Below are 72,089 nucleotides of genomic sequence, written 5' to 3'. Positions count from 1 at the left end.
TGGAGGCTCCTGCTGAGGTTGCGCAATTAATTGAAACTTCCTATCTCTACAATGGCTGATTCTTGAGGTAATAGTTTAAAAACTGTAACTTTCTCAATTACCTGAACCCCAAAAGGCCCTACCCTGGAACAATAGCTACCTAATAAAACAAACCCCAAGTCTAAATTTGCCCCTACCCTGAGTTATACCTTCCCAAAAATTCCCCATAGAGAACAGCAGAAAAGTGGTCCTAACTGAAAGTGTCAGCAAAAACTGACAGTTGAAAATTTAGATTACTCCCCCAAAAAAATTTGGCATGCAGCACCAAGTGACAGTTCTACCCGCCCATGCCAAATTTTAGCTCAGTAACTCCTATAGCTTTTGAGGCGTAGCCCCTTAACATAATGCCCCCTGCCTGGAATTCTCTATAGAGATTCCAATTTTTGTATGATTAGCCTGTTGCTGGTTGAGCTCAATACGGGGGACCCCTACGTCGTTTGTCCTCCATATTTTCACAACCAGGACCGGTGGTGAAAAGCCTGGAGCTGGTTGTATTTGGGGGAGGGATGTCCCTTATTTTTATTTTACATAAATTCAAATATTGACACAGATGCGTAGATGGATCTCACTGATTCATCCATGCATCTGTGTCTTATTTTCTCAGATGCATGCCCAGCGCCAGTGAGCACCGCTGATGCCCCTGTGCACTGCTGCCACTGGTCCGCATGCTGCTTTCCTGCAGCCCACTTCTGCAGCTGTCTCTGTTCATCCCCAAAACACCTCCTGTGTGCCGGCCTTCCTCCACCTGCGCTAATGTACCATTTTGTTGCCCTTCTCCCATGTAGCTGGCCCGGATTGCTCCTCCAAACCCTGATAGGTAATACATTTAAAAAAAGTTATGAAATTCCATAGACAAAAAACCTTACAGTTTCACATGTCCCATTAAGGCTTCTTAGAAATGATCTGAAATTTCACAAAAAAAATTGAATTTCTGCTACTCAAACTCCAAAAACCAATGAAATTTCGATCATCTTCTTAAAACAAAAAAAAGACTTTACCCGATCCACGCACCCGACCTGCCTTTTTGAAAAAAACACTGAATTCTGTGAAATGCGTTAAAGGATATACAGATAGTGTCTACCACTTTGACACCTACTGCATTGCATCAAAACTTTCCAGATTTGTCCTGTATTTGTGGACCTTATTTGCTCCAACTTGGCCTTCATCACCGCCGGTCTGCATTACAATCCACGGCACCTCCCAGTCACGACTCCCTCTGATTTATCAGCCTGACACTACATACGAGTCTGGAGAGGTCATTACTGCAGCCAGAAGGCAGTTAACAACAGTGGGGATTTGGCTAGTGGGAGCAGCGGTTCCACTGTGCTGCTGGAATGGACCTGCTGATAGCTGCATATCCCAGACACGGTTGGTGTTTTATTACTCCTCTAACATTCACTACACTGTTTGCCATTCATTTGGAGCCTCATCCTATGGAAATTTACCTGCATTGCCACTCGACGGGTTTCATTTAACATTGACTTCATCTTGTATATAATTATTACCAATAGCCCTTGGAGTGGGACTATTTCCCATTGTACAGATACTGTTACCTACTTGTATCCTATTCACCTGCATTATTTGTGGATATTCAGCACACACCATTTACGATTTAGATATCTTACGTTTGAGATTGTTTTATTTTGTTCTGTGTGATTGGTACCCTTTTTACATCATTGTAATATTGCTTCATATATTTATATTAAAAGTACATCTTTATACGTATGATTATCAGTGGTATTTTGTGTTTATAGCGCCTTTTCCACCTACCTTTTTCCTGCATTTTCCGGCATGGTTGTTATGTCCCAAATAAGATGCTCAGACATGGCTCTAGCCTTTACAGAGTCGTATATGAGCATTCATTGGCTGAGAGAGGTGAACCTCCGCCTCTCTCAGCCAATGAATGGCTCTTCCATTGAAATCAATGGTGGGAACCGCAGAATGAACTTTAATAACCTGCGGCTCTCCATTGACTTCAATGGCCGTTCATTGGCTGAGAGAGGCGGGGGCTCACCTCTTTCAGCCAATGAACACTCAGATATGGCTATATAAGGGAAGAAGCCATGTCTGAGTGTTTCATTCGGGAGATATCAACCATCCTGGTTGGTATCTGTTGGGTGGATCGCGATTTTTGTTTTTTGTTTTAAGAAGACCTTGGATGCCTACTTTGGACAAGTGGACCACTCCTGGTAATATAGATGAGTATGTGTGTATGTATGTAATAAAACTGTACTTTCATGGTATGTGTGTTATGTGTTTTTTTTACATATTTCTTTACAGGTGAACTACAGGTACCAGCGGGCCCTTAATGCCCCGCATGCTGGTACTTGTGGTTCTCCAAATACCATCATGTGGGGGAGGCTTGCTTGGACCTGTAGTTCCACTGTAAAGACAATGTTATTAAATCTATTTTTTACACACTACCAACCTGCCACCCACTGCCCTAAGGTGGCGGGGATAGCCCCGGGCTATCAGCCTAGACCAGGGGGGCACTGGAGAGGGGGACCGCTTTATTGGGGGGTCCCCAACTCCCCAGGGATCCCTGGCCTGGGATGACTAGCGGTCAGGGCTGATGCTGCGGCTGGGGGGGGCGATGAAAGGGCTCCCCTGGCGGTGGCATCAGCCCCCCACCAGAAAGGGTCTGGTGCTGGTTTTAATTATAGGGGGACCCCTACGCAATTTTTTCCCCCTGTAATTAAAGCCAGGACTGGCTCTGCAGCCTGGTGCTGGTACCTAATTTACGGTGGAACCCTACACGTTTTGTTCCTTGTAATTTTAGGTACCAGGACAGGCTGGCAAGTCTGGGGTTGGTTAGCCTTTTGGGGGGGACCTCACGTCAATTTTTTTAAAAAAAAATTAACCCTAAATTTAAAAAAACAACAACAAAGTCTGCACATATTTCACTGATATGTGCAGCCTGCTTGTTCGGGAGAGAAATTCGGCTGATTAAATCGGGACTTCAAAATGGACAGGATCGACCAAATACATCATCAATAAAATTATCTGGTCAAAACTGGGAACTTGGTAAATTCCCACAGTTTGTTTTTGATCGATATGATCCGAGTTGAAAAACAGGAAAAATTGGGACCATATCGAATCTTAGTAAATTTATCCCAAGGGATTTCTAGAATACCATAATATTTGACAATATAAGATGAATAGACTTGTGCGGATGAATGCCTTATATCTCCTTTTGTTCTATTTTGAGGATTTGAAGTTCGATTTGAAGTTTGATTTTGTGTTTGATTTGGACATGGGCATGCAAGAAATCATTATTCAAAATCAAATCTAATCAAATTTTATTTAGAAAAGGCTTCCAAAAATAAAATTTTAGTAAATGTGGGATTTTGACAGGGATGTCTATATTTTATTTGATTCAATTTCAGGTGAGCTAAATCGAACATAAAATCGAACTTTGATAAATATACCCCCAAGTGTTATATTTATCACAAGATAGGTCATAAGCAATAAACTGTAAGCAGAGAATAGTGAATGCAGAGCCAGAAATGTTATAACAGAGATCAGTCAGCACTGAGTATCACAGATAACCACAGAATAGACTCTTTTGTCATGTGCACAAGACAATTCAGCTACAATGAGGAGTGGTTCACCAAGATAAGTAAGTGTGACCCTATCAAATTAAGGGGAATTGACAATCAAACATTGACAGCCACAAATGTTAGGACAATTATTGGTTGTTTGAGGATTGGATCGAGAACAAAAGTCATAGAAATGTGAATTGTATTTTAAGTACCAGAGATGGAAACAAATCTTATTGCCATCAGTGTCCTAGCACAAAGAGGCCACAGAGTTCAATTTGCAAAAGGAAAGTGCATTGTGAGAAACAGAAGTGGGAAAATTATCGCTATAGGCACAAGATGACAATAATTGTATATCCTTGATATACAGCACTGCTACGCAATGATGACAAGTGAGTCACAGTCATTGGGACTCTGGCATAGAAGATTTGGTCATCTGGGTTATGACAGGGTCCAAAAGCTGAGGAACAAGATGGTCACAGAAATGTCAGTGACTAACACAGATAAATCCATGTGTGAAAGCTGCAGACTTGGGTAACAAAGTCGTCAACCATTTCCAAAGTCACACAGAGCTACGGCACCACTTACAATAGTGCATTCCTTCATGTATGGACCAATGGCGGTGAAGTCTGTTAGTGGATATAGACACTTTGTGACATTTATACATAACTTCACAAGAATGATACACATATACAGTATTTTATAAAGGAGAAATCTGAAGTATCAAAGAAAATTGGAGACTACAAAAGAATTGTAGATAATCAAACAGGCAGCGGGCTCAAAGTTCTGCGATCTGATAACAGTGGAGTCTATCTTTTTTCATTTGAACATTAAAGAGTGGTAAACATCCACAACGAATGCCAGGACTCAGATGTAATGTAATATTAAAGAGACAATCAACATTTAACATGAGTCTAGTAATAAGGGCAACAGCATATCATATAACTAGCACTGTAAGAACCAAAAAGGAAGAATGAGTAAACAACACAACAAACTAAAAGGGTATCCCTCCATCTAACAGAGTCATATTGCACAAGGTTGTTAGTTGAAAGCTGTGTTTGAGTGCCAGTTTCATATCACAAGACAATGTATGTATATAGGGAAGTCAGACAGAAAGGAATTTCTCAGCAGCCTTTCTTTATCAGTGGACGTGGCGGTCCAATCCATAGTAAATAAGTAACAGAGTCTGGCTAAAAACAAGGTACGCGCTGTGTGTTAGGTTCAATCCATTGTGGGAGAACTGTTTTATTCACCACAGCAGTGATTTTAGTCAATAACAGTTTCTTTGCATTACTATGGACAGGGGTGTGAGTGTGTTTGCTCCAGAACACCCAGTCAGGGGTCATCGTAAAGTGTATATATAGAGTATCTTTAATATTAGAAATGTGCACCAGATCATTTTTGCTAGTTTTGGTTCTAATTCGTCAGCCGGTTTTGGTTTTGATAAACTACTGTGACTGTTTATTTCCAAAAATTTACAAAAAAGCTAAAATCACATAATTTGAGCCTTTTTTTGTTCCTAGAGTGTTATTAACCTTAATAACATTAATTTCCACTAATTTCCAGTAAATTTTGACCACATCACAGATCACAATGTGGTTTTTATCCAGTTTAGGTCAAAATGTTGTACCGGGCTAGCTGGCTCTCTAAGCTAAGTGACAGCAGTGGTGCACACATAGATAAAAAATTTTGAGTACAGGGCCCCATATTAAAGTGGGAATGGAAGTTGTTATTTAGATCGGGGGTGCTACCAACTGACAAGGGAAGTAACTAGACAATAATGTAAAAGAAAAAAAGATTATGTCAGTAATTAGGCACACATTTGTTTATTTTATCTTTTTTATAAAAAAAATGTAACATTTATTGGATATACCTTAAAATGTCCCTATGTATTGGACAATAGCCAGTGAAATAATAATAAAAGCATATAGATAGTGACTGAAGTAGGAATGTGTATTCAAATATAACAAGAATAGTCCCGGCTGTGTGTGTTTTTATTCAATTGTCATAAGATCAATTGTATTTGTTGTAATTAGTTTAGGATTATTATCCAATATCACAAGGAATATGAAATCAAATGATATTTTAATTGAGGATTATAATATCAGGTATTAACATTCAGGTATTAATATGAGATATGTATATATGCGATCTATTCAGTAGTCCTCTTTGTATTAATCATATCAACTGCAGATGATTCATATGTTGTCAAGAATGTGACATATATGGTAATGGTGCCAATTAATCTAATGTTAATTGGTATAAGCAGTAATCCTCCTAGTGGCGAATTGATATTGGTTATCATATACCCTTTTGCAAGAGACCTCATAAAATGGCTGTCCCCTCACCCTTCAAGGAATATTGATCATTAACCCCTGTTGTGAAGTTTTTATTTTACCTTTTATAAATAAAAAGGTTCTGACTTTTTGTTAGTGTCTCAGTTACTTTGATACTTCCTAGTCAGGGTTAATGGGATTTATCATTGAGATTTAATAGGTACACTCCTCATAGATCGTTATTTGAATCCTCACATGAGATCCATATCAAAAAGTGTGAACTCTAATCATTGCACTGCAGTTATTTCATGAGTTCTTTTATAGTGCTCTGTTCCATGTTGTTAATCGGCCTGAATTATTGAACTGACCTTCATAGCATTCGAGAGAAGTAGCAACAAATGTTGCCAATATTTATCATTCCTGGATTCTATATTAGAGACTCACACATATCTCATTCATACATATCTCAGTGTCCAAGTAATGAGGACAATGTTCTCACACACAGTCTCCTTATATTGCGATGTGAGCTGGAGTTGCAATATTATCAGTTTGTATTGGCTCACTTTAACAAACAGGATGGGTATTGTCCATCTCAGACATACATATTTCAGTGTCCATGTAACAAGGACAATGTTCATACACACAATCTCCTGTTATGACAATGTAGGTTAGAATTACAATATTGTGAGCATATATTTGCTCATTTTAGCACACAGCACGAGTATTGCTGAAGCGCGTTTCACTTAATGAGGCTTTCTCAAGGCAAACCGATTGCCTCTACTTGCCCATAATTTATTCATGATGGAGGACCAATCGGATTGCGTTTCTCAGTCATGTGGTATTGGTATCCAATCCGATGTCCTCTATCATTTACTATGAGGGCTCCATGTCACATGATATTCATAGCCAATAATAGGCTTGGTATCATGTTTATTGTTATTTACCATTAAATACTATGAGATTCATTCAGAAATCCAAGTAGGTATGTTTGTTTCTTCCAAATGGAGTGATGTTATGCATGCCCATTCGCTGTTAAATCACTAGTAAATAGTAGTTAAGTAATATGCAGGTATAATGAATATTTTAGGGCTGACCCTCTTTATTTTGGATCTATCGATGTATTATTTACTTTAATGAGTCGGCCATGATTGTATAAACTTTATAATTTAGTTTACACATTAAATTGTCCCTATAAGATAATGATGAGAATATAATATATATATATATATATATATATATATATATATATACGGATTAAAGAAACAATCATATGAATGAATGATTATACATATAATACCAATAATAAAAAAAGAGTGTAATATTGATTCTTTACATATATAAATATTGATAACAATTAGTGAGTGCATATTGGTGATACTACGAATATATACTTATATAATAAATCAGCCTGACATAATATGCTAGACTCTAGGAATATAAATATTATATGTATAAGGATGTGATGTAGATAATACTACATTATAGTTAAATAAAAACAGGGAGAAAAGAGAAAAAACCCTAATTATCCAGTGGAGAAAAAAATTAAAAAATAAAAAGTATTAGATCTAACATCTATAATATATTTCTGCCTACATACTGATCACTTTTATTAGATCCAACCTAATTTCAGAAATATGTTTAATAGAGTCCCCATGTGTCAATAAGTGAAATAATATTAATGTGTGTATATGAAAAGGGGGGGTTGAATAAAAGGGGGGGGGGTTGGAGGAAAAATAAGGAGAATACAGTCGTGTGAAGGTAAGTAGATGTACTCCTTGATAATCTAATAAAATATAGGGATGAGCACAAATTGTCCATCATAGAATTAATGTAAAGTGATTATGAATCAAAATATAAAGAATAATTGTGGAATCATATATGATAGTTGATAGTGACTTATTAATTTATACATAATTACTAATAACCATTTCAAAATTGTGCCAAATGATGATGCAAAATTGTATCTAAAATAAATCTTATGTGAAAAATAAATAAATCAATGTTTTCAAAAATAGTGATGTGCTAAAAATTCAATCACACCGTAAGTATATGATTTGTTAATAATAATTAATCTATTTGAAATGTTCAATAAGAAATTTCTAAACCATCCTTATTGATTTGCCCATTTATTCACTACTCAAAGATGGTACCTTCATAACTTTTTATATACAGGGTTAAATGTCAATAATCAGATGGTTATCATCTTATGAGGGTATGTTATGATCTTCAAACATCGTTAACTTCCATGGTAAACTGGATTATGAGGGTCAGAATATATTAGATTACTTCATACCTATGGGTGTTAGATAGAAACATATCTCTATCCAGTTGATTGTTGGGATATATGGTGCCGCAGTAAAGGCTGATTTAATCATAATCAGACAAACAGACAGTGAGAAATAAGGAGTCCATTTTCGGGAATTCAGAGGAATGGAGTATAACTGTTGTTTTCATTTAGACCTTTGGGATGGAGGGTATCCATGAGAAAATAAGTTTTGTCTCCACTTAATGGACTTCTTCATCCAAATTTCCGGCCCCCCATTTGAATATGTCTTATTTCAAAGGCTTTCATAGTGTTTGGGTTGCTGTTATGGTGTTTGTGAAAGTGCCTGGCAACCGAGGTAAGGGTCTTGAAGTTAGCCATATCTTTACTGGCATTACGTATTGTCCCGGCATGTTCTAGAATTCTTATTTTGAGAGGTCTTGAAGTTTTCCCTATGTAACTTTTTCCACAAGGGAATTCTAGTTGGCATACTGTACCTACTGTAGTACATGTGATGTAAGTTTGTATAATCCATTTTTTATTGTACTTGTCATAGAACCATTATCTTGGTTCCATGTATCTGCAGGCTTTGCATTGGCCACATCCGTAGGATCCCTTCTTGTTGTAAAGGGGCCTCTTGATTGTGGAGAGATGACTATGAACTAGTCTATCTTTAATGTTGTTCATCTTCTCAAGCTGGTTTGAATTCTGGAAGGTAGAATGAAGCAAGGTCTGTATCTGACTGGAGGATAGGCCAATGCTTCTGAAGAATATTGTTAATACTCTTCCAATGTATGTTGAAGGTCCCTATGAATCTGATCTTCTCTTCCTCCTTATGGTTCAATTTAGGTCTCAGTAATGTTTCTCTTGGACATGGGTCCGTTTCCCTAATTGCTTTCTTGATTGTACTCTTGGCCTGATTCAGACCCGCTCGCGAGCGCTGAGCACTCGCAAGTGGGTCGATGGTGGCCCAGTGCGCATGCACATGGACGGAGCCGGCTCTGTCGTGCACATGAGCGAGACCTGGATAGCGTTGGGCAAACTGGCGCTCCGGGTCTCGTACCAAAGGGGGCATGCTGTCAATGTTGAGTGACAGCACGCCCCCTTTGGTGGGCATGCTGGAGGTGTGGCTCCCCAGACAGAGGTGTTGCCATGGGAACGCCTACCATCTGGGGCCGGCCCCACTGACATCACAAGTGATGTCAGTGGGAGTGCTTTCAACTCTGTTTGAGCCAAAAGCACTCCAGGGCTTGCGGCAATGAGACCCTACCACAAGGGTCTCATTGCAAGCCCGATGGTCACGATGGTCTTGACCATCGCGACCATCTTCCTTGCCTCTCGCTATAGCTGTGGGTGGTCACCCACAGCTATACGAGTGGCCAAGAGGCCGCTCTAAAAATCAAGAAGGACGGCCCTGATTCAGAGCGAGCACTCTGTCAGAGCGTCCGGCTCTGAATCAGGGCCTCTTACTGTACCCTCTGTCTCGGAGTCTCTCTCTCAGTTGGTTCTGTCTGATTTGAAATGATTCTGTAGTCGAACAATTCCTTGTAGTACGTATCAGTTCTCCTTTTGGTATTGCTCGAATAGCGGCTGGTAGGTGAGAGCTGGTTGAATGTAAAATACTGTTTGTAGCTGTATTTTTCCAAAAAATGTCTGTCATGATTTCACCTTCTTCCCAAATCTTGATCATTAGGTCTAAGAAGTCAATTTCTCTCTGACTCATGACATATGTTAACTTTAAATTCATTCATGTTCAAAATTGAGGTGAAATCTTCCAATTCTTTCCTTTCACCTTCCCATAGCAGTAGGATATCATCAATATAGCGTAGATATATTAATATATTCTCAGTGTACTTTTCATGACATTCATTGAAGAATACCTCTTTCTCCCATCACTCCAGGTAGAGGTTAGCATATGTGGGGGAACAAGCTGTCCCCATAGCTGTCCCTCTCACCTGGAGGTAGTGGTGCTCATTGCAAAGAAAATAATTTTTTATTAATACAAATTGTAAGAGGGTGATCAAGAAATCATTGAAATCATTTGTTGCTCCCATATCAAAAAAGTAATTCACAGCTTGAACTCCATTCTGATGGCTTATGCTCATGTTAAGAGAAGGAAAAAGAAAAAAGTACTCCTCTTTTGTGGGGCACACCTCATGTATTTTAAGATTTAACTTTTATTAGGTTTCGTTAAAACATGTGATATAGTCACGATATTATAAGAACATGCAAATTCAAATGAAAAAATTCCATTGTGAGATGTAAAGGGGTATCTGGGCTGTCACAAATATCCCTATGTACCTCCTTATATATTGAATCTCACAATTAATACAGTAATAGAACACCTCAAAAAACCAAAATGGACAAAAACAAGCACAGAACTACCTATAAATCCCAGTGGGATATATACATGAGATAATTGATGATATGACAATAAGATATAATTCCTGTCCAGAGAATGTGAGCTCATATGAAATACTGACAATATTCACATGGGTCTGGACTGATAGATGGAGTTTGTCAAAATTATTGTACACGTCCTCTACTGTGTGAGGAACATTAGCTTAACCTCTCACTGGAATACTAACATTGACATAGGAAAAGCAACAATCATAAAAAACCATGTGTTAATAGGTGTTTGTATAGGCATATATCGATACAAATCAATATCTCTGAATAGAAAAATCTATTGTAATAAGTGGTTTACATATGCAAATACACATGTATCGGCGAACATATAGGTGCAAAAATAGAAAAAATAATAATGACGTACAATACACACAATTTAAAAAATTAGCACCTTTAACCAGACCTGTTGTCACCAATTAATTTGTTGGGTGAGGCGTCCCTCATTTAACTGGGAAATTAGTTTGTCAGGAAGATTTTGCTACCTTGATATACAGTATAGAGTGAAAAGCAGTATCCGTGCATTTAAATACACTAGGATTTGCTTTGCCCAGTCATATACAAATATCAGACTGGAGATGAGAGTCCCTGTGTAATGGCACAGTTAAGGAACATAGAACCGCTTCTGCTGCTTGCTCTGGTTCACAGCTTTGCCCTGTTGCTATGCATTGCAGGGTATCAGCATGGATCCTAAGCTAGTGAGAGAGCAGTGAAAATAAGAGCAAAGTACCTGATAGTAGTATATTGTGAGATCCCAGTGGACATAGGTATGGTGGTGCAAGGGTCCTCTGTGCGCACAGAGGTACCCGTGGAGCAGTGCCTGACGTGTGTTTCGCCGGGGGCTTTCTCACAGGAAGCTCAAAGTGCACTCACGATGGCTGGGTTTAATACTATTAGCCGGCACTTCATTGGTCCTATTTGGTTTGATTGATAAGTAAACTCCCAATCCGTTTGTTGGTGGGAGGTGTTTTACTTCATTAGACTGTAATTGTCTATTCACTGTGTGATCTTAGTCACGTGACTGACTAGATCTGTGGCAACATGGGAAATGTAGTTTTAATCTGACAACTTTGTCAGTTTTGTATCCCTATTTACATAAATGCCTATGATCTGTTGCCACAAAAGAAGGTTCTCTTTCACCTGTCCTTTGTTATTTGTGCATACATTGCCAAAAGTTTATTTATGAGAGTAATATTAAAGAGTATGAAGACTTTATAATCACTTTACTGTGTAGTCCTGGTCATGTGACTATTTGGCTACATGGGAAATGTAGTTTTTGCAGCGCTCATTCTATCTATATTACACATACCATGCAATCATCAATTATAGCACAAAGAATGTGGCCACATAAAAAAGAGATTTACTCTATCCTGTGCATTGTTATTTGTGCATATATTACCAAAAGGTTTATTAAAGATGTGATCTTGAAGAGTGTAAAGATTATATAATCTATTTGCTTTGTTGTCCCGATCATGTGACTGTTTAACTACATAAAAAATTTAGTTTTTACAGCGCTCATTCTATCAATGTGATACATACTTGGCAATCACTTATTATTACACAAACAATGTGACTCATATTGAGCCTTGTTTTGAAGCACTGCATGGCATCAGTGACATGTCTGCTAACCAATTCTTTCAATATCGGAAATTCAATTCCCGATTTTGCAGCTTCTTGTCATATTTAACAGGAATAGTTCTATCTGAAAAAGCGTGGCACGACAAGTCTTAGAAAAATACAAAAAATAATAGTTATTCGCTTCAAACAGAACATACTCCACTCCCTGCATGATGTCATCTATACATTTATCTGCATCACCCATAATAGGGGTATTACTCTCAGTCACATGACCACTTTGTTCAATAAAAGATCCAAAACTCATCTACCCTATTCTGTTCAGCATACGTGTCATGTGGCCATGAATAGCCACATGGAAAATTAGTTAATATCTGGTTGTGAAATATTTTCATAGTATACAATCACACGTATGTGCAGATTTCATTCACTACGCATATGTATGCATATAAGACATATACATACATCTATACATAACCATGTGCAAATATGCACATAATAGGATACAGCCCTAAGAGCTTATACAATTATTAGTTTACAGATATTAGTGATCTTATAACGTTAAGTTATTATTAATAAAATGATATCCCCATTGTGTAAGGGATTAATTATAACGTAATTGTGAAAAGGTGCCTTTTAATATTTTGGAGTATATTCAAATGATGATAAAATATGGTGTCGATTGTGGTGTCGTAAATGGTGAGTGATAATGTGATAAAAAAAGGGGCGAGGGGGGGAAAAAAATATATGTGTGAAATAAGCATATTATTGGTTAAATTTAATCTGAAGTTTATATACCTTGTTATATGTGACAAGTGTTATGAATTGGTATTGCTGTTTGTACAAATATGAATTAATTATACCAAAATTAGTGTTAAAATTCTTGTGAAAAATGCAATAAAAGAAAAAACAAACGTGCAAGTGAAAAAATCCTATCCTGGATAAATTAATATAAAAAGGTGTGTTTCGTGTTATTAAGGAATACCAAGTTCTCTCGCTACTGGATACATCTCAATGAAATCTGTTAAAGAAAAGACTATAATGATATAATTGTAACTATGAATATTTTATTAGACATGTGGATCTATATGTTCAGAAAGGGACTGTAGTTTATTATCTCATTGAGGCCATGTGAGCTCATACTGCCCAGTTTGAAAGTCCATTCACATTCTTTCTTGAGGAGCTCCTTCATTAGATCTCCTCCTCTGATGTTCAGTTGGACCTTTTCTAAGCCAAAGGCTCGCAGTTCCTTCCATGAGCCATTATGACTTTGATGAAAGTGTTTGGCTACAGTGGTTATTTTCTTCATTTTTAGTAAGTCTTCAGCTGCGTGCTTGATGTTTCCTATGTGTTCCAAGATGCGTTGTTTCATGGGTCGTGTAGTGATGCCCACGTATCTTTTAATGCATGTGCATTCTAGACAGTATACTACTCCTACCGTACTGCAATTGATAAATTGTTGAATTATATGGTTTTTACCAAAACGATCTATTATCCTCGTGCATTTTTTCATTTTTGCACATGCTTTGCAATGGCCACAAGGGTGCTCATGTATAGAATTTCCACATCGCAGGTGACCAGCCACACACCCGGATTAACACTCAGATCCTGGAGTTTCATTAGTAAGTCCATCGTGTCTCTCACATATGATGGTAAGGTGAGTACGTGTTTACATAGATGTTGATCCATAAAAACACTGGCCATTTACACTAAATTGTGACTCCTGATACTATGGGTCTGCCAGGAGGGTCTTAGTCATTTTTGTGTATCTTCGGAAGAAGATATAATTTTGATGTTTTAGGTTTGTCAACAGTCAGGAATTCAAAATCATTTCTATTAATGACTCCATTTTTATATGCTGTGGTAACTAGGTTGTTATATTCTTTAAGAAAATTTGAGGTGGGATTAAAGGTGAGAGGTTTGAAGCAGCTGTCATCACTTAGCTGTTTATTTAATTCAGAGATGTACATTTGTCTCGGCCACAATACTACATTGTCCTCTTTATTGAAGGGCTTAATGATGACATCTTGCCAGTCAGACATTTGTTCAAGTGCCTTTCTTTCACCTATTGTGATCTTATCCCTATAGGGTTTCTTTTGAGTAAACATTTTATCTAGGTCTTTTGAGACCAAGTCTTGATATACTTGAATTGCTGGATATATTTTATTATCTGGAAAAATAGTTGACTTTTTCTTTAATTTTGAGCCATCAAAGGGTATTTGATTTTGGGATTGTGATGATTCATTCTCCTATTCCAAATCTTCCAATAACTGTAATGTTATTTGGTCATCTGGTTGAAGGATATTGCTATCAAAGGCAGATGTCGTTAATTGTTCTCTTTTGGAAGCTTGATTCATGAAAAATTTCTTTAGCAAGATTTTTCTAGTGAAAAGATGTAAATCTTTTTCACAGTCAAACCTGTCTGGTTTTTGAACTGGGGAGAATGAGAGTCCCTTACGCAATATTGATATTTGTTCCTCACTCAGAATTTTTTCCGTCAAATTAATAATCCTTAGTGAATCTGTATGATTAATGGGATTTATTGTAGTGTCATCATTCATTTCCAATACCTCCTCCGGTCTCTTGGATCTTCTCTCTAATCCAATGAGTCTCTTTTTGTCTTTCCTCCCCTTACCCCTTCTAGTCTTTCTCCATCTCTGTCTACATTGGTTTTCATCATTCTTGCGGTTTGATCTAAAAAATCACGTTTGAAATTGTTAGTTGTAGACATATTACTGGGTTTTTCACCCTCTGAGGAGTCTGCTTCTGATGTCGTATAATTATAGGAATTTGGGGTCCTTTTACGTGGCATCTGTGTATTCCACCTATAGATCTTATTTTGTGCATAATCGTCTTTATCTCACTGTCATTTTCTGTGTTTCCTTTCGATTATTTCTTAATCAAATTTCTCAATCTCCATTTTGTACTTTTCATATCTTTGTTGACATGTCTCAAGAGACTCATAAAGTTTTAATTTCTCAGTTAATTCTGATATTTCCTTAGTCAGATGGTTTAACATGATTTCATCATGTTTAATCAGTATTTTTATCAGCTCCTTAGAGCAATGTGTCATCGTAGCCTCCCATTCATGTTTTAGGTCGTTGTTAGCCAACTCAAACATGGAAAAATGTTTAAATCTTAGACCCTTTGGAATCAGGTAATTTTTCAGATAGTTATCAAAGGTGGTCCTGTTCCACCAGGTTTTACTTTGTTTTATTAGAGTGGATTTTAATGTATAAAGGTCATCTGACCAATTCTTTATTGTTAAATCTTGTCTCTCCAGATTTACTTTAAATAAAGTTTCTGTGGCATTTCTGAGCTTGTCACGCCTGTCCTCCAGATCTCTGCTGAGACTGAAATATGTCATGATTGTTTTGGGAAGTAGTGCAAATCAGATACTAATTTATTATGACTTGTTTTTAATAGAGTTTATAATTCAGTATATTCTCTTTATTTAATTAATGGTGCTAGACGTATTGGGAAAACTGAATTCACAGTTGAGAGATCAACATAGATACAAAGAAAGTGTATACGTCTGCACATATACATACATTATTTTGAGTTTGAGGCCCCATATTAAAGTGGGAATGAAAGTTGGTATTTAGATTGGCGGTGCTACCGACTGACAACTCATATTAATACCTGATTGTTAATACCTGATATTATAATCCTCAATTAAAATATCATTTTGATTTAATATTCCTTGTGATATTGGATTATAATTCTAAACTAAGTACAACGAATACAATTGATCTTATGATGATGGAATAAAAACACACACAGCCGGGTCTATTCTTGTTATATTTTAATGCACATTCCTATTTCATTCACTATCTATATGCTTTTATTATTATTTCGCTGACTACTGTCTAATACATAGGGATATTTTAAGGTATATCCAATAAACAGTAAGTCTTTATGATAAAGATAATATAAACAAATGTCCCCCTAATTACTGACATAATCTTTTTTTCTTTTACATTATTGTCTAGTTACTTCCCTTGTCAGTCGGTAGCACCACCGATCTAAATACCAACTTCCATTCCCACTTTAATTCGGGGCCCTGTACTCAAAATTTTTTATGTATGTGTGCAGACGTATACACTTTCTTTGTATCCATGTTGATCTCTTAACTGTGAATTCAGTTTTCCCAATACGTCTAGCACCATTAATTAAATAAAGAGAATATACTGAATTATAAACTCTATTAAAAACAAGTCATAATAAATTAGTATCTGATTTGCACTACTTCCCAAAAAAATCATGACTTCTTTCAGTCTCGGCAGAGATCTGAAGGACAGGCGTGACAAGCTCAGAAATGCCACAGAAACTTTATTTAAATTAAATCCGGAGAGCCAAAATTTAACAATAAAGGATTGGTCAGATGACCTTTACACATTAAAATCCACTCTAATGAAACAAAGTAAAACCTGGTGGAACAGGACCACCTTTGATAACTATCTAAAAAATTACCTGATTCCAAAGGGTCTAAGATTTAAACTTTTTCCCATGTTTGAGTTGGCTAACAACGATCTAAAACATGAATGGGAGGTTACGATGACACATTGGTCTAAGGAGCTGAAAAAATACTGATTAAACATGATGAAATCATGTTAAACCATCTGACTAAGGAAATATCAGAATTAAGTAAGAAATTAAAATCTTATGAGTCTCTTGAGAAATTTCAACAAAGATATGAGAAGAACAAAATGGAGATCGAGAAATTTGAGGAAGAAATAATCGAAAGGAAATGCAGAAAATTACAGCGAGATAAAGACGATTATGCACAAAATAAGATCTATAGGTGGAATACACAGATGCCACGTAAAAGGACCCCAAATTCCTATAATTATACAACATCAGAAGCAGACTCCTCAGAGGGTGAAAACCCCAGTAATATGTATGCAACTAACAATTTTGAACGTGATTTTTTTAGGTCAAACCCCAAGAATTATGAAAACCAATGTAGACAGAGATGGAGAAAGACAAGGAGGGGTAGGGGGAGGAAAGTCAAAAAGAGACTCATTGGATTGAAGAGAAGATCCAAGAGAACGGAAGAGGTATCAGAAATGAATGATAACACTACAGTAAATCTCATTAATCATACAGATTCACTAAGGATTATTAATTTGACGGAAAGAATTCTGAGGGAGGAACAAATATCAATATTGCGTAAGGGACTCCCATTCTCCCCAGTTCAAAAACCGGACAGGTTTGACTGTGAAAAAGATTTACATCTTTTCACTAGAAAAATCTTGCTAAAGAAATTTTTCATGAATCAAGCTTCCAAAAGAGAACAATTAACGACATCTGTCTTTGATAGCAATATCCTTCAACCAGATGACCAAATAACATTACAGTTATTGGAAGATTTGGAATAGGAGAATGAACCATCACAATCTCAAAATCAAAAACCCTTTGATGGCTCAAAATTAAAGAAAAAGTCAACTTTTTATCCAGATAATAAAATATGTCCAGCAATTCAAGTATATCAAGACTTGGTCTCAAAAGACCTAGATAAAATGTTTACCCAAAAGAAACCCTATAGGGATTAGATCACAATAGGTGAAAGAAAGGCACTTGAACAAATGTCTGATTGGCAAGATGTCATCATTAAGCCCTCCAATAAAGGAGGCAATGTAGTATTGTGGCCGAGACAAATGTACATCTCTGAATTAAATAAACAGCTAAGTGATGACAGCTGCTACAAACCTCTCATCTTTAATCCCACCTCAAATTTTCTTAAAGAATATAACAACCTAATAACCACAACATATAAAAGTGGAGTCATTAATAGAAATGATTTTGAATTCCTGACATTTGACAAACCTAAAACATCAGCATTATATCTTCTTCCAAAGATACACAAAAATGACAAAAACCCTCCTGGCAGATCCATAGTATTGGGAGTAGGCAATTTAATGGAAAAGGCCAGTGTTTTTATGGCTCAACATCTACGTAAACATGCACTCACCTTAACATAATATGTGAGAGACCCGATGGACGTACTAATGAAACTCCAGGATCTAAGTGTTAATCCGGGTGTATGGCTGGTCACCTGCGATGTGGAAAGCCTATACACGAGCATAAGCTATCAGAATGGAGTTCAAGCTGTGAATTACTTTTTAGATATGGGAACAACAAATGTTTTCAATGATTTCTTGATCACCCTCTTACAATTTGTATTAACAATAAATTATTTTCTTTGCAATGAGCACCACTACCTCCAGGTTAGAGAGACAGCAATGGGGACAGCTTGTGCCCCCACATATGCTAACCTCTACCTGGGGTGGTGGGAGAAAGAGGTGGTCTTCAATGAATGTCATGAAAAGTACACTGAGAATATTTTAATATATCTACGCTATATTGATGATATGGAGGAAGAGAAGATCAGATTCATAGGGACCTTCAACATACATTGGAAGAGTATTAACAATATTCTTCAGAAACAGTGGCCTATCTTCCAGGCAGATACAGACCTTGCATCATTCCTATCTTCCAGAATTCAGACATTTTTTGGAAAAATACAGCTACAAACAGTATTTTACATTCAACCAGCTCTCACCTACTAGCCACTATTCGAGCAATACCAAAAGGAGAACTGATACGTACTAAAAGGAATTGTTCGACTACAGAATCATTTCAAATCAGACAGAACCAACTGATAGAGAGACTCCGAGACAGAGGGTACAGTCAGAGTACAATCAAGAAAGCAATTAGGGAAACGGACCAATGTCCAACAGAAACATTACTGAGACCTAAATTGAACCATAAGGAGGAAGAGAAGATCAGATTCATAGGGACCTTCAACATACATTGGAAGAGTATTAACAATATTCTTCGGAAACATTGGCCTATCCTCCAGTCAGATACAGACCTTGTTTCATTCTACCTTCCAGAATTCAAACCAGCTTGAGAAGATCAACAACATTAAAGATAGACTAGTTCATAGTCATCTCTCCACAATCAAGAGGCCCCTTTACAACAAGAAGGGATCCTACGGATGTGGCCAATGCAAAGCCTGCAGATACATGGAACCAAGGCAATGGTTCTATGACAAGTACAATAAAAAATGGATTATACAAACTTACATCACATGTACTACAGTAGGTACATTATACCAAGTAGAATTCCCTTGTGGAAAATGTTACATAGGGAAAACTATAAGACCCCTCAAAATAAGAATTCTAGAACATGCCGGGACAATACGTAATGCCAGTAAAGATATGGCTAACTTCAAGACCCTTACCTCGGTTGCCAGGCACTTTCACAAACACCATAGCAGCAACCCAAACACTATGAAAGCCTTTGGAATAAGACATATTCAAATGGGGGTCCGTGGTGGAAATTTGGATGAAGAACTCCTTAAAGTGGAGACAAAAATGATTTTTCTCATGGATACCCTTCATCACAAAGGTCTAAATGAAAACAACAGTTATACTCTATTCCTCTGAATTCCAAAAAATGGACTCCTTATTTCTCACTGTCTGTTTGTCTGAATATGATTAAATCAGCCTTTACTGCGGCACCATATATCCCAACAATGAACTGGATAGAGATATGTTTCTATCTAACACCCATAGGTATGAAGTAATCTAATATATTCTGACCCTCATAATCCAGTTTACCATGGAAGTTAACGATGTTTGAAGATCATGACATACCCTCATAAGATGATCACCATTTGATTACTGACATTTAACCCTGTATATAAAAAAGTTATGAAGGTACCATCTTTGAGTAGTGAATAAATGGCACTTCAATAAGGATGGTTTAGAAATTTCTTATTGAACATTTCAAATAGATATGATGGACAATTTGTGCTCATCCCTATATTTTATTAGATTATCAATGAGTACATCTACTTACCTTCACACGAGTGTATTCTCCTTATTTTTCCTCCAAACCCTCCCCCCTTTTATTCAAATTCCTCCCCCCCCCCTTCTTTTCATATACACACACTAATATTATTTCACTTATTGACACATGGGGACTCTATTAAACAGAATGGTATATTTCTGAAATTAGGTTGGATCTAATAAAAGTAATCAGTATGTAGGCAGGAATATATTATAGATGTTAGATCTAATGCTTTTTATTTTTAATTTTTTTCTCCACTGGATAATTAGGGTTCTTTCTCTTATCTCCCTGTTTTTATTTACAATAATGTAGTATTATCTACATCACATCCTTATACATATAATATTTATATTCCTAGAGTCTAGCATATTATGCCAGGCTGATTTATTATATAAATATATATTCATATTATCACCAATATGCACTCACTAATTGTTATTAATATTTATATATGTAAAGAATCAATATTACACTCTATTTTTTTTATTATTGGTATTATATATATAATCATTCATTCATATGATTGTTTCTTTAATCCGTACATATATATTATCTCATCATTATCTTATAGGGACAATTTAATGTGTAAACTAAATTATAAAGTTTATACAATCGTGGCCAACTCATTAAAGTAAATAATACATCGATAGATCCAAAATAAAGAGGGTCAGCCTTAAAATATTCATTATACCTGCATATTACTTAACTACTATTTACTAGTGATTTAACAACGAATGGGCATGCATAACATCACTCTGTTTGGAAGAACCAAACATACCTACTTGGATTTCTGAATGAATCTCATAGTATTTAATGGTAAACAACAATAAACATGATACCAAGCCTATTATTGGCTATGAATATCATGTGACATGGAGCCCTCATAGTAAATGATAGAGGACATTAGATTGGATACCAATACCACGTGACTGAGAAACACGATCAGATTTGTCCTCCATCGTGAATAAATTATGGGCAAGTAGAGGCAATCAGCTTGTCTTGAGAAAGCCTTATTAAGCGAAATGCGCATTGGCAATACCTGTGCTGTGTGCTAAAACGAGCAAATATATGCTCACAATATTGTAATTCTAACCTACATTGTCATAACAGGAGATTGTGTGTATGAACATTGTCCTTGTTACATGGACACTGATGGAGGACAAATCTGATTGTGTTTCTCAGTCACGTGGTATTGGTATCCAATCCAATGTCCTCTATCATTTACTATGAGGGCTCCATGTCACGTGATATTCATGTATGTCTGAGATGGACAATACCCGTCCTGTATGTTAAAGTGAGCCAATACAAACTGATAATATTGCAACTCCAACTCACATCACAATAATAGGAGACTGTGTGTGAGAACATTGTCCATGTTACATGGACACTGAGATATGTATGAATGAGATATGTGTGAGTCTCTAATATAGAATCCAGGAATGATAAATATTGGCAACATTTGTTGCTACTTCTCTGGAATGCTCTGAAGGTCAGTTCAATAATACAGGCCAGATTAACAACATGGAACAGAGCACTATAAAAGAACTCATGAAATAACTGCAGTGCAATGATTAGAGTTCACACTGTTTGATATGGATCTCATGTGAGGATTCAAATAACGATCTATGATGAGTGTACCTATTAAATCTCAATGATAAATCCCATTAACCCTGACTAGGAAGTATCAAAGTAACTGAGACACTAACAAATAGTCACAACCCTTTTATTTATAAAAGGTAAAATAAAAACTTCACAACAGGGATTATTGATCAATATTCCTTGAAGGGTGAGGGGACAGCCATTCTATGAGGTCTCTTGCAAAAGGGTATATGATAACCAATATCAATTCACCCCTAGTCGGATTACTGCTTATACCAATTAACATTAGATCAATTGGCACCATTACCACATAAGTCATGTTCTTGACAACATATGAATCAAATGTGGTTGATATGATTAATACAAAGAGGACTACTGAATAGATCGCATATATACATATCTCATATTAATACCTGATTGTCAATAGCTGATATTATAATCTTCAATTAAAATATCATTTGATTTCATATTCCTTGTGATATTGGATAATAATCCTAAACTAATTACAATGAATACAATTGATCTTATGACAATGGAATAAAAATACACACAGCCGAGACTATTCTTGTTATATTTGAATACACATTCCTACTTTATTCACTATCTATATGCTTTTATTATTATTTCGCTGGCTATTGTCCATTACATAGGGACATTTTAAGGAATATCCAACAAACTTTAAGTTTTTATGATAAAGATAAAATAAACAAATGTGCGCCTAATTACTGACATAATCTTTTTTTCTTTTACATTTTTGTACATTGTGGATACACAGTGGGGTTCGGCCTGCAGAGTCGCAGATTAGTACTTGTATATCACGGATGCTTGTTTCATCTCAAATTTCATCACCTGTACCAATCCCTCCTCATGTTACAGCATCAAGTGCACGAGAGACAATCCCATCCTTTTGATTTTGTGAACTTCTGTGAGTTGTTTTGTTACCCAGCATGAACACTTTTTCCTGAACCCAGTTGCTGATGAACGATGTTGTGCACAGGACCCACTGAGATATTCAGTTCATCAGCAATATCACTAGCTTGATTGCATCTGTCCTCCTGAATCAGACCTTCAATGCAGCACAAATTGTCTTCTGTGGTGGATGTGCTTGGTCGGCCAGATCACTGCTCATCTTGAGCTCATCTTGAGGCAGTGCACCAAGCCCAAATCTGTTTCCGTGACATGACATAATCACCGTATTCCATGACAAATTGGCCATGAATTTCAGCTGCTGATGTGCCCTTTAGATGCAGAAATCTGATCACACTATGCACATCAGTGTTTGACAGGGTAGGTCCAAGACAGCTATATCTGCCTCGCTAGCCCAGATTTAATTTTTCCCTAGATTCCACCAACTCCCCGATCCCACCAAATTGTTCATGTTTTCCAAATTGTCAAAGCTGGCTAGTGTTCCGAAGGGTCCAGTTTGTTGTATAAAAATTTGTTAGTTAAAAAGAGGGAATATATGACTGGTTCACTTGGCCACCCATTATGTTAGTTTGTGCCCTTCCGGGGGTTCTCAATGGTTGTTGCATGCTGATTCTATCCCCCTTAACTAAGTTTCACTTTTCTGCAGTTTTCAAGCATTGTTTAATTTGTTTGGGCCTTAAGAGTAAGAATTATGGAACCCACTCATTTCATATAGAAGCGGCCACTTGTGCAACATCTGGCAAGCTATCTTAATCTGCCATTCAAGAGTTTGGCCATTGGAAATAATCTGCTTTTAAATTCTATGTTAACGGCAATAAGCTTTCATTTTGCTCTCTTTGCGCAAACCCAAAAACATTGTTTGCCTGTCAGTTTTTGAATGATTAGCATTTAAAAAGTGGTTGTCACAACTCTCAGATGGATTGTGGATGTGGCCCGTATTAGGGAGTTGGCTAGACCTATGCCTGAGGCGCGGAGTCTGATGTGCTGGGGGTATTCACCAGGGACCCTCGCAAGAAGGTATAGACTTGGCTGCGTCCGACACACAGGTCGCGGCCCTCAGGTTAGGTTCCCTTATACAGGTGCTGGTGAACACTGGATGAAGTGCAGGAGAATAAACATAATTGACAGGCCGGGTCAATACCAACAGATGAGACAGTAAAAATGGAGCAGATATAAGCGGGTCACAGGGAGTAGCCAAGGTCAGAACCAGATATCAGATGCAGTACAGAAGGGTCAGACGATAACGGGGTCACAAACAAGCCATGGTCAAGTTCAGGATAACAGTATGGCAGGAATGCTGGAGTATGGTATGGAGCCTATACTCTGGCACCTGTGTGCTGCCAGAGACTCCCTCTATAGGGAGGACTAAAAATCCTGCGCCAAACGGGATTAGCGTTTAGCGTGCCTGCCCCTTTAAATCTTAGAACAGGATGGCATGCAAGCTCCTAGAAGTGGGTGCCCTGGACTCCTCGCCTGCTGCCTGACAGACCAGTGTTGCCAGACCTGGTAAGTGCACCCCAGAGTCCGGTGCACTGTGACATTACCCCCTCCTCTAGGGGTGGGCACCGGACACCCCACAAATGGTTTATCAGGAAACTTCTGATGGAACTTCTGAAGTAATTGAGGTGCATGAATGTCTGAAGCCTTGACCCAACAACGTTCCTCAACCAATCAACCAAGAACTGAACAGATCCCCTCTACAGTCTGGAGTCAAAGATCTGTTTTACCTCATACTTCTCCTGATGGTCCACTGAAATTGCTGAAGGGGGACTGTGAGAAATTATTAAGCACCAGGGGTTTTAGAAGGGATGCATGAAATACGTTAGGTATCCTAAGTGTACCAGGTAGTTTTACACGAACTGCCACTGGATTAATCACCTGAAGAATCTGGAAAGGACAGATGTACCTGGGAGCAAACTTCATAGTGGGAACATTTAATCTCAGATGCTTGGTTGACAGCCAGACTTTATCACCAGGATTTAACAACAGACCCCGCCTCCTTTTCCGGTCTTCAAAAAGTTTATACCTTGAAGAGGCTCTGCACAAATAATTTTTTACCTTCTTCCAGATATTACAAAACCGATTCACTGTACCACGCACAGCTGGAAGTAGTACTGACTGCAGGCCTGGTAACTCGAGTAATAATGGATGCAGACCATACTGAGTAAAAAATGTGGAATGTCCTGACGCTTCATGATACAAATTGTTGTGGGCAAACTCAGCCGAAGGCAGCAGAGAAACCAAGTCATCTCAAAACATACATTCGAATAAACTTCTCTAATTCTTGGTTTATTCGTTCCATCTGGCCATTGCTCTGTGGATGGTAGGCCGAAGAGAAGTTTAACTTGATGCCAAAGCACCTGTTTAGAGTTCTCCAGAATCTAGAGGTAAATTGTACCCCTTGGTCAGAAACAATATCTTTAGGAAACCCGTGCAATCTAAAGATTTCCCCAATAAATACTTCTGCTAACTTAGGTGCTGAGGGTAGCCCTTTTAATGGCACAAAGTGAGCAGCCTTGGAGAATCTGCCCACCACCACCAGGATAGTATTGAACCCTTGGCATGAAGGTAGGTCCATCAAGAAGTCCATGGACATGTGAGTCCAAGGACAATCAGGCACTGGTAGTGGCAACAGAGGACCAAGTGGAGAGTGCGGAGGAATCTTGTGCTGAGCACAAACTTGACAGGCTGCCACAAAATCCTTAACATCTTGATGAACTGTTGGGCACCAATACCCCCTGAGCATTAATTCCAGAGTTCTATTGACTCCAGCATGCCCACTAAAATGTGAAGAATGTGCCCATTGCAGCAACTTGGATCAGGATTCAGAAGCTACAAATGTCTTCCCTGGTGAAATCTTGACCTTTTTGGTAACAGCCATGAAGCAAGCAGGATTTAGAATGGCCTTGTCTTCCTTTAACTCCTCCATCTCATCAGAACTGAAAGCTCAAGATAGTGCATCCGCCTTCACATTTTTATTACCCGGCCGATAGGTAATCACAAGATTAAACCGATCAAAAAATAATGACCACTTAGACTGGCTGTAATTTAAACAATGAGCCGTCTTGAGATACGTCAAGTTCTTATGATCAGAATATACTGTCACCTGAAATTTAGCTTCCTCCAACAGGTATCACCATTCCTGAAGAGCCAACTTGATGGCCAGTAGTTCCTTATCACTGCCCCCACTCCAATTGTGGAAGCGTCCAAAAAAAATGTAAATCACAATTAGGTTGCCGCAGAATAGGTGCTGAAAGGAAACACTGTTTCAATTGGGTGAATGCTTCCTCTGCCTCAGATAACCATACATGAGTGTCTTGACCCTGTTTGGTAAGAGCAGTGATGGGGGCTGCGATGGATGAATAGTTCCTGACGAACTGGTGGTAGAAATTGCAAAACCCCAGGAAGCGTTGTATAGCTTTCAATCTGACTGGACGAGGCCAGTTTACAATGGCGGCAAGCTTTTCTGGATCCATTCTAAGACAGGAACCCAAAATGATGTATCCCAAAAATGTTAGTTCCTTTTGCTCGAACGAGCAATTCTCAAGCTTGCAAAAAAGCTGATGAGCCCGGAGTCGTGACAGCACTTCACACACGAATTGACGGTGACTTGCAATATCCTCTGAAAATATCAAGATATCATCCAGATATTCCATTACGTACTTGTATAACAGATCCCGGAAGATTTAGTTCATATACTTTTGGAAAACAGCTGGAGTATTGCTTAATCCAAAAGGCATGACTAAGTACTCGTAGTGGCCATCACGAGTATTAAACACCGTCTTCCATTTGTCCCCAGATTGGATTCTAATTAGGTTGTAGGCCCCACAGTGATCCAGTTTGGTAAAAATCTTTGCCCCTTTTATTCGGTCAAAAAGTTCAGAAATCAGTGGTAGGGGATACCGATCCTTAATGGTGATTGCATTCAGGCCCCGATAGTCGATGCATGGCCTCAAACCTCCGTCTTTCTTCTTAACAAAGAACAACCCAGCTCCAGTGGGTGATTTCAACTCCCTGATAAACCCTCGCTCCAGATTTTCCTTAACGTATTCAGGCCCTCATTCAGAGCCACTTGCTAGCGGCAGTACGCTCGTTCCGAGCGATGTTCGCACATCTGCGCATGCGTACGGTTTTTAGTACGCATGCGCGAACCAGTCAGTGCGGCCGAAAAACATTTCTACGCAATATAGCGAGTGCCTGCTATTTTGAGTGACAGAATGAGGCGTATGTGGGTGGTAACAGGGGAAGGTGCTTGAAAACGGGGAGTGGAGATCAGAACGCAGGCGTGCTTAAAGGTCAAAACGGGCGTTTTATGGGTGTGCATAATTAATATAGCAGCGTCAATGACCACGTCACTTCGTTTTTTTTAACTCAGAACTGCTCGCAAAATAGCGGTTGAAAAAACCAACCACAAGAATAGCGAGCAGTTCATATCCTGTTTGATGTACTCGATTAATCTAATAAATAGCGGACATGACGTATGGTGCGAGCGGCCAGGGGGCGTTTTTAAGAAATAAAAGAGCGTATGTTTTGCTCGCTCGTTCAGACTTAGAGGTGTGAACAGACTGCAATGTGCGAACGGATCATTTGCATAGCCACCCCTTGTTTTTGAACGAACGAACGCAAATAGCGAACGGCTCTGAATGAGGGCCTCAGTCACCACCTGGGACTCGGGAAGCAACATAGATATGTATTCTTATAAAACACAGGACTTACACACCAAATGATTTAATCCTTTATTTAAACCTGTATAGTAGATTAAAAAAATAAAATAAATAAAAAATAATGATTTATAAAATTATATTGTCCCTTTCCAAGCATTGAACCCAAGGCGCAAGCTTTGGAAAGCGAACTTACCCACTTGCCCACACAAGCCAGCCATAGCAGCTATTATATTTATTGTATGTCATGTCTAGAGTGCGTCTTTACACCAACGTGTACAATACAATGTCAATAGCGGTTTATAGTCTAATGAAGCTAGGTGTCATAACATGGAGATGAAGGAATGAGGAAAGTGAGAAGCAATGCATAAAGATAAGCAGAGTACAGTACATTATAAAGTATTGAACCTAAAATGATCTCTCTTTATGAAATCTGCATGTGCGTCTTTAAGCCAGGTGTCTTTACAGCATGTAGCGACAGTATACAGTACAGATGGCCAGTAATGAGTACAATACAATGTCTATAGAGGCTTAGAATAAAATGCAGCCGCGTGGAATAACATAGAAATGAAAGGTGGTGGCAAGTTTGGAGCAATGTATAAAGTTAGGCAGAGTACCTTAATAATATTGAACTTGAATTCCTCATCTTTATGAAATGCTACACGTGTGTCCTCACACCAATGTCGATATGTATTCTTATAAATCACAGGACTCACACACCAAATGATTTAATCCTTTATTTAAACCTGTATAGTAGACTAAATAAATAAAAAAGACTAATTTACAAAATTATATGGTCCCTTTCATTTTATATGTTATTTTAGCTCTATTAGCTCTATTTTACTCCAAGCCACTATAGACATTGTATTGTACTCATTACGGCCCACCCGTACTGTATACTGTCGCTACATGGTGTAAAATGCATGGCTTAAAGATGACAGCCAGTTTTTCATAAAGAGAGAACTTCAGGTTTAATACTCTTAAAGTACTCTGCTCAACAACTTTATGTATTGTTCCGCACTTTCCTCATCCCTTCTTCTCTATGTTACTGCATGCCACCAAGCTGCAAATGACTCTAAACCACTATAGACAATATATTGTTTTGTACACATTGTGGCGGATGGGTCCCTTCCCCCATAACCTAAGCCAGCATGAGTCATTCATCACAAACCTCACAAGGGGTGGGGGTGGGGAAGCCTCCTACAGTATGAAAGTGTTACACACTGCAATTTGTGCCATAGTCCTTGCAATTTTGTTGGCCTCCAGGAGCGCTGCTTGAAATGTTCAGCTTGTGCCAATAATAAACCGCTATAGACATTATATTGTACTCATCACAGGCCATCCATTCTGTATACTATCGGGCACTTTCCACACCCCTTCATCTCTATGTTATGCCACCCAGCTGCATTAGGCTCTAAGTACGGGGGTCCCTCCGGACAAGGTCGCTCCACCTCCTTTGGAGTGAGCGGACTTACCGGAACCAGCCATATTTGGGCCTAATTTCATGGTGGGCATTTATATATGAGAGGCATCTTTGCACCTTGTACCATCAGTATACCGTACGGATGGCCTGTAATGAGTACAGTACAAAGTCTATAATATACATTATATACAATGCATATAATGTCACCGAATAATTTAATCTTTTATTACAAAGTCAATGCAGCTCTGCATTCATAACAAAAAGCAGTTCAGTACTACTGTATAGTCTAACAAACTATAGGTTCCATCAGCCAATCAGCAGACAGCACTACAGAAGCATCTTTGGCTATTTGATGCATGCACAGTGCAGTTTTGGAAAAGCAACATTTGGTGGACAGAAAGTTGTATTACACTCTCCGGCTTTTCCAGCACTACAGTACGTTACATTGCGACTTACTGCAGCATGATGCGACTTAGAAGTCCAAGAAGTGACACAGTAGGGTGCAAATATATGGCGTATGGAGCAAAGATGTAACAGGACACATCTGTAAGATACATTTAGGCGCAGCTAGGCGGGAAGGCACCACAAACCATCGGCCACATGTGACATAAGTGGTTGTTGTGGGGAACGTACCCTTTTGAAGGACAGCGGGTATGTTCTACCTGTGCGAGGGGAACATTGGGAACTTTTCTTTGCAGAGGTACCCGTACTGTGCCATAATAAAGAGTGGTGAGTCCTTCAGAGTTGCACCTATAAATTGAGGCATTTTAGTCACCCCCCATTTTAATAGAACAAATTGCCTAAAGCTGAGCGTTTTGTAGCGTATACTTTGCCACCCTTTAGGGAGCCATATGAAGATGCCTATTTGTTTTCCTTGAAGGTTTTGAACTTCACTGGATCTACACCTCTATATAGTAAGTTGTGATTCATGGTGATCTGATATGCAAAGTCACAAATATTGAGAATGTAAGTGATATTTCAGAAACCATTACTTATTCTATTTTTTGCTACTCTTAACATTAACTGTTTCCTTTATGTTGAGGATATCTGGGACCTTTTCAGATGAGGACAACTCTGTTGAATGTGTTTTTGGGACTTTTGTATATGTGGTTACGTATCCCAATAGGTCTCACTTTTTCAGACTGTATACTATTATATCCTGTTTCAGTGGGTTGGTGAAATTATACTGTTGTAGCTGCTTCTGTTTCATTCTGCGTCTGCTCTGTGTACGATGGCACTGCTCACACACCCCTAGCTAACCGCCCCGGAAACCATTAGCACACATAAATATTTGACTGGTTGAAAAGTTAAAATCAAGATTTATGTAGGAGAGCAAATACTTGTTTTGGAAAACAAAATTCTAATGTACATATTCCAGAAATTATTCTCTTTTCAAATATTGTAAAAAGTCAGTAATTGAAAATGTTAATTCTACTAATACTAACAGTGTTGCTAACTAAATAATGATGTAACTCGCCTGGAAACAGTCATTACAATTATTGGAAAGTAGTTGAACATGTTTTTTCTGTTAAGTGAAAATCTAATATCCTTTTACATTTCTATTAGTCTTAATGTTGTGTGGACAGAGGCTGTGTATTGAAATGTATAAGATGAATTATGTCTTTATTTGGTCAAATAAACCAATCTAATACCCAAATACAACAATTTGAAGTCTATACTTTTATTTACCATGTTCCACATTTTTGCTTTTATTGCAGCACTGTGTATAATAAGTATCTGAGCAGGAATCTTGAGTTTTATTAAATTATCCTGCCAAAGATAACTTGAATTCCTTGTAGCATAAAATGAGAACATATGTAAGACAACAGTTATTACTTATTATGACTTTTACATGTTATGACATTTACACATGATAAAAATCACTATGCAATTTGAAATTAATTATTTGTAAAACAGTTTTAACCTTTAAATAAATAATAAAAAAAATATATATATATATATATATATATATATATATATAAAAAAAAATAGATGTTGGATATTACAGAGAGGCTAAAAAAGTGATTATTGATCACTTTAGGAAAAAGGTATTGGCCATCAGATGACATTTACATATATATTCCTGAGTGCTACTACTAATGCTGCTACTAATATATAATTAATAAACATCAACATATATAACTGAGATGAATAATAGACATGAAATAAGTGCACTCCATGGCAGCAGTTGCTATGTTAGGAGGTAAGTATTGTAATTCTATAACTATAGAAAACCCGCCAAATATAATAGCTTCTGACTTGCCAAAAAAGATTTTTGCACAGGCTTTAAATCGTCAATGCTTTAAAAAAGCAAAGCTGACCTTTAAAAAAAGAACTGCTTTGAATCCAGCAACAAAATCATTGAAAATATGTACTTTTGGCAAATCAGAAGCTATTGCATTTGGCCCAGTGTCTGTCTGATAGGTAGATTTGATATGCAGAAATGCCCAGTGTTAATTGGCTGTCACATGAAAAGCAATTCAGCATTTAACATGTATCAATTCCCATCAAGGCACTATCCCAAAGATGTAGAAACGACAGAACCAAATTTATAAAGTATGGTGTAGTACCGAGTTATGACTTGGATCTGCGCACCAAAATCAGACCTTGTCTCCAGACAAAACATAATTTTTAAGGAAATCTCAGACCTTGCATGTTTTCGATCACATAATCCAATCCCGAGGTGAATCAGGTTAATGTAATTTTCCCATAATTCTCTGTGCTTGTGTTTTTTTGATCACATATAAGACTATTGTTCAGACGCTCATCTACCATTTTGACACTGCCACCTCTGTGGTTAGGAGTTGGTCGAAACAGGCGTAGGAGGCTTAAGAGGAGTAATATGAACTGTAGAGGATGATGGGCCCAAAAGCAAGGACAGTAAAGTAAATGTCTTTATTGAGCAGCAGGTTGGAATGGAAACTGAATATATAATACTGAAGAGATGGGCAGAATCGGACTGGGGCCGATGATGCTGGATTGAGAGATGGATCAGTGTGAGACCATTATTGATGAATTGAAGAACTTGATCGGTTTTAGACCGATGTTGATGAATTGAAGAACTTGATTGGTTTGAGACCGATGTTGATGAATTGAAGAACTTGATCGGTTTGAGACTGATGTTGATGAATTGAAGAACTTGATTGGTTTGAGACCTATGTTGATGAATTGCAGTACTGGATCAGGTTGGGACCGATGATGATGAATTGCAGTACCGGATCAGTTTGGGACAGGTGATGGAAGTACCGGATGGGACTGTTGGTAGGAGGTATCAGCTGGAACCGATATAGGTTAATGTTAACAAGTCTCTGTGGTAAAACCAGACTGGAGTGTTAGATGGAATAGGAGATTTGATAACCAGACTTGGAACTGGAATATAATGGACTGGAACCATTTAAATACAGAGTACCTTGGAGCTCAGAACAAAACTGTAACTTTAGCAAAAGCGACATTGTACTGGCAACAGAGGTCAGTCAGGAAATGGAATTTATAGGGGAGGATCATCAGGATTTGGGACTGCAATCAGCTAGTCTGGGAGCAGCGCTCTGAGTGGAGGAAGAGCGTCAGGTGACAGAGTCCAACATGGCTGTGCCCATACTGTTCCCATAGGAGGGAACTCTGGCATGCAGCTTGTGTGCCATCATGCTGGAGAGAGTGAGTAAGGGACTGTGGAGAGCCATTTCCATGCTCATTGACAGGGCACTGGGCAGGAGCAGCACAGGCAAACCTCAGTACCAGCCGAGAGCAATGTGCAGCATGAGTGCACTTCTGTGCTAGTCTGGACAGACACCAGAGAAAAGAAAAAAGTGGTTTTAAAGGGCCGGAGCATGACAGACACTTGTGTGTTTAGGCAAAGGATGGCTGTCAGTAATTATAGACCTCCAAGGGCTGGCTGCTTTGCATCTCTAACACTTGTGTCCTGTGAGTTGCTCCAGCATTCTCTGTTACATCTCCTGCAGCTGTAGCCAAGTATAATCTGTTACCTTGATAACTAAACCTGCCTTTAAATTATAATTAATTTAATAAACTTGAAGTTGACACTAGAGACTGAGAATGACAGACAGAGAAAGAGGTAGGCTGCGAGTCTGCTAGATTCTAAGATTTTCCATCCTGTTGAAAAATACTTATACTTTGTATATTGTTATATATTGTAAATACTTATATATTGTTTGCACTATTTATTCTTTGCAGTGCAAATAATTGTAGTGAGTACATAGTACTGAGGTAAATATAGAAATAGAGGATGGAAATTTAGATGATGTAAATCTGCAACAGGAGGATGTTGATAATTGTGTATCTGACAGAAGGGGTGATGATGATGATGATGACTGTGTTGTACATGAAAAAGATGATGATGATCAGCACCAGCCAGACCATTAAGCATGGTACGCTGGTGTGTAAGGCACCAGGCACAGAGCATGGCACAGAGTATAAAACCCTGCCCACCCACCTTACCTCTGGTCCAAATTGAAGAGGAGAAGGAGGGGAAAGGGAGGGGAGAGGAAGGTGGATGGAGGTGCAGGGAGGCACATGAGAATTGTGCAGCTTCCCAGCAGGAATCAGATCTTTCCATCCCTGATAATGCATGTCTCCAAGTAAGGCAGCCACCAGTGGTCCCAGCTCATGCCCAGGATAAGCACATTGTTTTTATGCTTGCCCAAAGACAGAAAAATCCACTTCTCAGGTGGAAACTATTTGTACCCCAACCCAGACAATGCTTGTCAAGCCATCTGTAGCCTTTGTAACAACACAAGAAGTTGTGGTACAGTAGGACTGTTAACCATCCAGGCACCTCCTTGCTAATATGTCATTTGAGGCATAATCATGCAAGTGGTTCATCCAAAAAAGAGAAATCATGTGCAATCATCAGTTCAGTAACAGCTACCAACAACATGGTTATATTCCTCATACAATCTTCACTGCCAACACCCTCATCATAGGCCTTCTCAGGAACAGTATTAAGTAGTTCTATATCATTGGATAAAATGAAATCCCAAGAAGAATCTCTGGGCACTAAGGCAGCTGCTGTCGGAGATAAATTATCATCTAAGAAGGGGTACCACTGTACACGGAGGTCAAAGCCAAAGTAATTACTTCCCTTGAACATTGTACTCACTATCCACCTAACTATGGATATGTGGATAAGTGCTATTGGTCAAACAAAAGTCTAAATGATCGTGACAACCCACTGGATAAGTGTATCACCCTCAGCAGCAGTGCCAGCAGTAGCAGCAGCATCATCTTCCTCATCATCCTCATAATAACAGTACAGAAGTGCTAGCACACAACTCCATCTCATAGACAATAGTGTAAACTTGTTGCATTAACTTCATAACGTTATATTCAAATGGCTCACCACACTAAAACTCCAATGGATTTCTCATATCTGCAATACGAATGCAGAATTTTAAATACATTCCATGCTTTACCCACACAATAAACTTGGTGGTTCCAATAAACTTGGTGGTTCAGAATGAAATAAAAAAATAGAGGTCTGTGCAGAATATGCTCTCCGTGGCCCATAAATGTTCAGGACATTTTTGGCATTTCAAAACAGCCTGTAGAAAATTGCACAATCTTCAAAACAAAATGACCTGGCATCATCAGCTAAAGCAAGAAGTATTCAGGAGGTTGAATTCCACACTTTATATGCTTGAGTGACTGGTGGAACAGCAGCAAGCCATGAAGAGCTTGATATATAAATATGATATAGAGAGAGGGGCACATGTTACCTTACTGCAGAAAGCTACTAAAGCCATTTGAAAGTGTAACAAACAAAGTGACTGTCAGCCTAAGTCAAGTCATAGCCTTAATTAAACTACTCGAAAAAGCATTTAGAGAAGCTGATATGATAAAAGCAAGTTATTCTGCAAAGTATGTTGTACTAATAGATCAATGTATTAATTCCCTTTGCAATGATCCAAGGGTGTGCAAGATCTTGCAAAATGTTGACTACATTTTGTCAACCATATTTGAAATAAGGTTTCAGTTCCACATCCTCTGCTTCAGCTTTTACTAGTGCTGCTAGTATTAAAAGTAATAATGCTGCCAGGAAACAATGTAGTTTTTCACAGATATTTACAATCGATGAAAGGTTGTTATAACATCTGGGCAGGTTTAAACTCTACCACATCTTATTTTTATGTAGTGTCATTTTGTAGAATAGTTTTAGGAATACTTTATTGCCTTTGGAATTTTGTTATTAAAAGTACGAAATTTGGAGCAGCTTGTACACACTAGCTATGGTGTACTTAAACTGCACACCTTAGAGGCGGTGCTATGAAAGAGTATTTAGCATAGCAGTAAACATTGTGAGTATGTAGAGAAATTGGGGTTCATTAAAATTAACTACAAATTGTTTGAGGAACACGATTGTCATCCTTCAAAAAATGTTCTTCAAGTGTAGATGCCAGTGTGGATAAAACTAATATTGGGGGGAAGACGATGATGATCTTCTTAACATCAGTGATGAGGAGGACGATGTTTATAACATTGATGATAAAATTGACAATGTCACAGTGATGAAGATGACCAAAATAAAAACTTTTTAAACAAATTTATATAAAATCTTTTGTATTTTAATTTGAAAACAATTACTGGATGTTAATTTCAGTCCACTTTGCAAAAATAAATGTCATGTTAAACGTATATTATATTTCTTTTGTGAGGGGGGGGCAAAAAATCCCATCTGTCACAGAAGAAGTGTCTGGTGGTTTATAAATTAGAATTACTCATCCTTGCTAAAGTCAAAGGTGTGAGTCTAGGACCCAAGGACAAATCCAATTCATATTGCTCATTTTATGAGTTTGCAGTACTGTACATTTGATACAAATATAAGTCTGCCTTGAATCAATAAACACTATCATTTCCAAACTAATATATCAATTATTTATGAAATATGAACTTTTTTAAATGAGACAGCAAAAAAAAATTGACCTGATTGAGCTAAATGGGTTATATTTTTGAATTCACAACCCACTAAATATAAAAGATCGCCTATGAAAACCTTGACCTCAGGAAAAAAAATGTAAAACGCAGATCAGTGTTACTATAATCTGTTTAACCAAATCTAATATTTTTTACATCAATTTAAAAAATTGGGTTGAAGCTCTTCTTTCATCTTCATATTATAAATATTATAGATGAGTGGTTTGGTTCTACTGGATTATTTTTGCAAAATTTGAGCAAGTTCAGATTTACAGTATCTTATCAAAAACACATGACAGCTGGAAAGCCAACAAGATGCCGTTTTTTAGATCCGAACTTAGAGTAGAAATTAACCCACTATTCTCTAATAAAAATCTATTTAATATATAGGCAATACATATTTTATTTCCATTCTTATTTCTTATAGTCTACTCTGCATCTTTTAAACTTCATCAGATATCAAAAACATTTTAGGCAAGGTCTATATATCGCCAATCGTTCCTGGTGGCACTTCCTATGTCCCGGCTCAGACTGTAGCACACAATTGTGTATTAAGGTATAGAAGAAAAGGGGAGCAATACAAATAGTGGATATATAGTGTTAAGTTACATGACAAAGAACAATAAAGCAGGTACTGTATTAGCACATTTTAAGGGGGGTCCACGCTAAACAGTGGTGAAATATCTGTGGCATTCAGTAAATCTATGACAATAAATGTTTGATTCTAAAATACCTTTATTTACATAATCTGTGCACTGGGAGTCACAATGCTCCCTTTTAGTTGTAGACTGGATCTCTACTATTCCCTCTGTAGGGTATAGAAATGTCCAAGCTGTATTAATTAGACATAGAGGGGTATTCAATATGAAACGTTAACTTCACTGTTGAAGATAACGTTTCATATAGGAGTTTTTACCTGCGTTAAAGTATCGGGCGTGCGCCCGCTTATCCCCGTATTCCATATAAAATTAACGAAAATGGGAGCCTCCGAAGTTGGATTTGCGTAAAGTTACAAATTTTTCTTAAAAAAATTGTAAGACCCCCCTAAAGTTGTAAAAACATGGGGGATCACTATGGTTACCCCCGTTTTAGCCTTTAAATGAAAGTCGGGGATTTAAATAGCCGCAGCAGGTCTTTTTTCCCGACATTGAAGAAGTGATGCAGAAGAGCACTTAGGTTATTTTTTTCGTTTTTTTAAGTGGTCCCATCAAATTTGGGGTACATGAAAATGGGTACTAGCATATTTTTATGTCCCTAAAGTAAGTTTTTAAAAATTCTGCAATTGTGCACCTGCCGCTATAAATCTATTCTAGAAAACACCTGCCGCATACATGCAGAATAGCCCTGAACCTATTTCCCTATAGTTAATCATTTTTTTCCCATTTTTTTTTTTCACACCAATTTTTACATAAATTTTTTGGGGTGTCCCTATTTTTTTTAAAAACTTTTTTTGACACAGTTCTTTTTTAAATATCATTCCCAGGGGTGCAGGCTATTTCTTTTAAGCCTGCACCTCTAAACCCCAATTCTGCACTTTTTTTCGACACCTATTCAATGGTGAAAAGTTATCACCATTTTTTCAAAACTGCGATAAGTCTTTGAAATTGAATACGGTGTAAAACTAAAACCTGCGATAATGACGTCATAAGTGCGATATTAACACAAAAACGATGTTATCGCTCACATATTGAATACCCCTGTAAATATTAAAAATATCATATAGGCAATAATATTTAAAGTAGTAGAACAAAACTATCTGCACACACCTGTCTGTTCAATTTGTCAGACTCTACCTGCCAATGCCTTTCAGCGTGTAAGGAAGGGAACTTTATTTTAAAAAGACAACTTCATTCTTTCTTTTCCTCCCCTTTCTAAGAACCAGGATAACTTACACAATTACAGTATCTCGAAGTTTGAGCCTGTATGGCGATATCAGATCTGGTGTTAATGCAGTTTGACCTTTAGTAAATTACACAAACCGCACACAGAAATTTAAAAAATATGCCGTGTGCAAACGCTACGCAACAGTATGTCTCCCCCTAAGAATTTATGACATTGCGGCTTTCGCCCTTTTATTTACTGAAATACTTCATAGGCTTTCGGGTCTTTACCACAACTCCAAATCATCAACGACAACAAACATTTAAATAATCAAAATAACAAAAATCAATCTAAGGGGCAGATTCAATTAGCTGCACTAATTGTCAACCCTGATCAATTCAATTAGGTTCCACATGTCCGCGTGTTAAACCCCAGAGGGTTCATTTAACGTGGAATTTTTGCTCACAACCTCAGGAGCTTAAATGCACCCTCTGGGACTTAACGCGTGGGGTAACCCATATATTCCTGCACTTAATGCGGAATCTATGGATGGGCGTTACCAATGCATTTTCCCAGGTGGAAAAATGCTGAATAATTGAATAGCTCCATGCGTTACACTCGGAGCTATACCCGTGCGATAAACACCAAGGTTTATTGAATCTGCTTCTAAATACTAATCAACCATTTTAGAAAAATGAGAGAAATAATAGATGAAGAAATATATTGAAGTACAGAAAAGAGACTGTGTAAGTGTCTAGCACAGGTCCCAATAGACCGGCTTCTCCACAAACCAGTGGTGAATTCCTCTTTTAGGGATTATACTAGTGGAACTGTTTCCAAAGGAAATCTTTGAACTGATGACCTCAGAAGAATGATATCCTCTAAGGAGAATTTAATTGGACTTATTTCTAGTAATCAAATGTTAACACTTTCACTGCTTGTGAAACATTTAGCTACAACTTTCTCTAACAGCTGAGTAAAGAGTACTAATCAAAACATAATACTGAGTAGATGATGAACAAAGCAATGGAAATAGTTAAGGCATGTTGTTCATTGTCACATGGTGCTGGGAATCCTAGCTTATTATTGCTGTGAAACAGGAGAGAACATCTTGCATGCACATGTGGCCATACCACAAACACTTCAAAGTGGTTCTTTCAGACTGACTGAACATTCCGACGCCAATTGTTAAATGCCCTTGACACGCAGAGTGGAAAATATCAAATACTCTAAACAACCAAAAAGTATACATTAATTTAAGACGTACTAATGATCTACCATGCAGGAACAAAAGGTTTATGTCAGACTTTAATACTCTGCTTTTTGCGCAGTTGTGAAATGTGAATTGGTACACATGAGTATGTTGATTTTTAATTTTCCATTCAATTGGAAATACTGATATTGATCGGGCTATGTCAATGATCTAAATATTATTATGTTTCTGTTATTTCTTTTTATGCAATATTTTAACCCTTTAATCATTAAGGTGTTTTGTATTTTAGAGCCTGATTCTGACCGGACTCATAGTGCCAGATTTACTATGTTATGCTAATGTGAGTATGGCTTCATGTGAATGGTTCCACTGTTTTTCTGTCTGCAGCCATCATCATTAATATCGCCACTTACAGTATACCAGCTCCATGGGGAGTGCAAAAGATCTGTTAGAAGCAGGCGTCCCTTCTCCATTAGCACACCTTATCTAGCATAGAAGTCTGCTACACTCACCTTACTCCCATGACACTCCCATGAGATGGATCTGTTCTGTGCATTCCATGACCAGTTGCCGATGAGAAACATCCATTTCACCGACAGAGAGATCTACATGCAGCGAATCAGCCGCTCACGTATACTCTGTCAAAGTGTTAATGCATGGTGCAGCGCATGCAATCTGTAAATATTCACAGAATACGTCCACTTTTGTCTGTGTGTCTAACTCAGAATCAGGACTGTTATAATTAATATTATTTTCACATATTTCAGATGCGTCAGAATAACTTTTGTGTATTTTACCTTTCCCATACAATTTCTTTTTCTCTGCAGAAACAGAGGAGCTGTGAAGTTTCAAATGAAACCGCATGTCTAGCTAAGAAATGTGTTAAGCCAGCCTGTCTATTGTGAATAAAGCGGTGTTTATCACCGACCTATCTAATGTCTAATCCCACCTCCACTATAATGGATGTCAATTTATTATAGATTTTACAATCAAACTATTTTCCCTAAAGGAGGAACGATTCACCAGGAATGGTGAAGTCTCACTTACTGTATATTCTGTATATTATACCATTGCATGGAAGACATGTCAGTTCCTAATAAGATAGACTCTTTTGATTGAATGAACAAATAATAAATTTTGGGGTGACGGTTATAGTTCCTAAAACACTGGCGCATCATAACTGAATATATAGATTTATAGGGGCTGATTCAGAGATGGAGGAAGTTTTGATTTGGTTACAAATGGCTGATGTTTTGCGATCCTGCTGCGAAGCTGGTTGTTGTGTGAAGTAATTTACTGTTTGATTGACAAACTGCCAGCATTTGGGGGTGGAGATGGGGAGGGTTGTTAAAAACTGAGATGTGTCACCAACGTTTTGGGGGAGTGCCGAAGTCTGTGACTGCGTCTTCAGATGAAGATTAGTTAAGGATGGACAAACCTTTGTTGCTGGGATGTCCGATGCTCATCGCGATGGTCATGATGTTTCTCTGATGATGCATCTTCGGGCGCATGCAGTGGATCTGAGAAGCCAGAGGCAGGCATCTCATTACACAAAAAGCCACCTGCAGCATTTGCATAACTTCTCAGCTCCACTGCAGCTGAAGACGCAGCACCGACCTAGACTGTGTCCAACTCTGAATCAGACCCATAGTGCACAGATAGTCTCCTATATCCATAGAACATTATTTCCATCTGTTCTAGTTCCTCATTATAACATTGTGACTTGTGACACGCTTCTGAAGAAGTTGTGGGTTGTTTCCATGACAAAACGCGTAAAGCCTTTGTTACCTCACTGGACTTACTGTTTTTGTGGATTTCTGAGATTGTTTAGTTTATATTATGCATTTGTATTTATTATTGTTTATATAAATTATAATATAATCATATAAAATAGTACAAATGCCACACACACATTATTTTGTACTCAGTAAAATTTTGGGGTATAGAAAATTCAAAGTCTGACAGATTGTGGTTGTTTCCTACTTTTATATTATTCAAATTATTTATAATATGAGCAATTGGGACAAATAGTTCTTATGGAGACCCACTGTACCCCAACTTGGGTTCTTACTATATTAATATGTAATTTAGTACTGTACAATGTTGTAGAAGGGGCTCTAGAAATACATATCTCTCTTATGACGGGTTTTGCAGGCCTTTGTTTATAGAACATGGGTCTTAGCAAGGAAATAGACCTGAGGGTCCTAGGATTTCTTATAATTTATTATTTGGTTTATCACAGCCAAACCACGTTTTACAGGATTACATAAATTCACCTTCAATATGTTTCATCCATAGCTGCAAAGTTGTGAGACTCCTCTCTGTTATATCCTGAAGGGGAAATTCCCAAGACCAGCTGCAGGGGTTGTTGGAAATGATGTGTGTGTACAGGTGTGGATGTTGCATAGTTATGTAAGCACACACCAATGGATGACTATGAAAAGCCCAGTTACTTAACCAGTGATGTTGATTTATTTGAACATAACAGGTACAGTGCGGTATACACACTGGTGATGGAGCGGAGCGAGGTTTCATACAATGCTTGTGGGTAGCAGTGCAGGATTCTGGAACAGTGTAACAGCAGGTAATAACCAGGTCTCTTATTAGGAGATTAGTAGAAGTCCATCTCACACCATGTAACTCTACAGTTACAAGATGGTGCCACACATGCACAGTACTAACCACTGTGGCCATCTTGGTACAGGGAATGAAGCCTGCCTGGAGGGACTGTATGATGGAGTATGCATAGTAATGCACTCCTCTTCTGCAAAATGTGGGGCCTGAAGACACAATTTACACTAAATTGCCCCCCCCCTAACATCACTGCAGAAGAGGATGGGATGTGGGAGTCTCCCAGTTATTTCAGGAGAGTAGGTAAGTATAGTTTAGTCTAAACTTAAAGGTCACATATGAGATTATTCAGACTTTAGAACACAACAATTACAAGTAACGATGCACATAATAATGAAGTGAAGTATCACTTGAAGTTCATTCTTCACACCTGCACCTCTGTTCTTGGTCACATCTTTACACTCAATTATTGCTGTGGCCTAAACAGAAGTCCAGGTGGTAGAGCAAGCCTTTTCAGATTGGTCAAATGTAGACCAACAAGAAAGGTAACAGGGAGCAATGGCTAGAATGTCTGTCAAACTGTCAGTGTTGTTGGAATTTGTGCATACAACTGGTGGTGGTATGGTATAGTATAAGTACACACCAGTGCATGCCCTGAATCAGTGAACAGCCCAGTAAGTAACCAGTGTGGTGGTTCATTTAGTAGAATTGTGAATATTACAGCTGTACTCCCATTTTTCCATAGACAGACTCTATTGCATGTAGAGGAGCTTGAGCAGAGCATAGAGGTCACCAGCCAGGGACTGTATGTGGGTTGCAGTGCAGGATGTACTGCAACCCACATACAGTGTCTAACAGGGTGGTAAAAGCGCTTATTAGCAGGGACTCTCTGAGCTAAGTGGAAGATGTCTATCTCCCATTGTGGCACTCTTTCAAAGTGACAAGATGGTGCTGTGCATGCACAGAAGTACAGATGGTGGCCATCTTGGTCACTTGATTGAAGCTTCCTTAAAGAAGCCAACTTCAACACCCACCCCTCACTACGAGCTACTCCATGTTACACCAAAATTTACCTTCAGCTTCCTTGTAGCAAACTGTAAAAAAATTTGGATTAGACAAGTTAGAAAACATCAACATTTCAAATGGTTCAAGTCCACTTTTCTTAGTAGACATATTAGTAAGACTCCTCTCACTAACTGCATGGACTATATTAACAGTCTCTTTTTTTTTTTACAAACTCAGGATTCCTGTCATTTTCACAGTTATCAAAGTCTTCCACACTTGTTACACTAGTCTTTTTGCCTATCTGGGACTTCCACTGACACCAGTCGGCTCGTCACTGTGGTTTCTGGATGTCTCAAATTTCACTGAATGCAGTAATTGTGAGCTCCTCATCACATCTTTTAGGTGGTTTTCCAATGTTTGTGCTTGTAGAAGTTCTTTTCTGTGATTGGATGTCCACACTGGTAGTCTCTGGTTCAGCTATGTCTCCAGCTGCTGGCATATCCAGTGACACATAGTTGCTCTGTGTTTCAAATTCCAGCAGCTCTGTAATTTGTGGTTATGATATATCTTGACTTGACAAGCTTTCTGGTACTTGGGTTCCAGAGTCTGTAACCTTTACTTTCGTGACAATTGGCAAGCATGATCCACTTCAGGGACTTTGAATTCAGCTTGCATCTTCTCTCTTTCAGTATGTGCACATAGGCAAGACATGTACATACCAAGTGCTTTATGCTTGGGTTTCTTCCTGACCACACTTCAATTGTTGTTTTGTCTTTTAAGGCATCTGTGGAAGAGTGATTTTTCAGGTAGACTGCTGTAGTAATTGCTTCTGCCCAAAATTGCTTATTTAAGCCTGTGTCCTATAGCATACATCTGGCTTTCTCTACTATTGTGTGGTTTGCTTGCTCACTTACACCATTTTGTTCAGCAGTATAGGCCATGGTCAATTGATGTTCAATACTGTATTCCCTTAGGAAGAATTCCACATCTTTGTTTAGATATTCTCCACAATTATTGGATCTCAAGGTTTTGAGCCTGTGACCTGTCTGATTCTCTACAAGTGTCTTGTAGTCTGCTATCTTCTTCACTACTTCAGACTTCTCTCTGATGAAGTATACAGTATGTGCATCATTATTGTGAAGTCATCAGTGAACGCTACACTTATTGTCTTGCTTGAACTCTGTGACCTTTATCCTCTAGGACACTGATAGCTATAAGATTTATTTCCATCACTGGACATAACGTCCATCTTGGATTTTTTTAACACTTATTTTAGTCCCAACTTTTATGCGGGCTGTAAATGTTCCAACTTTTGTAGCTGTGAGCCTTTATTCTGAATTCCTTTGATTGTTATAGGATCACAAGCAACTAATATGGTGAACAAATCTTCATTAATGCTAAAATTTTTGGTAGCACCTGAGTCAATATACCAACTATCTTTTCTGTGGCTGTCTGTGATACTCAGGGATGACTCATCTTTACTGTTGCATTTCTTATTCTTAATGACATTTACAATTTTCTGCTTACAATCAAAAGCTTTATGATTTATTTTGTGACATATATAACCAATTTTCTCACTTTTTGGGGTAATTCAGTACACACAGCATTCAATTTAACTAGCATGCATTCTTGGAACTGTAGCAGCTTTGCTATAACTGTGTCTGTGGTTATCCCGGCTGTGTTTGCTTACAATACTACTACTACAAACGAAGTCATATTCAGATGTCAAGTTCTGCAGCATAGCCGTGGCAATCTCTTCATCATCTACTTGAACCTCTACAGGCATTAGTTGCTGAGAAATAGACATCATTCTGTCACTGTAGTCACTAATACTGCTGCATTCACATAGCTTGGTATTTTACAATACATGCTTCAGATTTATGCACACAAGAGTTACACCCATACATTTCTTTTCATTAGACCCCATCTTCATATGATGTCTGCAGTGCTCTCCACATGTCATTTGCTGACACTTTTCCATGTATGATAGAGTACTCATGTACACACTCAAACCAATCATACCCATGGCTCTCTCTACTTCATTTGGGCTTGGACTGTCACAAGGATTTACTGTAACCTTTCACAATCTCTCAAGCTTTAGGCAGCACAGACGTTGTAATGCTTAGCATTACTGCCTCACAGCACTGAGATCATGGGTTCGATTCCCATCATGGCCCTATCTGTGCGGAGTTTGCATATTCTCCCTGTGCTTGCGTGGGTTTCCTCCGGGTACTCCGGTTTCCTCCCACACTCCAAAAATATACTGGTAGGTTAATTGGCTCCCAACACAAAATTAACCCTAGTGTGTATGTATGTGTATGAGCATGTGATAAGGAACACAGAGTGTAAGCTCCGCTGGGGCAGGGGCTAATGTGAATGGCCAAATATTCTCTGTAAAGCGCTGCAGAATATGTGTGCGCTATATAAATAGCTGGTAATAAATAAGCTTTGGTTGCATTTCCATAGCAAACTTCCATGCAGTGTAATTCTCTGCACACTTTAGCTTGATAAATCCCAATATGGGTGTAACTCCTGTGTGCATACTTCTTACTCACATGTCTATACAGCTCCTGTGCTTTAATTAGCATACTGTGCTGAAAACACTCTGTGCTGTCTTCATTATGGTTCCAGGTGTTTAAAATGGCGTTTGTGTGTTTTTGGCCATTCTAGCAGCTTGGGGCCTGTGCAACTATAGCTTCTGTGCCTCGACCCATAACATGTTGGAAAATGTGTATACAACTGGCTGTGGTATGGCAGAGTATAATTACACACTAGCAGATGCCCATAGTCAGTAAACAGACCAGTACTTAAACAGTGGAGTGGTTTATTTAGCAGTATTGTGAATGGTATCTGGACTATAGATCTACATGAAAAAGGTCGACAATGTCTAGATAGACACAAGATGTTAGACAGGCAATAGGTCGACAGGTACAAATGGTCGACAGGGTCAAAAGGTCAACATTAAAATGGTCAACACACAAATGATCGACAGTTTTTTGGAGGGGCTTAGGGTTAGGCACTTCCCGGAGGGTTAGGGTTATTCACTTACCCTGATGGTTAGGCTATTACCCTGACGGTTAAGGTTAGGCACCAGGAGGGAGGGTTAGGCAATTACCAGAGGGTTAGGCACTAGAAGGGACGGTTAGGGTTAGGCACCAGGAGGGAGGGTTAGGCAATTACCAGAGGGTTAGGCACTAGAAGGGATGGTTAGGGTTAGGCACCAGGAGGGAGGGTTAGTGTTAGGCACAAGGGGAAGGTTAGGGTGAAGATCAGGGTTAGAAAACAAGAAAAATCATGTGTCAACAATTTTATTCTGATCAAGCTAGCTATATTCCAGAGAAATCAAGTATTATTAATTTAAGATCATGTTTGGTTACCTACAGACTGCTCATGAGAATATGGAAGATGGTTTAGTCATGTATCTTGATGCTGCCCGAGCATTTGATATGGGTGAATGGCCGTATTTGTGGGACATGCTATATCATTTTGGGGTGGGTAATGGATATGTCAGCTATAATCAATTGTTGTACTCAATTTCTATGGCTAAAGCTTGTGGTAACAGGTTTGTTACTAATTCCTTTTCTTTAGGTAGGGGTACCAGACAGGGCTGCCCACTTTCTCCCCCTTATTTGATATTGCCATTGAGCAGTTAGCTTGAGCTATCCCTGCATTAGGAGAGGAGGTAGGAGAAGCTGTATGCAGATGACATGTTACTGTTTTTGTTTGACTCTATAATTGACCCTTGTTCCCCTCTTTTATGTAACTCTTTTTTTTCTGACAAAGCATGCATCTACCATAGAGACAACCATTTAAAATGCATGAACCTTTTATAAATTTTAAGAAAAATAGCCATGATTGACTAAGAGTCTGGCTTCTCTTAGCCAATCTGCAGCTGGTTACGATTACACTGATTGGCTAGGAGCTGCCATATTTAACCAATCATGGCTATTGAGCAGGAAACCTTGTGGCTTACCTGTCAGTCAGATAGTGCTATACTGTCTGTACAGGCTGGCTGGGACTTGTAGTTCCACTGTGAAGAACAATATTATTACTATCATTAACCCATTACTGCTGCACCCACCACCTCCAGGGGTGCAGGGAAGAGCTCCAGGCTTCACCCAAGTCCTTGGATATCCTCATGAGGGGGGACCCCTTTTTGGGGGTTCCCCACTTTCTGAGGAATCCCATGGCTGAGTTGACCAGTTTGGAGCATTGGCAGGGGGGCCCCACCCTGTGTCCTCCTTGTTGTGGCAATACCCCCAGCCCCAGCTGGTAGAGCCCGTGCTGGGTACTGGAAATATGGGGGAACCCCATGCCATTTTTCCAGGACCAAAACGGGCATAAAAGTACGGTGCTGGTTGTACTTTTGTGGGGGGCCCCACACCATTTATTTTTTAAATGTTTAATTATTTCTTAACTCTATAGCACACAGAAGCACTGCACAGATCACACTGATCTGTGCAGTGTTTCTGCTGAACACACTGCTGAGGATGGGGTCTATTTTAAAATTCTCCATTTCTCCAAATTGCTCCATTTATGATCGTGTTTGCAGACACAATGCTTGGTAACTTCCTATGTTGTATTCAGGCCCGGCGAGAGGGGGGACTAAGGGTACATTTGTACTGGCCCCCGGGGTCCAGAGGGGCCCCAAGGACCGGACAGGCACAAAATAGGGCAGCAGACTCACTGTTCAAGCCAGTGGGCCGTGTCCGCTGGGACCCATAGCCGCCACCGCCCAGCCCCTGCTCCGTCCCTTTTAGCCTGCCTCGGGCAGCTGGGCTCTTCCCGGGGGCTCAGCTTCAGCCCAGGCTGGGGCCTGTTGACTGCTGTCTGAACTTATGATCAATGCGGTGGCTTGACGTCATAGGTCACATCGCCACACATCTCTTCCAGTCAGGCAGGCTGCGTTTTGGAGGGGATAGGCCCCAGGGATATTAGAGGAACAGGAGTGTGTGACACAGGCTGGGGACAGAAGAAGTTGCTGAAGGCACAAGAAGGTGCTGGGGCAGAAGGTGACAGGCTGGGGGCAGAAGATTGCACAGGCTGGGGGCAGGAGAACAGGATGGGTGCTGGAGCAGAGGAAGGGGACAGAGGAAGGGGCTGGTTGCTAGGGGGCAGAGGGTGACACAGGCTTTGGACAGAGGAAGGTGATGGGGCAGAAGAAGGTGCTGGGGGCAGAAGGTGACAGGCTGGGGGCAGAAGAACAGGATGGGTGCTGGGGAAGATGTAGGGGGCTAGGGACAGAGGAAGGGGCATGGTTTGCATAAGAAGGTGCTGGGGGCAGTGGGTGACACAGGCTGGGGACAGAGGAAGGTGATGGGGCAGAAGAAGGTGCTGGGGCAGTAGGTGACAGGCTGGGGGCAGAAGATGACAGGCTGGGGGCAGGAGAACATGATGGGTGCTGGGGATGAAGGTGAAGGGCTGGGGACAGAAGAAGGGGCTGATTGCATTCAAATGTGTTGGGGGCAGGGGATGACACAGGCTGGGGACAGAAGGGGCTGGTTGCATAAGAAGGTGCTGGGGGCAGAGAGTGATAGGCTGGGGGCACAGGAAGGTGATGGGGCTGGGGACAGAGGAAGGGGGTGGGGGCAGAAGGTGCTGGGGGCAGAGGGTGACACAGGCTGGGGGCAGAGGAAGGTGCTGGGGGCTGGGGACAGAGGAAGGTGATGGGGCAGAAGAAGGTGCTGGGGGCAGAAGGTGACAGGCTGGGGGCAGAAGATGACACAGGCTGGGGGCAGAGGAAGGTGATGGGAGCTGGGGGCAGAGGAAGGTGATGGGTGCTGGGGATGGAAGAAAGTGATGGAGGGCTACTGGGCTGAGGATTGTGATGACTTGCTGAGGACTGAGAATGGCTGGCTGCTGACACCATTCCTCCTATCCCTGAGGCATCGACAGCATTGTCATAAGGAAGACTTTGCAAGAGACGGCATCATTAGTGACAGAGAGACAGTGTGGTAGGTCATAGTGTATTTTTACTTTATGTAATGGCTGGTATATCTTTTAGTTAACATTCTCATGTTTCACATATCACACATGCAGGGGAGGGATGTGCGGGATCGGGGTGATGGTGAGAAGCTGGGGCCCCCAGAGACATCAGTGTACCAGGCCCCAAGACTTCTCTTGCCAGCCCTGGTTGTGTTCTTGTCTATGGAAAAGATATTGTAGAACAAAGCGCAAATAGAATATTGATTTGATATATTTAATATAGATTAAAAATGTTAGACCTTAATGGTAAAAACAAGGGAAGAACCACCTGAATCATATATATAAATCCACAAGATAGGTACATGAACTGTATAAATAATCAACAATAAAAATAATTAAATGTAAATTAAATTAATCAGAGCACATACAAATCCATGGAGACAGTTGGCAGGGATTTAAGTATATTAGAAATTTGAATATCCTGTATGACTGAGCTTCAGATGGAACATTGAGCATCGGCACAGGTTCTATTTCCAGCAGCCGCACATCAGCAGATACCCGGCTTACCTATTTTGGCTTTAACGGAGCTCCGACTACATATTGCAGGAATACTAACAGCCGCAGATCCAGCTGATATTCGGCTCAGCTCTTCTCCTGGTTCTCCCTTACAATGAGCCCCGACCGCTGACAACAGCGATCATTTACTGCTGCGGCTATTGAAAGGATATACACACCAGTCAGATGGCTTCTACTAGGTGACTCCACATGTAGTGGCTATTCAGGACTGCTATATTCCCGGTGTACATCATCTTCATTACCCCTCTGTGCGGTGACTTTTCAACATCAGAGAGGCATTCCGGACACTGCCCTCTTTTTATTTTCGGAGTACAATTGGGAGCTACATAACAGGTCAGCTAGTATTGTGCACAATACCATTGTTTAATTAACTAATATCAGTGCATTATGCACAAGTGATTACACTATTCATCTAACAAGAATCTTTTCATCATTTGGGAACGATTGTATACCTATAACATCGGATTGAGGCTTATGTCCCACAAAGGATATATTTAAAACAATTTGATCAATATATTTACACAGCAATTATATATGTATATTTATTTTATTTTATATGTATTTTTTAATTTAATTTACATTTAATTATTTTTATTGTTGATTATTTATACAGTTCATGTACCTATCTTGTGGATTTATATATATGATTCAGGTGGTTCTTCCCTTGTTTTTACCATTAAGGTCTAACATTTTTAATGTATATTAAATATATCAAATCAATATTCTATTTGCGCTTTATTCTACAATATCTTTTGCTTGGGTTCATCCCATTAGAATGGCTAGTCACCACTCAGAGAGCAGCAGTAGAATATTCTTTCCTGTCAATCACAGCGCCCTTACTGTTTGTGTTTTGTATTTGTCTATGGAAAGTACTTGTGAGTTGTTTTGAAGGTGTATTTACTTATTTTTGTGTGTTTCGGCCATGTTTTGCAGATAAAATCGTGTTTTTACACCCGTGTTTGCCTTTGGTAAATAGCCGTCTTTGAAAATAACGGGAAACACGACCAGTAATGCAATAGACACGATTCTTAGTAAATATACCCCCAGGATTCTGGACTGCCTTACTGAAACCCTCACCTTTATAGACTTTACAAAATGTCTGAGAATGACAAACATGTATATTTTAGCTAAGTAAGCCCTCTCCCATAACCAGCACCGTAAAGACTGCAAACGAATAAAAAATTGAGCACATGCTAAGACTGAAGTAGATTAAATTAAGTGGTCTCCATTTCCTCCAAATACACGATATACACACACATGCATGATACACACAATCACACACACACACACACACACACGCACATACACATTTTGGGGTGAAAAGTGTATAAAGAGTATAATGAAAAACAAAAGCCAGGCAACACTAGTTACCAGATATGAAAGTTTAAAGTAGAAATGCTTCTATGGAAAGAAGATATGTGGGAAATACTCAGCACTTATAGACCAGAGAGCAATTATGAAGGCTGATATAAAATAAACAGGTACAGTAGGTTAGAACAATAGTCAATTTCCTAGAAAACATTATGCACAAGGAAACCACAGCATTAGGTATGTGGAAAGCACTTCTGGCACAGCATGAGCAGTCAAATGTACCAGTAAATTCTACCTGCAACAGTAATTATACAGCATGAAACTGCTAAAGTATCTTGAATTGCCAGAGCATATTGCATTCCTGGGAAACTGAGCGGTTGGACAAATCAGTGAAGAAATTAAAGGTAACCATATACAACTCTCCAGGTTAGGTGGAGACTCTCTGAAATTCAGACTCCTGGCTAGATGGTTTGCATATGCTGGATGGTGACTCAATGGGGTCTCTGACATTCATGTCCACAACTCATGGCTTATGCCTTTGCTTAAACTGTAATCTATCTATATACATCCCCATGCTCTGAACTCTGCTTACATTAAATTAAACTAGGAGGTTAACCATACCTTTGGGTAAGGATCTCACATGGTTTTTGAAGCAGAAGAGGTATAAAGCACTCACAACCAGAACAGCAGTGCTATGCAAACCACAATACAGAGAAAATGTCAATATTGTGGTTTGTATAACAATGTAGTACTGTTTGTGAGACCTTAATATATTTTCTTCTTCAAATAGTGTGTTCTACTAGGGAACTTGCAGTTCTCAATTTAAAGCAGTGTGATCAGTAACTGGATAGAGCCATTGGGCTAAATGTAATCGGGTCCGAGTTTTGAAAATGTGAGAGTATAGAGCTATACTCAGACATTTTTAGAGCTCACACCATTTAATAGGGTGCGAGAACATGCAAACTCGCATGTTTCTCACACACCCTCAACTCGCCATGGCAAAACTTGCATCCAGATGTTTTCCCATGGAAAGCATACAACTCAGTCAATGTAATAGAGTGCAAGTTTTCAATTCGCACATACTACTTACTTAAAACTTGCATAAAAAATAGACCTACTTCTGGCAAGCGAGTATAGCCTGATTAAGTGTGAATTACACAGAGGCATGCACAGGTCAGTGAGGTCCGTACACGCTTCTGTGTTTAAAAACCTATAAAAGTGTAAAATGAAAATAAAAAAACACGTGGGGTGACCCCCTAAAAGCACAACCAGCACGAGGCTTTTCTAAGCAAGTCCTGGTTGCTAAAATATGGGGGATTAAAGACGTAGGGTTCCCCCATAGCTTCATCAACCAGCACCAGGTTCGGTGAGCCAGACCCGATTGTGAAAATATGGGGGACAAAATGAGTAGGGTTCCCCCATATTATCCACAACCAGCACTGTCCCCCATATTATCCACAACCAGCACTGTACTCTAGCTGGGGCGTAATGCCACAGCCATGTGACTTGCTTCACAGGGTCCCTCGGCCAAAGTATTATCACCCAACGCTAGTCAGCCCAGGCCAGGGATGCCTAGAGAAGTGGGGACTCCCCCAATAAAGGCCAGGGGATATCCTTGGCACCCCTGGGCAGTGAGTGCCATTTTGATTGTGTCAAAAAATAGATAAAATAATATTGTCTTTTACAGGAGAACTAGAGTTCCCAGCAAGCCTCCCCTGCATGCTCGTACTTGGAGAACCACAAGTACCAGCAAGTGGGGCATTAAGGGCCCACTGGTACCTCTAGTTCACCTGTAAATTAAATATAAAAAAAAAAAAACACACGACGCACACACACTAAAGGTTTTCCTGAAAGAGATTGGCCAGCCTTCAATAAATGTGCTGGGTGCGACAGTGGCATCCCGACAGTCAGAATCCTGATGCCTGAATGTAAGTAGCCTACCTAACCCTCACCCCTGCAGCCTAACCCTAAAGCAACCTAACCCTCCCGCTAGTGCCTAACCCTAACCCCTAACCAGGGCCGGCTCCAGGGCTCTGAGCACCCTTTGCCGACTCTTGAGAGAGCACCCTAACCTCGCGCGTGTGGCTTCCGAATTTGGGGCCGTGGCCTAATTACCATAGGCCACGCCGCCTGGGTGACATTATATGGAGGCGTGCCGCATGGCACATCTCCAAATAACTTCAGGCTGGGGGTAAAGCCCAGCACTCCATCACTGGCTGTGCTTCACCCAGCCCTCCCCGTCAGTGAATGGTTGCCTCCTGATTTGACCACCCGCGGGCCACTTCGGCCCACGGGTGGAACAGCGGGACAGTACTGAAATCGGGATGCTGGGGAGAGTTGCCCTACTGGTCGAACACCCCTAGAGCCGGCCCTGCCCCTAACATTAAACCTCACCCCAGGGCCATCTCTTCCATTGGGCTTGTTGGGCAATTGCCCAAGGGCCCGAAGCTTGTAAAGGCTCGCCAACCCGCCCCCTGCAGCTGCGGCCAGTAGGTAAATTTGTGATATTTTTATAAACTGGCCGCCAGTGCACTGTATTCTGATCTAATGATTAGAGAAATTATACAAGTCAATAACAGCTAGAACCTTAACTGGATCTATGCAAAAACAATTGGGAAAAATTTACCCAAGAAACTCTACCTTGCCCAGCCAAATTCTAATTTCTCAAGCATGGTGTATAGCTGATTTTCTCTCAACTTCTCCAGAACCAACTTCACCTATCTATGATGTTTCTAGAGCGAGGAAGAAAATCTATGCATGAACCATATAAGCTTCCTAGAAATTGCCCCCAAACTCCCTAGATTCCATTAATAAACTCTTGCAAAACCACATGGGCTATATACAGCCATGGACAAAAGTTTTGAGAATGACACAAGTATTTGTTTTCACAAAGTTTGCTGCTTCAGTGAGCTCACTCCTTTGGCTGAGAAGCAACCCCATGCATGAATGGTCTCAGGATGCATTTTATGAAATACTTGTAATTTTACTTCAGTATACCAAAGTAACATCTTACAAAAAGGTCTAAAAACACTGAAGCAGAAAACTTAGTGATAACCAAAACTTGTGTTATTCTGAAAACTTTTGACCATGGCTGTATAAACCAAATGCATGGCCAGGTATGAGTGTTAAATGCTATCTTCCACTCATCAACTTCTTTTAATTTTGATCAAGTTATAAACTCATCAGGGGTAGATTTTTTAAAATGTAGTGGCCTCTAATTTGACCCGAAAGAGCCAAATCAATGAATGGGTGTATTTATTTTATACAGTGATTTTTTTGTAGTCCCGTTAATAAATGAAATTACATAAACTCCACATTTTGTAGCAGCAATAAATAATCCAGCAAACAACATTTAGGGGTCTATATACTAAGCCTTGGAGAGAGGTAAAGTGGACAGAGATAAAGTAGAAAACAGTCAGCTCCTAACTGTCACTTTGCAGGCTGTTTTTGAAACATGACAGTTAGGAGCTGATTGATTGGTACTTTACCTGTCCACTTTATCTCTCTCCATGGCTTAGTACATATACCCCTTAAGGCCTTAAAAACCTTTTCTCCAAATGTTCTATGGTTTAAATCTCTATGGCTTTGGATTCAGGGTTAAACAGTGTAATAATATTGCTTTTTGGATACCTGATATAATTCTAATCGCAGATTTTTTTATTATAATAATCACAATATTATATTAAAACATTTTTATATAAGTGGTAGCTAGCCGGATATCTTCTGTGTCTGTGGCAGCTAGCCGGATATCTTCTGTCACTGTGGCAGCTAGCCCGATATCTGCTATCTCTGTGGTAGCTAGCCGGATATCTTCTGTCTCTGTGGTAGATAGCCGGATATCTTCTGTCTCTGTGGTAGTTAGCCGGATATCTTCTGTCTCTGTGGTAGTTAGCCGGATATCTTCTGTCTCTGTGGCAGCTAGCCAGATATCTTCTGTCTCTGTGGCAGCTAGCCGGATATCTTCTGTGTCTGTGGCAGCTAGCCGGATATCTTCTGTCGCTGTGGCAGCTAGCCGGATATCTTCTGTCTCTGTGGTAGCTAGCCGGATATCTTCTGTCTCTGTGGCAGCTAGCCGGATATCTTCTGTCTCTGTGGTAGTTAGCTGGATATCTTCTGTCTCTGTGGCAGCTAGCCGGATATCTTCTGTCGCTGAGGCAGCTAGCCGGATATCTTCTGTGTCTGTGGCAGCTAGCCGGATATCTTCTGTCTCTGTGGTAGCTAGCCGGATATCTTCTGTCTCTGTGGTAGTTAGCCGGATATCTTCTGTCTCGGTGGTAGTTAGCCGGATATCTTCTGTCGCTGTGGCAGCTAGCCGGATATCTTCTGTCTCTGTGGTAGTTAGCCGGATATCTTCTGTCTCTGTGGCAGCTAGCCGATATCTTCTGTCGCTGTGGCAGCTAGCCGGATATCTTCTGTCGCTGTGGCAGCTAGCCGGATATCTTCTGTCTCTGTAGCAGCTAGCCGGATATCTTCTGTCTCTGTGGCAGCTAGCCGGATATCTTCTGTCTCTGTGGCAGCTAGCCGGATATCTGCTGTCACTGTGGCAGCTAGCCGGATATCTCCTGTCTCTGTGGCAGCTAGCCGGATATTTCTGTCTCTGTGGCAGCTAGCCGGATATCTTCTATCTCTTTTCAGTGGCGGATCCAGGGTGGAGCAATAAGGGCGATCGCCCCCCGTAAAACACAGCCCCAGCTCCGCCGCTACCTACTGTACCTGTAGGCTGCACAGCAGTGCAGATGTGGGAGAGCAGAGCCAAGCATTGTTGAGCTGCGGACGGTAGCCGAGATCCGCCCATGGCAATCACAAGCACAAGCAGGCAGGCAGTCAGCTGTTAGCCCAAGGCACCCACACTGGCCAGAGAAGGGAGAGGAGTGACATGGGATCTGTAGTTTATCTTACACTGCTCACACTCTAACAAGGAAAAGATAAACAACAAATCCCATGAGGCATTGCCAGCAGCATGAAAACTCTGCGAAGTTGCTACATTACATTAGAGCCTGAGCACTGGCATGCCTTGTCTCCTGGAGTCCTGATTGGTGACATGGATGGATGAAAGCAGCCTGGCACACTGGTCAGTAACCCAGCTGATAGAGAGGGTGGTTGTCACAGTCTGGAGAGCAGCACTGTCACACTGTATGCTGTGTGCATAGCTAAAAGCAGTGCTGCTAAATTGCTAATATCTCCAGCCTGGCTCTTGTTGTGTTTGGAGGGAGAAACAGCCTGTCACATTTGGATGCCTTTTTTTTTATTACTGTTAACCCCTGGCTGGATAATTGCTGAATTGCATGTCAAGTGTATACATTCCCGTCCTGTCAGTCAGTCAGGGGGATGAATCCTCCTCGATTCACAGTCGTGTTGTGGACATACTAGTATACCTGTGTCCATGCTATTATATACATACAGTACAGAGTTCATCAGAGGCAGGCTCCCTAGAGGCATACAATATATGGGGGGGTGGGTGATGGGCATATAATATATAGGAGGGGAGGGAGTGATGGGCATATAATATATAGGAGGGGAGGGAGTGATGGGCATATCATATATAGGGGGTGAGAGGAGGGAGTGATGGGCATATCATATATAGGGGGTGAGGGGAGGGAGTGGGCATATCGTATATAGGGGGCAAGGGGAGGGAGTGATGGACATATTATATATAGGGGGTGAGAGGAGGGAATGATGGGCATATCATATATAGGGGGGAGGGGAGGGAGTGGGCATATCGTATATAGGGGGCAAGGGGAGGGAGTGATGGGCATATCATATGTAGAGGGTGAGAGGAGGGGGTGATGGGCATATATATAGGGGATGAGGTGAGAGGAGGGAGTGATGGGCATATATATAGGGGATGAGGGGAGGGAGTGGGCATACCATATATAGGGGGCGATGGGAGGGAGTGATGGACATATCATATATAGGGGGCAAGGGGAGGAAGTGATGGGCATATAATATATAGGAGGGAAGGGAGTGGGCATATTATATATAGGAGGGAAGTGAGTTATGGGCATATTATATATAGGAGGGAAGGGAGTGGGCATATAATATATAGGGGGTTAGGGGAGGGAGTGATGGGCATATAATACATTTTGATCATATAGTGGGGAATTTAATTCAATGCAAATTGAATTGTGCCGGGAGCGAGCTCCCAGAGCAATTGAATTTAGTGCGCTGTGTGGTCGGAGAATGCCGGTTATCGTGCCTTAACAAGGGTGTTAAGGCGCGGGAACCGGCATGCTCTGATCAAAGTGCCGGGCACGCGTCTGTTAGCGCCTCGCTATGCAGAAAAACTGCTGCGCGCCCAGCACTTTGGAGGGATTTCTCCTCGCATCCCCAGGGGGGTGCGAGAAGAAATCCTTAGCCCACCCAAACAGCGCGGTGTATTGAATAGCTTCGGGATCTACCTTCCGTCGCTATTCAACATTGCGCTGAATTGAATTCCCCCCATAGTCACTATATACACTACATTGTAGAAACAAGAGAGTAGATAAGAGGGAAAGTTGCCTCATGGCGCCACTTGGGAGAGGGGATAGAGTACTTAGGATGGGTCTTAAAGACAGGGGAGAAAATTGTAAAGAAAGGGAAATAAAAGGGATAGAAGTAATAGTTTAAGATTAATAATGAATGGCTATGATGTTAGGTCACTGCATGAAAATGGGAGGAGCCAGGATTGGAAGTGGGAAGAGGAAGGAGTAAAGAGGGGAGGGGTCAGAATTGTTAACCCCCCCCCCCTAAAAGAGAAGTCTAGAACCACTCCTGTCTCTTTCCCCCTTTCAGTACATCTCTGCATGTCTCTATACCCTCTGCACAATCCTCTCTCTCTACCCCCTTTTCAGTATATACTGTAGTATCTGCATGTATCTTCCTCCCTCTGCATAGCTACTGTCACTCTTCCCTTTACATACCTCTTTCCCTCTTCTGTATTTTTTCTGTCTGTATATTCTTTAACTTCTCACTCCAATTTGTATGTGCACCCTCTATGTGCCTATTGCACCTCCTATTGTGTGAATTCACATCTGTGTCTTCTTTGTGTGTGTCTGTCTCTGTTTTTCACTGCCACATCTCCCTCCCCCAAATTAATCTCACCTCCACGTTACAGTAACCCTGATAATCTTATTCACATCTCTCCCACAAATGCTATCTCTCTATCCTGGAATGCCAGGTGAGTCTGTAATAAACTGGTCTCCACCCATGACCTTTTCATCTCAAACTCTCTACATCTCCTAGCCATTAATGAAACCTCGATCTCAACCTCTGAATCCACTTCTCCTGCTGCTCTATCATCTGGGGGCCTCAACTTCTCCCACCCCACCCCACGGCCATGTTGGTGGTGTTGGGGTCCTTCTATCCACCAGTTATTCCTACCAGCTAATACCCTCTGAACCATCCCTTACATTCCCCACATTTGAGGTTCATGCTATACATCTCTTCCAACCAGTAAACCTCAGAGTAGCTGTCATTTACCGTCCCCCTGGCTCTCCATCCAAATTCCTTGACAACTTCGCTTCCTGGCTTCCTCACTTTCTCTCCTCAGATCTTCCCTCCATTATCCTAGGTGATTTTAATATTCCTATTGACATTCCCACGGAATCCTCTGCCGCTGAACTCCTTACCCTCGCCTCTTCATTTGGTCTCGCCCAATGGACCTCATCACCCTCCCATGTGAGTGGGCACTCATTTGACCTGGTCCTTACTCACTGTTGTGATATTTCTGATTACTCCAATGCCCCATTCCCCCTCTCTGACCATCACCTTCTCTTTTTTAACTTATCCCTCTCTCCTTTCCCTCATTTACCTCCTAAGGCTACCACTACTAAGCTTAACATTGAGGCTATTGACACTATGGCTTTTTCCTCCCTGCTGGACTTGCTTCTTCACCTATCCTTTCTCTCTTCTGTCATGAAAAAGCCACTTCCCTGTACAATTCCTCACTTACTTCTGCTCTTGACTCTGTTGCTCCGGCAATAACTACTCACCCTCGCAGATCCACACCACAACCCTGGCATTCCAAATGCACCAGATACCTGCAAAAGTGTTCAAGAATTGCATCAGTGGAGGAAATCATGCTCTAAGGCTGACTTCCTCCATTTCAAATTTATTCTTTAATCCTACAGTGCTGCACTGTCCTTCTCCAAACAAACATACTGTATTTCAAGAACCTCATCTCCTCCCAGTCCTCAAACCCCCGGCGTCTTTGTCACTTTCAACTCCCTCCTCTGCCCTTCCCCTCCTTGCTCTCTACCCTTCACTTTGCCACCTACTTTACATCTAAAATTTACTTCATACATGAGGACATCATAGTTCCATCAGACCCTCAGCACTCCTGACCCTCCTTTCCCTGACCACCCCTCCCCTTCTGTCTCACCAACTCTGATATCCTTCTCCCCTGTTTCTGGAGAGGAAGTCATGGCCCTCATCCGGTCCTCCCCTCCTTACACTTCCCCCTTGACCGTATCCCTTCCTCTGTTACCTGTCTCCTTCTACCTGTTCCCATCTTGCCCACCTCCTCAATTTCTCCCTATTATCTGGTACTGTCCCTTATGCATTCAAACAAGCCCTTGTCTCCCCCATTCTTAAAAAACCTACCCTTGATCCTAACGTACTCTCCAACTATGATCAATCTCTCTCCTCCTTTTTGCTTCCAAACTCCTTGAGCGTATTGTTTACAACCGCCTTTCTTTCCTCCCACTCCCTCCTTGACTCATTTCAATCTGGCTTCCGTTCTGTCCACTCCACTGAAACTGCCCTCATGAAAGTCAGCAATGACCTCCTTGCTGCCAAATCCAAGGGCCATTACTCTCTACTCATTCTCCTTGACCTCTCTGCTGCATTTGACACTGTAGACCACCCTCTCCTCCTGCAAATCCTTCACTCTCTTGGTTTATGTTGCACTGCCCTCTCCTGGCTGTCCTCCTACCTCCTCTCATGACTCCTCTTCCCCCCCACTTCCACTAACAGTAGGAGTTCCCCAAAGTTCTGTGCTTGGACCTCTCCTTTTCTCCCTATATATGCCCTCTTTAGGTGAACTCATAAACTCTTTTGACCTCCAATATCATCTCTATGCTGATGATACTCAAATTTACCTTTCCACCCCTGAGCTCTCCCCCTTGATTCTTACCCATATCTCCCACTGTCTCTCTGTTGTCTCTTTATGGATGTCCCAGAGCTTTCTTAAACTTAACATGTCTAAGAGTCCCGTCCGCCCACTTCACTAAACAAATGCATGCCGCCTCTCTTGCCAACTGATTACTCCCACTCCTGCATCCAAGATTTTGCTTGTGCTGCTCCTTATATTTGGAACTCTGACCCTCTCCCTATCAGACTCTCCACCTCTCTACAAATCTTCAAATAGGCTCTCAAGACCCAGTACTTCATCAAGGCCTTCCAGCTCTCATCCTAACCCACTTCATGCTCTTTCCTCCCTATCTTCCCCTTCTGTGTCACGCCTGTCTATCTTCCCCTCCCCTTTAGAATGTAAGCTCTCACAAGCAGGAACCTCTTCCCTGATATGCTTCTCTTTACATTTTCTTCTACTCCTTACTGCCCATAAGGACACCTAACACTTGACTGCCAACTCCCTGTTGATTATTGTGAGTGCTTTAATCGCTATTGCAGCAATGTATATAAATCGTGTCCTTGTCCTGCACTGTAATGTACTGTAAGTTACTTGTTTCTTGTTCATTTATTAGTTTTATGTACTATTTTAGGCGCTGCGGAACACTTGTGGCACCATATAAATAAAAGATAATAATACTAATAATAGTAATAATAATAACATGTGGGCAAGGTTCACTTGGGGCATACCGTTGCAGTGTTTTCAGAATTGCAGGCCTGACGGCACTCTTGTACCAGGTATAGGCTGCTGCAAGTCCATACTGATTATGTTAATGGAAAGACACCAAGCCAATGGATAAGGGTGGTGCAGTCACATAGATACATGCATTTTCTTCTGTTCACATAATGCAGATGCAATTGCGGCCGACTACAGACAATACATATATGAACTACTCTATAGCGAACATTTATGAAATTTTTTGGTGGTGATGTCTGTTTACAGTAATAATTCTGTTTTGTTTCTGAATTTTGTCATTTTGATATTTGCTCTACCAATATATATCCTACTAAATCCTTCAGTTCCACTTTCTTTTATAAAATGGTTCTATAGCATATTGGCAACGTGACTTCTGGTGGTGATACAAATCTGCTTGACATTTTACATATCATCATGGAATCATCATCATCATGCTCCTGTGTAATCATCTGTTTCCAAAATGCAGCTGCCAATGAAAGCCATAAGTCACAATGGGGGCAAATCAATTCAATGCGATGTTGAATAGCAACGGGAGGGAGCTCCCGAAGCTATTCTATACACCGCGCTGTTTGGGGCGGGCTAAAGATTTCTTCTCACAGCCCCCTGGGGATGCCAGGAGAAATCCGACCAAAGTGCCGGGCGCGCAGCTGTTTTTCTGCATAGTGCAGTGCTAACAGTCGCGCGCCCGGGACTTTGGTCAGAGAATGCCGGTTACCGCGCCTTTACACCTTTGTGAAGGCATGAGAACCAGCATTTTCCGACCACACAGCGCACTGAATTGAATAGCTCCGGAAGCTCGCCTTCGGCGCTATTCAATTCACTTTGAATTGAATCGCCCCAATAATGTTATTCAGTTCCTGACCCATCAATATATTTGGCGTTTTTATAATACAAAAGGCCAATGTCGCTAGGAGCTTCCTCCAAGAACCCAGTCACAGTAGCTTACATTTGATAAATAATCTAGCAGGAACTCCCATATGGAGCACGGCAGAGATCCGCAGAGCAGTGTCTTTTACAGGCTTTCATCTGATCTCTGATTTGTTGAGATATTTTTTTATCAGAGCATGTTGATATTTACCACGTTTGGCCTCACAACACATCACTTGAGGGTCATCTCATTGGCTTTACCTCTTAGTACCCCAGTTGGATGAGCTAGACATACTCCTTAGGAATACTCACCTGGGTTATTGTACTTTACACCTCCTGGACCAGAGTGGGGTGTAAGTGTTTGTCCCCAGCTAGCACTTGGCTTACTACCCAATGGAGCAGTATTAGAGATACATCTACATTGTTTCTCTGCTCTCCTCTTCTGTTACCAGGACAGCATAATTAATAATCATAAAGGAATGCTTTCCAACTCTCCTGGAATATCTGGGAGAATAGAGAATTTTGGGAGCTCTCCCAGACTCCTGAAAGAATGGGCTAGTCCCCTGCATGTTGCCCACTTTCTTAGTGAAATGGGTTGAGGATGTGATTCTCATTGAATAATATTATTGTGGAATCACCTCTCATTCCAGAATGCCACGGAAAATTAAACGGCGGTCTACGATATGTCTCCCCCCCATCCCTACGGGACTCTCCTGGAGGAGTTGGCAAGCAGAAAGGCTCATTTAGCAATATATTTCCAAATTGTGCTTTAAACCCCAGTAACAAATCAGTAATTTGATTTTATCTGTCTAGTACTAGAAAATGGAAGCCATAGTCTGATTGGTTGCTATGGTTTATTGTAAGTTGTGTATTTAAATGCAATGTTAGCAAATGAGCCCTAGAGTGTTTCAATTGTCTTAATGAAAAGAGACATTTACATTTTTTAAATACATTTTCTGAAATATGTAAACCTTCAATTTCATGCTTTACTATAATAGAATCAATTGTTTAATTTAGTTAAACATACTTATATTTAGAAAAAAAATCAATCTTTCATCTTGTTTACATTTCTAGGGCAATCATTCTATGTTGGTAAAAAATTGCATGCTCCATCAGTGCATAAACTGCGGCTCATGGGGTGTTTGCTGACATTAAACCCAGATGTCTAAGTAAGATCTATTTGTGTAACACATCTGGATGTTGACATCTATCAGCAAGCACTGAGAGGAAGAATATTAGCCAATACAGCATTACAATACTTTAACTCAGTTAAATAAGTTATGGTAGAATTTTTTTTCTTAAATTTAAAAAGTATTTATTCAATTTATTCAGTAGTAACAATCCTGTTGGCAAAAAAAACATCATCAACAGATTTAACCTGCACAACTAATTCCAACAATAGACTGAACTGCAAAAAAATATAAAGAACTTATTTGTTACCTCTAACAATCTGCTAACGGCCAGCGTATATCTATAATGAGCATGACTGTATAACACGCCAGATTCATGGAATGTAAATGTGCTGATGGAGGCACAGTTGAATAATAAAATAAATATTAAAAAGCAGCTGGGCAAAATATTTATAAAATAATTACTAAAGATAATAAAGTAAAAATAATGTATTCAAATAGTTTATTAAAACTAACTAAAACAGAGAAAAGACTCCAACACACATCTCCACTAATTATAATTCTACAAATGAAAAAAGATTAAAAGTGTAATGTAGGTCAAATAACTGCAGGGCCAATCATGATAACATAATCATTGCATCCATCATTATAGAATAAAAATATGTATTCATTTGTATAATTCAAAGTAAAATAAATATTGCTATATTGTAGTTATAACAACACTCTTTATGAAAAATGATATAGACATGATTTTATATACTTGAATGCAGTGTGTTGGGGAAAAACTCCACACACACATACAGTATGCACACACATACAGTATGCCCACATATACAGTACACAGACACATACAGTATGCACTCACATACAGTACACACACACATACAGTATGCACACACATACAGTACACACACATACAGTACAGTATGCACACATACAGTACGCACACACATACAGTATGCACACACATCCCAATGGTCGGGATGCCAGTGGTCACAATCCCGATGCCAGAATCCCTATAGTAGTCGGGATCCTGGCTCCACAATCCCGACTGCTGGCATCCCGATGGAAAGTATTATGCTTGGGGTTAGGGTTAGGCAATTGGGGGAAGGTTAGGGTTAGGCTGCGGGGAGGGTTAAGGTTAGGCTACGGGGCATGGGAGAGTTAGGGGTCAGTGTTGGGATACTTACCTGTAGGCGTTGGTATTCTGACTGTCAGGATGCCGTTGTCCGTATTTTGACCGCCAGCATCCCGACTGCAGGATCCTGTACTTAACCACTGGGTACACACTGGAGCGACCGGCAATCGTTCCACTTTCCCGACAATTTCCCTGAGCCCTGAACAAGCACACACTGTGCAATCTTGCTAACAACCAAAACAATATATCATATCGTTTCATTGTATACGATTTATCTTTGCTCCTGTACACACTAGAACAATCATCTTTAGGATCACTGACTGGGAGTGGAAAGAGGTGACATCTTCAGAGGCCAAATCGGAACGACATATCGCCTGGTCGTCCAGTTGGCCGTATATGCTAGGCGATGTGCACCATATTACTAGTGTTATCGTCAGGTTTGATGTGCAGCACGTCAAACTTGCCGACATCGCTTTTAAAACCGCATGCATTGGCATATTGAGCATACACACTGAGTGATGTAGGAGATTTGTCGTTACGAAACGGCAAATCGGCCCGACATCACTTCAGTGTGTACCCCGCTTAAGACAATTTAGTGTCGCATTTTGACTAACGCTTATTAAAATAATTTCAACCACAGCAACTGCAGTATTTATTTGAACTAAAAGGCTGTGTAAGGATCAGTTATTTTGGACATATAGCATACAGTATATGAAAAAATCTGAACCACACCTACTGCCATATTTATCTGAGTAAAAATGAGGCACTTTGGGAGTCCTTTAGTATAAACTATATTCTGATACCTTAAACCACACCTACTGCAATGTTTATCTGAGTGAATAAAAATAATTTAAAACATAAACGGAGACTTCCGGTGGGCGGTCTGATCGGGGCGGCTGCATCTGCCTGAGCTGTTCTTGCTCACTCCCCCCGGACTGGTGAGCAACTTTCCTCCTGCTAGCTACCTTGCTGGTGTATCCCTCCTGATTGTCAGTCACCACACTCCCCATTGCCTCCCAGAACACCCCGCTTTAGCTGTGGGAGTCCCCAGGCGCACCTCTCTGTCTTGAATAGTGGAGTCACCATTCAGATTTGCCTCACCTGCTACTCTCTGTTGTCAGCATTTTATATTGCTTCAGCCTCTGCTCTCTGTTGTCAGCATTTCATAGTTGCTTCGGTTACTGCTCTCTGTTGTCAGCATTTAGTATTTGCCGCAGCCACTATTCTTTGTTGTCATCATCTCTCATTATGGAGATACAGTATATATATATATATATATATATATATATATATGCAACAACGGCTTGGCACTCTTCCTCTTATGTATAGATGGGTGCCCTCTGCAGATAATCACAAAACAGGCAGCAGTGGCAGCGGCACTCCTCAGTAAAGAATATGAGACTGGTTACAAAGAACCTAATTTACTTCTTCAACGTTTCAATCACAATAATGATTTTCATCAGGAAGACAATACTAAACAATAAGACACTTACCTAAATAACATCTAAGAAAACACCACGAGTGCGGCTGGCTCCATCCGTCCACTGGGGGCGTCTGACGTCATCGCATAGCACTACGCAGCTAGCGCGGCGTCAGCAAACCCGTTACCAAGGAAACCAAGACAACAATTGTGACATAACGATACCGGCACCAAAAACAACATAAGATCATAGCAGCAGTATAACTTAAGGGAATCAGAAAACAATAACAGTGACCTAACTGATAAAGACTGGGTATAATTCCAAAAGTAAAAAAGAAGCAACAAAAAGCTGTCTAATAGAGACTGTATGTGCAGCGTATAGTACTATAAGGGAAATAAACGAATATGAGTATCTGAGTGAGTAACAGAGAACATGGTTAATTAAAGCAAGATAAGGATAAGGTCTCATTCAAACCATTCGGCTGTATGGTATTGAGACGATGTATCCAGAATGCTTCTCTTTGCAAAAGCTTACGGGCCCTGTCACCTCCTCTATGATTGTCAGGGACCTGATCAATCATTTTATATCTTAACGTAGATAGATTGTGTCTGTGCAGACGAAAGTGGCGAGCCACCGGCTGATCATTGTCCTTACCACTGAGGGCTAGTCATTGTCGCTGTATTTGAAGGCTCAAGCAGCAGTGCTAGAACAATTCAACTCCCAGAAGAAGACCTGACAGGTCGAAACGCGTTGGAGGAACACTGCAATCCCTATCTAACAGCGTCTCCAGTACCACATTTGCCGTCCAACTGTTTCAGCTTACCACTACCGGAACTTGAATCTACTAGCGAGCAACAGAAGCGCGCCATCACCGCCGACGAAGACCGCCGGGACCGGCAGCTTGGCATCCGGGTAAGTATCCTCTGGTGCAGAGTCGTCCGCGGCCCCCGGCTTGCGCAAGCCAGGACCGTAGGCACCCCTCTCCCCTGTCCGGCACCTGGTGCACGCGCACGGACCTGCCCCCTGGCAACAGGGACAGTGTCCGTGATCTCAGCACTCAGGGCGCCCGTGACGCAGAGTGATCCCCGGCGCTCGCCACAGCCAGCCTCCCCCACACTACACGGAGAATAACCCGGGCAACGTACAGACATCCACAGGACTTACAGCATACCACCGAGGTACCCCTTTGGAACTAGCGGGACGCCGCTAGATCTCCCTGACTAAACACTATACTTTAACCATCTATCATATTGACTATTCAGTTGGCGGCATCTAAGGTTGAGACCAGTACCAGTGCCTATTCACAAATAGATCGGCACATTTGCTATTTATATTTTGTCTACATTTGTCTATATTTTGTTTATTTTTGTTTATATTTGTTTACTTTTCCTTCTGACAATTTTGACATATTGCAGCATTGTCCATTGTGTTTATTTGTTTGTTTAATCTGTTGGTGTATAACCAATGGTTTACAGGCACCATATTATATTGCATTACAATTGTAGTGACTATTATTGTGAAACTTTTATCAGTAAAAGCAACATTTGTTTCTTAGTTGGTACCCTCTCATCATTTTGGGCTCTACTACTTTAGAATATATTTAGAATATACAGAGTTCAGGAAATAGGTTGTGCGCAGCATCTGGTCCCCACGTTTCTTAGTCTAATGGCAGACCTATGAAGGGCCATTCTCTCACGGAACTGTCTAGTTGTTTTGCCGATGTATAATAAGCCGCAGGGACAACGAACAAAGTAGACTACATACTGGCTAGTACAAGTCAGTACATTATTAATCTTGTATCTATGTCCCGTGTGTGGATGGACAAAACTGTCTCCAGTTTCCAGGTATCCACAGGTCGTGCAGCCCAGACATTTATAATTGCCCGGTTTTTTGGTCAAGAAATGTGTAACGGGGGTATCACCGAAACTGGTGATGTCATTGTGTACCAACCAGTCACGAATGCTTTTACCCCTTTTATAGCAGGGCAACAACAAAGTGTTTTTCAAACTTTTAAGATTCTGGTCTTTGTTGATCATTGGCCAGAACCGTTTCGCTGTACTGATTATGTGTTCACTTGCCGTATTAAAGCTGTTAACCCACACCAATTTGTGATCACTACCATTCTTTTGAACATTAGGCAAAATCTCCTTTGGAGTAGCCAACGCTCTTGTTCTGGCTTTAGTTAACAATTGTCTGGAGTAACCCCTATCCTCAAATTTCTTAGTCATGATGTCAAGTTCCCTTGACTCATCATCAGGGTCACTGCATATCCTATGTATCCTCAAAAACTGCGAATAAGGCAGTCCCTTTTTGAGGTTACCTGGATGAAAGCTTGTGGATAATAACAAGGTGTTCCTGTCAGTAGGTTTTCTATAGATAGTCGTCTGGAGTGCCCCGTCCTTAAGTCTGACTAAAACATCCAGGAAATGAACCTCATTGGCATGTATGTCGTATGTAAACTTAATATCACTGTCTAGTGTATTGATGTTTGTCATCATTTGTATAAAATCTTCCTTACTGCCAAGCCAAATTATGAATATATCATCTATGTACCGTGTGAAGAACCTTATCCTTTCAGCATAGATGGTGTTGCTAAAGAATAGGTCCTGTTCCACACGGTACATAAAGCCATTGGCATACGCCGGAGCTGCACATGAACCCATGGCGCAACCGTGGGTCTGTAGGTAAAAATTACCATCAAACAAAAAGTAATTTCTGGTAAGAGTAAGGCGTAATAATTCAATAAAGAAGGGTAAAGCTGGACCATCATAATTGGTGTTGTTGGTAAGTAAATGTTCTATGGCAATCAGGCCTCTGGCATTAGGTATGCTCGTATAAAGGCTTATTACATCTATAGTACAAAGCCAACAATCTTGTGGTAAATCCCGCAACGTGGTAAGTTTGCGTAAAAAAGCAGTCGTGTCCCTTAAATATGATTTTTCAGCTTGTATCACCGGCTGTAGATGGTAATCAATAAATCTTGAAGTTTCGTAATATAGTGAGTCCCTGGCCGATATAATAGGCCTCCCCGGTGGATTAAGGGGATCCTTGTGAAGCTTAGGTAATGTGTAGAAGACTGGTATCTTTGGTGCCGTGGGCAGAAGCATGTCCATGGTGGTTTTATTTATATTGTGTTCTTCCACAGCCAATTCTAGTATCTCCTGAAGTTCCTGCTGATATTTGGCAGTTGGGTCTCCGGCCAATGTGCAGTAAACTTTGGCATCACTTAATTGTTTGAGAGCTTCATTACGGTAGCTGGAGATATCTTGTATTACAATCCCGCCCCCTTTATCAGCGGGGCGGATAGTAATACTTTTGTCACTACCAAGTTGTTTAAGGGCTGTCAATTCATTTTTGGATAAATTGTGATGTATCTTATTGTCCCTTTTGCTGTATTCAGTGATGCTGGATTCCATCAAATTAGTAAAACCCTTGATTGCTATATTGGTGGATGCTGGTTCAAAGGTGGAACTGGATTTGCTAGGTTGGAACCTAGAGGGATTCACTGTTGTATCAATTTTGTCATCATAGAACTCTTTCAAACGAAGTTGTCTGTTCAGCCTGTGTAGATCAATTTTACTTGTCAGTTCATCATGTAGTACTGTGGGAACAAAACTTAATCCTTTTTGTAGTACACTCATTTCATCTGTCGTCAGATCAAGAATGTGCTGGTCCAAGTGGAGCTTTACCTGCACGCAGGCCCCCTTTAGGCGTGACTACAAGAGCCAAAAAAGATCTCCCCCCAGACTCTTCACAAGACGAGGAGGGCAGTGGCAGAGGCAAAAAACAGGCACCAAAGAAAAAGAAATAATTTATAACCTCTCCAGTAGGACTTTGAGTACAGATGAAATGAGTGTACTACAAAAAGGATTAAGTTTTGTTCACACAGTACTACATGATGAACTGACAAGTAAAATTGATCTACACAGGCTGAACAGACAACTTCGTTTGAAAGAGTTCTATGATGACAAAATTGATACAACAGTGAATCCCTCTAGGTTCCAACCTAGCAAATCCAGTTCCACCTTTGAACCAGCATCCACCAATATAGCAATCAAGGGTTTTACTAATTTGATGGAATCCAGCATCACTGAATACAGCAAAAGGGACAATAAGATACATCACAATTTATCCAAACATGAATTGACAGCCCTTAAACAACTTGGTAGTGACAAAAGTATTACTATCCACCCCGCTGATAAAGGGGGCGGGATTGTAATACAAGATATCTCCAGCTACCGTAATGAAGCTCTCAAACAATTAAGTGATGCCAAAGTTTACTGCACATTGGCAGGAGACCCAACTGTCAAATATCAGCAGGAACTTCAGGAGATACTAGAATTGGCTGTGGAAGAACACAATATAAATAAAACCACCATGGACATGCTTCTACCCACGGCACCAAAGATACCAGTCTTCTACACATTACCTAAGCTTCACAAGGATCCCCTTAATCCACCGGGGAGGCCTATTATATCGGCCAGGGACTCACTATATTACGAAACTTCAAGATTTATTGATTACCATCTACAGCCGGTGATACAAGCTGAAAAATCATATTTAAGGGACACGACTGCTTTTTTACGCAAACTTACCACGTTGCGGGATTTACCACAAGATTGTTGGCTTTGTACTATAGATGTAATAAGCCTTTATACGAGCATACCTAATGCCAGAGGCCTGATTGCCATAGAACATTTACTTACCAACAACACCAATTATGATGGTCCAGCTTTACCCTTCTTTATTGAATTATTACGCCTTACTCTTACCAGAAATTACTTTTTGTTTGATGGTAATTTTTACCTACAGACCCACGGTTGCGCCATGGGTTCATGTGCAGCTCCGGCGTATGCCAATGGCTTTATGTACCGTGTGGAACAGGACCTATTCTTCAGCAACACCATCTATGCTGAAAGGATAAGGTTCTTCACACGGTACATAGATGATATATTCATAATTTGGCTTGGCAGTAAGGAAGATTTTATACAAATGATGACAAACATCAATACACTAGACAGTGATATTAAGTTTACATACGACATACATGCCAATGAGGTTCATTTCCTGGATGTTTTAGTCAGACTTAAGGACGGGGCACTCCAGACGACTATCTATAGAAAACCTACTGACAGGAACACCTTGTTATTATCCACAAGCTTTCATCCAGGTAACCTCAAAAAGGGACTGCCTTATTCGCAGTTTTTGAGGATACATAGGATATGCAGTGACCCTGATGATGAGTCAAGGGAAATTGACATCATGACTAAGAAATTTGAGGATAGGGGTTACTCCAGACAATTGTTAACTAAAGCCAGAACAAGAGCGTTGGCTACTCCAAAGGAGATTTTGCCTAATGTTCAAAAGAATGGTAGTGATCACAAATTGGTGTGGGTTAACAGCTTTAATACGGCAAGTGAACACATAATCAGTACAGCGAAACGGTTCTGGCCAATGATCAACAAAGACCAGAATCTTAAAAGTTTGAAAAACACTTTGTTGTTGCCCTGCTATAAAAGGGGTAAAAGCATTCGTGACTGGTTGGTACACAATGACATCACCAGTTTCGGTGATACTCCCGTTACACATTTCTTGACCAAAAAACCGGGCAATTATAAATGTCTGGGCTGCACGACCTGTGGATACCTGGAAACTGGAGACAGTTTTGTCCATCCACACACGGGACATAGATACAAGATTAATAATGTACTGACTTGTACTAGCCAGTATGTAGTCTACTTTGTTCGTTGTCCCTGCGGCTTATTATACATCGGCAAAACAACTAGACAGTTCCGTGAGAGAATGGCCCTTCATAGGTCTGCCATTAGACTAAGAAACGTGGGGACCAGATGCTGCGCACAACCTATTTCCTGAACTCTGTATATTCTAAATATATTCTAAAGTAGTAGAACCCAAAATGATGAGAGGGTACCAACTAAGAAACAAATGTTGCTTTTACTGATAAAAGTTTCACAATAATAGTCACTACAATTGTAATGCAATATAATATGGTGCCTGTAAACCATTGGTTATACACCAACAGATTAAACAAACAAATAAACACAATGGACAATGCTGCAATATGTCAAAATTGTCAGAAGGAAAAGTAAACAAATATAAACAAAAATAAACAAAATATAGACAAATGTAGACAAAATATAAATAGCAAATGTGCCGATCTATTTGTGAATAGGCACTGGTACTGGTCTCAACCTTAGATGCCGCCAACTGAATAGTCAATATGATAGATGGTTAAAGTATAGTGTTTAGTCAGGGAGATCTAGCGGCGTCCCGCTAGTTCCAAAGGGGTACCTCGGTGGTATGCTGTAAGTCCTGTGGATGTCTGTACGTTGCCCGGGTTATTCTCCGTGTAGTGTGGGGGAGGCTGGCTGTGGCGAGCGCCGGGGATCACTCTGCGTCACGGGCGCCCTGAGTGCTGAGATCATGGACACTGTCCCTGTTGCCAGGGGGCAGGTCCGTGCGCGTGCACCAGGTGCCGGACAGGGGAGAGGGGTGCCTACGGTCCTGGCTTGCGCAAGCCGGGGGCCGCGGATGACTCTGCACCAGAGGATACTTACCCGGATGCCAAGCTGCCGGTCCCGGCGGTCTTCGTCGGCGGTGATGGCGCGCTTCTGTTGCTCGCTAGTAGATTCAAGTTCCGGTAGTGGTAAGCTGAAACAGTTGGACGGCAAATGTGGTACTGGAGACGCTGTTAGATAGGGATTGCAGTGTTCCTCCAACGCGTTTCGACCTGTCAGGTCTTCTTCTGGGAGTTGAATTGTTCTAGCACTGCTGCTTGAGCCTTCAAATACAGCGACAATGACTAGCCCTCAGTGGTAAGGACAATGATCAGCCGGTGGCTCGCCACTTTCGTCTGCACAGACACAATCTATCTACGTTAAGATATAAAATGATTGATCAGGTCCCTGACAATCATAGAGGAGGTGACAGGGCCCGTAAGCTTTTGCAAAGAGAAGCATTCTGGATACATCGTCTCAATACCATACAGCCGAATGGTTTGAATGAGACCTTATCCTTATCTTGCTTTAATTAACCATGTTCTCTGTTACTCACTCAGATACTCATATTCGTTTATTTCCCTTATAGTACTATACGCTGCACATACAGTCTCTATTAGACAGCTTTTTGTTGCTTCTTTTTTACTTTTGGAATTATACCCAGTCTTTATCAGTTAGGTCACTGTTATTGTTTTCTGATTCCCTTAAGTTATACTGCTGCTATGATCTTATGTTGTTTTTGGTGCCGGTATCGTTATGTCACAATTGTTGTCTTGGTTTCCTTGGTAACGGGTTTGCTGACGCCGCGCTAGCTGCGTAGTGCTATGCGATGACGTCAGACGCCCCCAGTGGACGGATGGAGCCAGCCGCACTCGTGGTGTTTTCTTAGATGTTATTTAGGTAAGTGTCTTATTGTTTAGTATTGTCTTCCTGATGAAAATCATTATTGTGATTGAAACGTTGAAGAAGTAAATTAGGTTCTTTGTAACCAGTCTCATATTCTTTACTGAGGAGTGCCGCTGCCACTGCTGCCTATATATATATATATATATATATATATATATATATATAAGCAAACCAGGGGCCCCAAAGGGAATCAGGCAAACAAAGGCAGAGATAAGTCTGCTTCCATTACTGAGGTGCACTCTTCTCCTCTGCCCATATCCGGTGGCAGCCCAAGTGCTCTCCTCTCCGATTCTCTACGTGGTGCACAGACCTCCACATCTCTGCATGATACACATGAAATTATTGAAATATTATCTACTTTATTGGATCAAAAATTAGCACAGCACC

The sequence above is a fragment of the Taudactylus pleione genome, unplaced genomic scaffold (assembly GCF_031769625.1).
Source record: "Taudactylus pleione unplaced genomic scaffold, aTauple2 ptg000048l, whole genome shotgun sequence".
Lineage (NCBI taxonomy): Eukaryota > Metazoa > Chordata > Amphibia > Anura > Myobatrachidae > Taudactylus > Taudactylus pleione.
This window is presented reverse-complemented; position numbering follows the sequence as displayed.